The sequence below is a fragment of the Pinus tabuliformis genome, chromosome 3_1, assembly GCF_031772625.1.
Source record: "Pinus tabuliformis cultivar Carrire ecotype Pingquan chromosome 3_1, CPIR1, whole genome shotgun sequence".
Classification (NCBI taxonomy): Eukaryota; Viridiplantae; Streptophyta; class Pinopsida; order Pinales; family Pinaceae; genus Pinus; species Pinus tabuliformis.
This window is the reverse complement of record NC_142301.1, coordinates 840,598,629-840,670,717: the sequence shown is the minus strand read 5'-3', so window position 1 is coordinate 840,670,717 and position 72,089 is coordinate 840,598,629. Positions and strand designations below refer to the sequence as shown.

The following is a 72,089-nucleotide window of genomic DNA, read 5'->3' as shown; positions in this document are numbered from 1 at the left end:
AAACATAGTTCCCACAAGGGTGTCTCATAATGATTTTTACAAGATTGATTAAATTCATGTTTAGGTGTTAAAAGTTGATTTATAATTGATTGATTATGAACCATGGTACTAACAAATGATAATATCTTTTTGTCATTGATGAGCTAATGATTTGTGTTCATTGATTTTGATAGAAGGGTGAACACCCGTACCCTGGGTGCGCTCTCACGAAGGCAAGGAGAACACCCGTACCCTGGGTGCGCTCGCACGAAGATAGGTGAACACCTGTACCCTGGGTGTGCTCGCACAAAGGCAAGGCGAACACCTGTACCTTGGGTGCGCTCACATGAAGGCAAAGCATCCTGGCGCCCATGGGGCGTCGCATGCTTGGCATGTCAAGGCACTAATGCGATGAGTTGGTGGGTCGACTCGACTTGGAAATGGACGCCTATAGAAAAGAAGTAGGTTTGGTTCATGACTACCCATGAACATAGTTCCCACAAGGGGGTTTCATAATGGGTTTTAGAAAATTAACTTAATTAATGATTGGATGTTAAAATTTGTTTTTTAATTGATTGATTATGAAACATGGTACTGACAAATGATATTTTGTTGTCATTGATGAGCTAATGATTTGTGTTTACTAATTTTCATAGTAGGGAAAATTCCCACGCCTTGGGCATGCTCGCATGAAGGGAGGGCACCCATGGGGTGTCGTGTGTTGGGCACGCCAAGGTGTCCGCTCGACAGGGGCACCCGTGTAAGGAGTTAGTGGGTCAGCCTAACTTGGAAAGGGACACCCGCAGAAAATAAGTAAGGTCGGTCCATGACTTCCAATGAACATAGTTTCCACCAAGGGGTCTCATAATGGTTTTTAGAAAATTGACTAAATTAATGTTTGGGTGTTAAAATTTGGTTTATAATTGATTAATTATGAAACATGGTACTAATAGATGGTAATTTTTTGTTTTCATTGATGAGATAATTATTTGTGTCCACTGATTTTCATAGCGAGGTGAATTCTTGTGCCTTGGGCGCGTCGACATGAAGGCAGGGCGCCTGAGTGCCCATGGGGGCTTCGCGTGCTGGGCATGCTAGGGTGCCCATATGACGATTTGGTGGGTCGACCCGAATTGGAAAGGGGTGCTCACAAAAAAGAAGTAATTTCGTCCCATGATTGCCATGAAAAAAATTCCCACAAGGGGGTCTCATAATGATTTTTAGAAAATTGACTAAATTCATGTTTAGGTGTTAAAATCCAATTTATAATTGATTGCTTGTGCAACTTGGTATAATAATGATAATAATTGTTTTTCATTGATGAGTTAATGATTTGTGTTCATTGCTTTTCACAGTAGGGAGAACATCCATACCCTGGAAGTGCTCACACGAAGGCCACCTGGGCACCCATGGGGCGTTGCGTGCTTGGCATGCTAGGGCGCCCACTCAGTAGGGGCGCTTGTACGACGAGTTGGTGGGTCAACTTGAATTGGCAAGGGGTGCTCATAGAAAGGAAATAAGTACACCCATGACTTCCCATGGACAAATTTCCCACCAAGGGGTCTCATAATGATTTTTAGAAAATTGAATAAATTAATGTTTACGTGTTAAAAGTCGGTTTATAATTGATTGATTAGGTAGTTTGGTACTAACAAATGATAATATTTTGTTTTCATTTATTAGCTAATGATTTTTGTTAACTAATTTGAACAACAGGGCGAATTCCTATGCCCTGGGCGTACCCTCACGAAGGTGGAGCGCCCGAGTACCCTTGGGTGCATCGCGTGCTGTGCACACCAGGACGCTTGCTCATTAGGGGCACCCATGGGATGAGTTGGTGGTTCGACCCAACTTGGAAACAGGTGCCCACAGAAAATAAGTAAGTTCGGCACATGAATGCCCGTGAATAGAGTTCCCACCAAGGGGTCTCATAATGAATTTTAGAAATTGGCTAACTTAATGTTTAGGTGTTAAAGCCGATTTATAATTGATTGATTATGCAACATGGTACTAAAAAATGATAACATTTGATTTTCATTGTTGATTAATGATTTGTGTTGACTGATTTTCACAGAAGGGCAAACGCTCATGCCTTGGATGCACTCGCACAAAGGCAGAGCACTCGGGCGTCCCTAGGAGCGTCGCGTGTTGGGTACGCCATGACACCCACCCATTAGGGACACCCATACAATGAGTTGGTGGGTTGAACCAACTTGGAAAGGGGAACCAACATAAAAGAAGTAAGGTTAGCCCATGACTTCCAATGAACAAAATTACTACAAGGGGGTTTCATAATTATTTTTTGAAAATTGACTAAATTCATGTTTAGGTGTTAAAATTCAGTTTATAATTGATTGCTTATGGAGCATGGTACTAAAGAATGATAATATTTTGATGTCATTGATGATATAATGATTTGTGTTCACTTATTTTCACAACAGGGCGAACGTTTGTACCCTTGGTGCGCTCACACGAAGGTGGGGCGCCCATGGGAGCATCATGTGATGGGAACGCTAGGGTGCCATGCGACGATTTGGTGGGTCAGATTGACTTGGAAATGGGCACCAACACAAAATAAATAATGTTAGCCCATGACTTCCCATGACTTGAGAATGGGGCGAACATTGAAATTATTTCAGTTTGTGCTCGTATGCGCTGAAATTTGACATGGTTATGGTAGATGCATGTGTTAACGAATGGGATGGTTTTTAGATTCAAAATACGACTCACAGAAAGAATTCGAAAATCAAATGACAAAATTATAACATATATAAATGCCAAGGAGATGAAATTATTTATTATTGTTTACTAGTTGTGGGCTTATAATGTACTTCATATTCCACAGGTTGAGAAAACTCCTTACCCTTCCATTTGAAAAAACTTCTTACCCTTCATTGTCATCTTTTTCATCATCATCATCATCATCACCATCATCTTTGTACCAGGTGAGTTGGGCGATGGGTGAACCAGGCAACACGGTGGTCAGGCAGGCATGGTTTAATAAGGATTTAAAAACTAAGACTTGATAAATAATGTCCCTTAAAAATTTTCATGGTATGAAACCCTGTATAAATATTTATTAGTATTATCCTATTATATCTAATTCTTGTGTTCACTTTATTTATCACGTATAATATTTATTCAAGGTTTCATTAAAAGTATTTAAAGGCGACTTCTTCTCATTATTACTTTTCATAATCAAATTCCTTGAACAAACTTGCCCTCTAAAACTTGTTTGGAGTTCTCCAAATACACACATAGTTGATATGATTCACTTAGTTTCCATAGGATTTAGGAGTTCAAGTGGAATTCCCCCCAAATGTTGATCTTAAATTATACCCATCCTCAATAAACTCCTAAACTTGACATGTTATAAGCTAAATTTGGCATATTCCAAGCCTAATATAATTGATTTAACAACTCATATCCATTCACAAACATAAATTATTAATATACCCTTATAATTCATAAAAAAATGTAAGCATAAATATAATCAATTAAATAGCCATAAATAATGAACACATCGATTTATGAGGAAAAATCACAATAGAAACACTATACAACTTATCTTAATAATCACAAAAGATTTCATAATCCATGGTGCTTCGTCAACATTCTGGAATAGAATGAGTTTCCTCTAAAAAAATAGTACACAACTTTGGATTTGCATTGTTTAAATTACGTGGACAATGTTTTGTTATGTGACTCGTAATATTTGGGCATATCTCGCAGAAATATACAACTTTTACTTAGGCTAACATTTGGGCCTCTATTAGTCAATTATATATTTGTATAAGTCTTTAAGGTGACCTTCATTTGTACATATTGTACACCATATTCCACTTCATTAAAGGTGCAAGTCATTTTTGAAGCATCTCAAGCTTTTATTCAACTTTTCTATCAAATTATTATGGGATAGACCAACATTCATATGATTCAATATGTTATTATTTCTTTAGAGAATCTTGGAAAGTTTTTATTTAATGTATACAAAGTGTACCGCTTATATTTTATAGAAGGCCTGCTATGAACCATTCTATGAGCAAGTCTTTATTCATTATATATGGGATATGGCTAAGAAGATATATAAACCTCTCATTGTATTCCAACACAAGTTCACAAGGAATCTAATTAGTGCCTTTTATTTTTTGTGCTATTAGATGTTTGACATATTGAGTTTTAAGGAATGATAAAAAATGTCCTTCACTTCCATTTTTGTTTTTGTTTAATTCTCCTTAAAATTCATAAATCATGTTAACATTCTATTCCTTTATGCTCCAACACACTTTGCAATTTTCTTTGCTTTGTGTGTGGTATCCATCACAACCCAATTTTTCTCACATATGAACTAATGATTTTTAATATCTTCATCACCCTCATAGAGGGGTAGATGGTGGTGTAAAATTTGTTTTAAGGAGGAGGGTTTTCTTAATATATTGTAGTAGGTGGAGCTAGTCATAGGTTAGTCAATGGTTTCTTAGTGTTTAATTAATCAACTTTGGTTGATTTTACTAGAAGGTTTATTTCATCGATCTAATAATTTTGATCTTTATAGTATGTAAAATGTCTTGTTTGCGGTTGCATCACTTCCTTGAAATTCTTGAAAAAAATTGAGGTATCCTCCTCAAATAGTAAATCCTATAAGGGGTACGATTCTAATATCTTTTATGTGGAGTAGTTAATGTTATTATCTCCTTCAATACTCAATCAATTTCACTTTTTCTAGGGTATTCCAGGGAACAACACATATCTCACATTTACGTGGTTGTCTAGTTGATACCACAATGAAGATCGTCAAGAACATACTTGTAAATTTTCCCAAAAGAATTCTTGAACACGAAGAATTATTGAACATAGAAGACTTGTTACATAATGATTTGGATGATTATTTATCCTATGTCCTAAATCTCAACCTATATGCTTTCAACATTCTCTACCAATTAAAGGTTGAAAATTCCTACCTCTACCAACTTTATATTTACTTTCAACTCAGGAACTGTCAAGGATTCTTCCCGCGTGACATCTATATAATCATCAAACTGATTTAACACTCCAATGAATTGCCAATGTTGAGAAGTTTTTCTTTGGGGTTGATGATTTTTTGCAACATCATGCATCACTATTCTTTTATTTTGGCTTTCGTCCCTTCCAAATTTTTGAATACTAATCGTTGTCTTGTATGATTGCATTCTTTTGAGCATCCTTTTCCTTTTTTCTTCATCTAGTGCATTCTCTCACTCTCTTGTAGTTGACTTCCTCATTTTTTTCAACATAATGAATCTTCAATGTGTATCAACTAAGGTTACTCCATTTTAGGCATTCTCACAAATTTTCACCCCCCAACACAAAGCCAAAATTACTTTTAGTTGAGAAAGGTACCATGATTAGCCATTCATTTATATAAGTATTCCTAAGCTTCTTGAGCAATTTTTCAACTAGCATTCAAAACATATTCCCACCTAGATTATAATTTTTTCTATTAGGTACTAGTTAGTATTGTTAGTGGAGATTGGGGTTCAAAAATGTTCCAAATGCCTTGAACAATCAAGAATTTGTGAATTAAAGTGGGTACTATGTAGAGGAACTAGTCATACAATTTTTCATAAAATCTTATTTTAACATCATCGAGGGATGACTTTCTTCTATTGCTTGCTCCTCACAAAAGTCATCTATGAATTTTTTGACCCACTCATCTAAGTTTGTTTGACCACTATTAATCAATTTAGAGATAATTAATTAATCTTAATTAATATTAATCATGTGCACCAGATTCTATAAATTTCTTAATTTCTTTAAGAATGGATAGGAGGAATTTTTCATGTGTTTTTGTGAAAATTTGTTCTCTCGTCTATGCAAGTGTGACATAGTTTCATCTAGCATCATTTTTGAAATAATTTTAGAATTTTATTTCTCACCATTCTCAAATATATAATAATATATACTATTATTATATATTGAAACAATTTTATGGAAAAAATAGTGTTAATAATATTTGAAACGTTCGACATTTCGGGTGAACCCTTAACCCATCATCAAGGAACAAGAAGCAAGAGAAAAAGATTCACTTGAATCCTAATGATGGGTGAAGGGTTCACCCGAAATGTCGGACCTTTCAAAGATTATTAACAAAAATTTTTCCAGAAACATGTTTCGTTATACATTATAACTGTGGAAATCTACATTCAACAATATTATTATAATAATATATACAATCTATAATATAGATTATATATATATATATATATATATATATATATATATATATATATATATATATATATATCTATATATATATATATATATATATAATATACATTATATATTATATAATAGGTTATATAATGCAATGGTGGAGTAAATTAATAATCAAAGAGGCCACAGGGTTCACAGAGCCAGCAAGGCCTAAGGGCATTCGAAATGGGGGCATGAGGGAATTCGAGCATGTGTGAGCAGGTGGTGCAACATTGAGTCCATAGGTGGTGGCACAGAGGCACCTATATTCAATATGGAGGTAAGGGTGAAATCCTCATGTAATCCCAAAGCTGCTCTGTGTGGTTATTCTTGTGGCTTGGTTATTCTTGTTTTGTAATGGAACAACAAAAACTTCTTTCAAGGTTTGTATTCATGGCTACAGGATAAAATTTCAAATACGAGAATAAAATTGTTTGCACAAAGCACAAGCAAGAGTTAAATTTTTTTGCATGTGATTCATGATTTTGCAAGGGCGAGCAATAATTGTATGTTGGTGTAAGGGTTTTGTGCCTTGTCTGAATATTTGACAAGATTTCATGGTATCATTCCCTCTACTTAGGGCTTCCCATTTTCACTGTGTATCATTATAGAACAGACCTATAAGGTATTTTTTTCAAGTTGGCCTAGATCCTCTCCTAGGAATTTTCTTCTAACTGGCACACAAAACTATATCTATGATCCATTCACCCGGAACCATGGCCTTCAACCTCCAAACTTGCATAATCCATCAGCGAGGGAATAAAATTAATGGTTTCTTTATGAATTTTTTCCATTTCAGGGGCCATAAGGTCAACATGTTTCCATTGCACTAGTAGATGCTTCCTTTCGATTTGATATAATTCTAGGGTTGGTCCAGTGAATAAGTACATGAATTGATAGGTAGGTCCCCTAGTGAATAAGTTTCATAACTAATCTGCCCCACCCATAGGAAAAGAGATATATTTTACCCTGCCTAGCCTCCCTGTTACCCAACCCACCTCTCAGTACATGCTCATTTCCACACAGAAAGTAGGGTTGGCCCATAGACTTCCTTTTCCACTTAATGCACTACTAGTTGTATGGAGAGAGAGGCTTGATTTTTTAGTGATTTTTGGTTCCGACCCTAACCATAGGTCATTTTCTGTATTAATTAGACATTGTGTTACTGTTACCTTCAATTTGTAATATAAGCACTTTATAGTTGTTTGATTATTCTTATGCACATTGCAATTTAGTTTAACTTGAGTCATTTACTTAGAGAATTTATTCCTTCACTAGCATGTTCTCAATGATTAATATTATTCAAAATATTTATCTCTTGTCTTTACCATGATTGCTTACTAAAATTCATTTTAGGGTCATTTCCTTATTCCACACATTTTTTCACTAGTTTACAACAATTTACAAAGGAATAGAATTATCCTCAAGTGTTCATTTTCATCCATCTTTAATTTTTCTTACAGTTCTTTTTTATGTCGCTTTCCTATTAGTTGTATATATAGTGTGATATTGAATGTACAATAGAATAATTTTTTTACTAGTATAACCACCCACAATCTCGTTCTCAACAATTATGCTTCTGTTAATTTACCCTAATTAATTCCTTAACTTGGGGAGTTTAAAGGACTGAGTTCTAGGGTGTTGGGTTATGACATGACCAATAATTCTAACCCAACCATTTCGCCAAGTTTTATATAAAAAAAGAAAAAATATATCCCAACATTTGACTGTTAAAAGGAAAGGACAAACCTTCAACTTCTTTCTTTTCTTGATCACGCTTTCTTTAATTTCATCGCTGCCTAACCTAGACTCTGAGGAAGAGGGATTGTCCCATGATTGTTGAATATGTCAATTGACTCAAGAACTAACCCAATTGTAGTTAGAGGGTGCTAGTTTTCCTTTCTATTGTTCATTATCAATTACGATAATATATTTCTGGTTATATTTTCCTTACTGAAGGTACCATACATGAATTTGTCCAATTCATATTATAACATATACAACCCTTTATGTTATATTCATATTCTTCCAAATCCAGTTACAAACTCTAACCAATAGAGCCACCTATTCATTGAGCAACATTAGCTTCAATTTTGTTCACTAAAATTGAATGGATATAGTTGAATACAATGCCCTATATAAAGGTGAAGTGCAAGTAAGATTACCAAGGCATACTGAGAAGTTTCATCTTTTAGAAAAGAGATAAATGTGACATCGTACCTCTCCTTGCTTATGTAGGAATGGGAAAATATTTATCATTGATAATGTATGATTGATCTTCCAAAAAAATGAAAAGAAACCATTTCTAGAAGATGCAAACATATTAAAAAGGAAACCCAATGGCATAGTTAAATTTGAGAAATGATTTTTGTGAGCCGGGCACAAATTGTAGGCTTATATATGAGTGATTTTGCAGGGCCCCAACTTGCAAATTTTGTTTCTAAAATTGTTGTAATGGTTTTTGTTGTAATTGAGATATTTGTTGTGGAAGCGTGTGTAAATGCACATATTGCAGGCTCATATGTGAGTGATTTTACCGGGGCCCCAACTTGCAAATTCTGCTATGGAAATTGTTGTAATGGTTGTTGGTGTAATTGAGATCTTTGTTATAGAAGCATGTGTAGACGTTACTGATGATACCACAAAATACATTGTTTCTATTGTTGTATGATATTCATTTGTGCTGCTTGAAGTTGTATTTGTTGAGATGGTTTCTTTAATAGATGAAAAAGTTGCTATTGTTGTTGATGTTGGAGAAGCAATGAGAAGTAGAGTCTCCAATGAACGAATCCAGCGTAATGTATCCCATATCCTTTGAGATAATGGCCCATGTATCCAGTGTAACATTCAAGATTTAGTAGAAGATTCACATATGTCATTTCTGCTACATAAAAAGAACAAAAATTGAGGCAACATCTTGAGCCAACTATTACAACTGAAAATTGAGTGGGATATGATAAAAATTGAAAAACTGTAATTAACAACCCAACAAGTTGTTACAACAAAAAATTGAGTAGGATATAATAAAAAATAAGAATCTATAATACTAATTATAAAGTAAATAAAGGTTGCAGTTAAGTAACCTAAGATAACCAACAAGCTAGAGGAAGGGCTTCTAGGCAAGAGACTTGAGAGGAAGGATGCATAACATGCTCTAGGCCATTAAACTCATAGATAACATGACATCGTATCATACCAAAGTTAAATTCCTGACCCATCACTCATTGTGCATAGATACATCGGTTATTCAGAATACTATTCATGATGTTAATCTCTAATAACCATGAATATTATTCATGTTAATATCTCATAACCATGATTAGTTTAATTGAGCCCTAATTTTGGATGTTACGACATTAAGAATTCATTCTAAGATTTAAGGATATTTCATGATGGTTACAATGGTCCTTCTGAAAAAATTGAAATTTCCATATTCTCTAGTGTGATTTTCTAGTGAATAATAGATTTTGAATCTTAATTGCTTGCATAATACACCTGGTGTTTTCGTTCATATTACACATGCAATGAAACATTCATAATAGTCTACACATGTTATGGTCCATATTACAAATTTAGTGAAACATTCCTAATGGTTATACATGTTATGCGATGGTTATAATAATTGATGGGTTACACTTGAATATCATCTTATGCTTTGTCAGGTTGCACATAAACAACAAGTTAATTTTACAATGCCTGGATGTTTGGAAAAGGAACATTTAATTCCAGAAAAATAAGATTTCATTCCAACAAAACAAAATTTAATATTAATGCTTGAATTTCTATAACAAGTAGTCATAAAAATAATGTTAGATTATATAAAAAAAAAAAAACATAGAATTCTAATTTTGCGCATTTACAAGAGGAAATGGATTAATCAATGGCAAGAAAAAATTTGACTTCCTATGCTAGTACTCATGCTAGAGATATTTCTTCCATGGAAAGACCCACTCTCTGAATAGCTCCCTAAATCAATTCGCACGACGAGCATGCTTTGCAGAGAGAGAGAGAGTTGCTAAATGATACAGACCGAGTGCACCTTGCATACCTAGAACAACATAACGCATTCATCAAAATTACACAAAAACCAAAGTAAAGTGTGCTCTATACACACTCCACTACCAACAATTAGGTCTTCTTGTACAAATACAATAAAATGCAAAACATAGATGTGAATAAAAACATCATAGATTGCTTTTAATTGTTGTATTTTTTTCAATAAATAAATTGGAATAATTCCCTCTCCCAAGTAAATCTACTTCAAGTAACCAACCCTTTACAAAAAAATTTAAAAAAGAAGGGAAATTAAAATAATTTTATGTGACAGAGAAAGAAACCCAATATGGGTTTGTAGTTGTTACAAACTTCAAATCCAGAAAGCCAGAAATTTTCAATTATAAACTTCTATCAGTCATCTCTTAACTAACCAAATCAGAATGAAAAAATAATACCCACAATCAAATCGTATAGGGCAAGAATCTCTGTGAAAATGAGTATGAGGATCATGCCCACAAAAAGCTTAGTTTGCTAGGCATTTTCTCTATAACCAAAAGGAAAAGTAGCCATAAGTAAGAGAACATATAATAGATTTAATTTTAATATGATTGTCAATTCTCCTCACCTATTCTACCTCAGTATTAGGTATACATGCACAAGTCAAATGATAATTTCTTTCTAGCATCACATAGACATTCAAATTAAGGCAATCAAAAACAATAATTCTAATGAAATTTTGGATAAAATTTGATCATGTTTTATGTGTTATTAACTTTAAAGATAGCAAATTTTAAACATGCTCAATAAAGTACTCTCCTTATTAGGAGATAAATAATTAAGAGTTTGAATCATCATGAGGCCTTCCCAATACCAAGCTAGCCACCAAACAATCCAAATAAAGACTCCCAAGACCAAGCCACCCACCAAACAATCTAGACAAAGACTTTCTAAGACCAAGCCAGCTACCAAATAATTTTCCTTGAAATTCTCCAACGAATCAACAAGGTTGACCTTACCAAGAATGTAACTTCTCTAAATTTCAGCTTCACCAATCAGGTCTACTAATTTGGCTACCAAAAACTCGAACTTGTAGTAACCTAAGAATCACAGAAAATCGCACGAGTGAGCCAATAATAGTAGGAGATTAGACTTCTTTCTTTTGCTGAGATTCTTCTTTTCTTCGCTAGGGTGATTTATTTTCTTCTAGCCTCCTCACACTACTTTTCTATCGTAGATAAAATGCCAAGATGTGTGTCACTAGAGGAGGTCAAAGTCCTCTTATTTATAGACTTCACAAGGGCTAGAGTGGGCCTCTCTAGGCTAACTTTATCATGGATGGCTGACTTGGTCATGGGGTATTTCTATACCTTTCTAAACATGAAAATAATATTTTATTTCCTGATACAAGAGCCTAATCAAGTATATTACATCATAACATAAACTTTGACTCAAGACAAAAACCCTAGAGCACTCAATGGGTTCTTAGACCTAGGAACCAGAAACTTTGAGCATGAAACCCATGCTTTAATAAACAAATTTTATTTTACAATAATTTTATTTTTCTTTTGATAAGTACATAAGAGATACATCATGACATAGGCCGAATACAATTATGAAGACCACTACTATTTACAACTTTCAATAGGAACTTCGCATGTTACAAACCTTCAATATCTTCCAGGGTAGATTGCTCCTCAACTAAACTCATCTCTCCTTCTTTTGTACTTAACTTTTAATCGTATCCATAGAATTTCTCTAAAATGAAGTGTATGTGTGATGTCTCTGAAAGGAGGTTGAATGTCTACTTTATATAGCCTTCCAAGGGCTCTTTAATACCAATGTGAGGCCAACTTCAGCTAGCTAGTTGACCTATTCTTGGAGCACTATAAATATTTTTCCAAATTACAAAATGATTTTCTTTGTTTGATACAAGTGGTCAAATGGGTCTTTACATAAATACAATGACCATTTGACTCAAGTAAATCCTATAGGCATGCAATGGATGCATGACCTATTGACCAAATACTCAAGCATGAAACCCATGCTTTATAAAATTTTCTTTTTACAATTTTATTTCTTCTTTTGATCAATATATAATAATTACATCATGACATGAGATAAATTAAAATTATGAATACCAAAACTAGTTACATTTCCTAACATACAAGAGCATGTTGATTCAACTAATCCATAGGAGCAACACCAATTATGTTGCCATTTTGAGTTTCTCGCTCAATTTGGGACAACGTTTCATTTGATACACGATGACAACAAGAGAACTATGGTTCATGATATATGTTTCATGATGAGATTGTCTAGTCCTCCAAGTGCAATGAAACAAGATATCCAAGGGAAGTGAAACAAAATATTTTCAAGATGAGCACTCTTCTATCCTTTCGTGCTAACCAAGGCAACCTGCAATAGCTCCTACAAGTTTGGACCTGAGGAAACCCTAGAAACCCTAGGGTATTCACACGTGTGAACATTAGAAGACAAATTAAAAAACTAAAAATCTTGATGTGTCTCTCAATAGGTTGAAGATTCATCTTTATATAGCCTTTCCAAGAGGCTCCATTAGCCCTCTCTAGGCTGAATTTTCCTTGGCTAGCCGACTTGGTCTTGGCAGCCTTCTAGACATTTCTAATTTCAAAATAATTTTATTTCCTTGATACAAATTCCCAAAAGGGTCTTTTACAATATGACAAGGACCCTTGACTCATGATAAATCCTAGGAGAATTCAATGGATACTTGACCTAATGACAAACTAACTTGAGCATGAAACACATGCTTTACAAAAATCATTTACTTTATTCTTTTGATAGATACATAAGAATTACATCATGACATGAGTCAAATGACAATTATGAAGACCAAAACTAGTTACATTCTTCAACATATTGAAGTATATGGGTAATTTTTTGTAATGGAATATTAAATTCTATCAGATTATGTTGAGTTCTCAAGTTACTAAGCAAGTTCATTGATTAGGATGAATAGGTTCTCAAGTTATCAAGTTTTTAAATATTACTTGAATATTTTAAACACAAAGAACTTCCTTGTAACTCACTTGTACTATTATAATGTTCTTGTGGTTTCATCAAGATGTTTCTCAACATCCCTTATGACACTCGCTAATAGTTTCTCTCATTTGATGGAGTGTTATAGGACGTTCAACCAAATAGGTATTTTTCAGATCTATCTTCGTCGAGTAACAAAAGTTCAGGTAGGATAGAAGAAATTAACCAAACATCTGCTATGTCATCTAGCAGGCGAAGATCAACTAGAGGTGAAAAGATTAGAAGAAAATTCCATAGACGCATGGAAATTTTTCTCGCTAAAAGGGGATCATGTTCTTATGACAATGAGAGCATAGATGACATCGAGGAGCCCTTGAGGTACAAACATCTAGTGAAACAATGAGCACGCAAGGATCTTCCTAAAATAAACACTGATTTTTTTGTCAATGAAAGGATATACCACATTTCCCAATCATCATTACATGGTTTGGTGATATTTTCCATGGATGGCATAAATGTATGTTACAGAGGATTAACTGAATTGATGGAGTATTTCAGAACTTGTTACAACTACAATCACTAGGTATGGCTAGTCCAATATACCAAAAGTATGCAAAGGTATGGAGTGGCCACAAATTATGTACAACTAAAAGACAATAATGAAAATAAAGGCACAACTATGTATATTGATCGAAGGACAAAAGCAGTAGGGAATATTGCATGGTTTATGAATAGTACATGGACCGTCACCACAAATAAGAAACCCAATTGCATATTTGAGGGACATGAAGGAAACCGTGTATTCATGTGTCATTAAATCAATAGTTGCATGGGAAGAGTTTCTCATTGATTACAATTTGAATAGAATAAATATAAATACTATTATTATGGGGGCAGTATGTATTCAATTTTAACCAACTTGTAAGCAATGTCTATTGTATGTTATGATTGTCATTTACTACAATATATTGTTAGACATCTTGTAAGTTGAGGAAACATTTTAATACGCGATGGTTAAAATATTTGTCAGGTTGTTCAAGGTAAAAGGGAAACAACCTCAGAGTAGGTAAACATCAATGTATTTATACATAAAATAATATAACCATGAGATATATATCCAAGTAGCATTTTATCCACTATAGAGTAAGTCAAATTCATATTTTTAAACATCATATAACTAAATGAAAGATTCACTATGAATATGACCAACTTGAGCAAATGCATTCCTTCATTTTTTTCAAAGTATTATTTCTATACAATATGGAATATATACTGATCCTATCATGGTGCCTCTTGCAAGAGGCTTCCAAGATGATGATTTTTTTATAAATTTAGAACATTCTATATTGGCCATTATATAATGTGAAGTTTCGATATAAATATAGACATATGCCAATAGTGGTTTTCTTATTAATATAATGATGAATAAATGTGGATGAATTACAAATTACACTTATTTGATAAACAAGGTGATAAGGGGAAGGCACCAACCTTAGAGCTGTCCACAAATACTCATGAGGAAGAGGTTATTGAAGAAGCAATTTTTTTGTCCGTTGATCCAATTGAAAAAATAAAGAAGCTTCAAATGAAAGCAAACAAGAAACTTAATTCTTTAGTTTTGATTGAACCTCAAACATATGAGATAAAAGTAGAAATCAAAACTTTGATGCAAAAGGTTTGGTGGTATGGGGTGAGAAACTCTTTTAATTATCCCATTTATTTTTTATGATTAAGTTATTTCATCCTTTATAAAAAAAACTCTTTATTTTACTGGAGTTTTTGGCGGAGTATGATCCTCATGCTATGACTATGGGGGTCGGTGTTGGTAGCAACACCGATGCTCCACCTGTGAGTGAGTCACTCTTCATTGAGACCGTTACACCCACTCAACCACCCACAGCAGGATCTACACCCCTTGAACAATGTATGTTAGGATCTACACATGATTCTATGGATGCAGAGCATGATCCAATTGCATAATTTGAAGTGAGATTTCCTGGATCTTCCAGTGTTACTAGCACAAGATCATTATCGATCAGATTTTTGGTAGATGATAAAAATGTCCCCATGAAAATAGAGAAACTTCTAGATATTTAAGAATTCTTTTAAATATTAAGTATAACCTAAATGAAATTAATGTATAGCCTGTGATTATTTTAAACTAATGATAATATCATTTTGCAGGAAATGATGTATTTTATAGGTGTTTGTATGGCATAACCTTGGAAATATTTGGGCTGACCATTTGCACAAACTGGAAATCCCAAAGTTCCAAGTTAAAATATGAACTTATTAACAAAATGGTTTTCTTGTTCAGTGAGGGTACCTTCAACAAATCTAGAGTTACCTCAAAGAAAGGCCTACATTTAAAATATTTGTGGGACCAGTATAGGTCTCAATTGGAAAGGGCTAGTCGTATGAGCGCCCTCCATCAATTCTAGAGATGGAGTGGAGAGTGCTCATGGAAAATTCACACGAGAAGGCACTTCGAAAATCAGGGAAGACTCCACCTGAACCATGAAGGTTTGAGGCACTTTTAATAATGTAATTATGATGCTTTATGATCATCGTGACATCTAATTAAGTTTTTCAATGTTTTAATTATAGCTCCCAGATACTTCCAAAGCAACAATGGTTAGAATAGCCAAACATGGGCAACATCATCTTGGCCTGGGTGGTTACTCAAAACTGGGCACAAAAATTGTAAGTATAAAACAATAATTTGCATCCAAATTATAAATTCTTAACAAATTTAATTTGATATCACAGAAGAAGAAAAATTCATGTTCTAATAATGGAAAATTGCAGGGGTCACAATTCAAAGAGGCTCCCATGGAGGAAGACAAAAAGCTTGCTTTTAATTACACTATCAAGCTTTGGTTGAACGTAGGACAAGCTTGGCATCTTCACAATATTCCACCACCCAACCTAACACTCCGGAAAATAAAAACAATGATTTTTTTTATAAACCATTACTTGTATAATATATTGATTATTATTTTTGGCCACAAAGTAATGTGCTTGATTGTAAAAAGCAAGAAATAAATGTAGATACAACACATGAGCCTACTGACAGTGGAGTGCCTGATCTTGACATTGATGTTCAACTTGGTACTGGCAGTATTTCATGTGTTATACAAAAATTGTAGTATGGAAACAATTAAAAATATTTAAGGTAAATTGTGCATTAATTATAACCATTCTTGTTTCTACACCAGAGCATGTACACGATGAGGCCAAAGAAGAGGAGGAGCATATGGCCACGTTCAACAGCATTCCGCTTCCCTCCACTATCGAAGTAGGTAAAGAACACTCATTGCTGTTTTTATTAATAAAAAATTGTAATAATAATAACTCTAAATATGAATTTAACATTTATTTCTTATTGCAGTTGATGCTCGGTGTTGAGTAGTAAAAAGGGTCTTTTTAACCTCTATTTACCCTATATTAATTATCAATCTTGGTACGATTTGTTATCTCAAGAGTGTACTCAGTCTGAGGCGGTCACTTGTTCGAGAGTAATGCTAGTAGTATAGCGTTTTTACAAAAGTAAATAAATGTTGGAAACAAACGCTAAAGGTAATGGCAAGAAACTTAAATGCTTTGCAACCAAATCAAGAACTATAGCAATCATCAGTCAAGGATGCAATAATGATAACTCTTTCCTTTGTAAATTGATGCAAATGGAAATCAATCAAAGATAAGATCTCCAATCTAGGAATTAGACAGCAATAGTCAATGTTTGCTACAGTTGTAGATCTTCCTGTTCACACCAAAACAAATGCTGGAAGTAACGATTCAAATAAACAGAAAAGGAATAGCAACTAATCTATTGAAAAGATCGAACAACAAAGCTTAATCTACAGGAATGAACTAAGGAGAAATCTTAACCAAAAGGAATTGAACAACAATCTTTAACTAGTAAATGAATTGAACAACAATCTAAGAAAGGAATGGCAAACCTAAGTAAGTCTACGAAATATTGAACAACAAACTTAAATGTAAACACACAACGAATCTAGAATGATGGAATCAGTAATCTTAGTTCAGCATAACAAGTATTAACCACAATTATAAGGGAACAACAATTGCAGTTTGTAATGGAACAGTAATCCGAATGAATAACAATCACAATTATAGGTAAACCGTAGCTAAATGAACAACAATACCAATCTGTAAATGAACAACAATGTTACTCTGTAAACGAATAGTAATGTTAATCTGTACATGAATAGAAATGTCTGAATCAGGCAACGTGATATGATTTCAGAATGAACAGCATAACATTTTCGGTTGCAGATAATAATCTTACTATTCAAATACGAATTCAATATAACAGAGCAAGTAAATCAAATGTCAAGGAACAACAGATTATTGAATAAAGTGAGTAAAGGAAATCAACAACACACAACTTTTAATCGGAAAATAATAATACAGAAAGCAAGTGATCCACTAGGGTCGGGCCCTTAGCCACCAGGGATGCATTGCTGCGGTTATTCCAGAATCAAATAGCGGAACAACAATGAAGTTTATGTATTGATCATGAAAACAGAGTTACAGTAATCGCTCTTTAAATAGATTCGATGATCAAAGTTCAGATTGCAACAACAAATTCTATGAATCAGCAATAATCCACCCCTAGGCTAGCAGCGCTGTCCCTTTTTATAGTGGCCAGGTGGAAATATCAAAAATACAGATAGCCTTGAGGTAGCGATCCCTCAGGATCAAAGGATCCTGAGGGATTCACCATATCTTTTAATCTTCAATTATCTTTTTTTCCTCTTGCGCTGATATTGCGTTTCTTCTTCCTTTCCCTGGCCCATACGCTCCAATCTTGATTTCCTCATCTAGATGCGGTGTCCTGTCAAAGGGACAATAGTTGGTTTTGCCTTGTCTTTTCCTCCGAAATGGCAATCTTCCATTTTCTTCATTTTCTGCATAGAAAAAGGCAATAATTAGTCATTTTACATTAGTCACAAATCTCTTTATCTCTATCATAATCCTTTATCATATGCCCATCTTAGAATGTAAAGAAGTTATGAATTAAAGGAAAAGATAAAGAAATAAGTGGCAATTGCATACCTTTTCTAATGCTCAACACACCCCCCTGCTTACCATTTTTCATGCCCTCATGAAAACATTGTAATTGACATACATGGTAGTTAGGGAATAGGCTAGAGAAGGCTTTTCATGCAGCAATCTAAAACCATGATTTCTAGCTAAGACTTAAAAAATATGCCCTGTTTGACCTTCAGGCAATTCATATAGGGCCCTATACCCTGGTGCAAGATACCAGATGATTGGACTTCGAAACCTACAGCCTAACCAAGATGGGCCTTCTCTCAGGATGAGGTCACCATAGGTAACCAAGCGATCAATGGCTAGCTTAAAATTTTCATAATTGAATGGTTCTCTGTTTTGGATATTCCGATTGGAAGTCTGGTATCGGAATTTGGCTGCTACTATGGCAAGGTCTTTGATGGCTAGGAAGTATTCTACCCCTTGTCGGACAACTACTGTGTGAATGGGTCCAAGTGTCTGGATCACACCCTGCTGTCTCATTAAGCTTCTATGCTTATTCCACAGTTGCAATGGGTTTCTAGGTTCACTCCTTACCCATAGATCTAACCCGTTCTCCTATCTTTGGAAGGTATTGTAGGCTTTAAGCCACTTTAATTGATTGACAAAAAAAGAGATGAATGCCTGAAGCTGGATATCACCCACAAAAGGGGTAGGGTTCTCTTCCGTTTCTCCATCCAACACAATATTATGTAAATAAAACTCACATAACAATCACTGGACTTTCACTCCATAATGCTTACAACAGTTTATGAAATCATCAATGGTTTTTATCTCTATAGGCACCCCTGCCTTGATAGCCTTAATTTTCAATTGTAAATACCTTTCCATAAAAAACAAAGCATAGTTTTTGGCGGGTGCCCTACACGCTAGAACATCAGTATACAGAGAACATAAGGTATCCATTTGATTCATAATTGTGTCTAGTCTATGGGTTAACTTTTTAACTTTTTCCTCTGCCCTTCGCCATCCATCGAAGGCCTCGCTCTCTGATGCATTGATGTTCTTTAGCTGTTGTTGTAACTTCTGATATTTCTCTTGAGGAATAGTTTCCTCTGTGAGATTTTCTATCGTTTGTTGGGCTTGTGCCAGATCTTTTTGCAGTTTTACTATCCTTGGGTCATTATCCATCATGACATTTTTGGGCTGGAGATCTACCTGGATCTCCTTATTGCGACATCTGGCTTTTATATTCTGTGTTCCCTTCTCATGAACTGTTCGGTTGGTCATGATGCTAGAGGGCAATGCTTCTGTATGGGCTTCCTTATCACAGACTGGTGTGTTTTCTATTTGTGCTTCTACATTTGTAACAACCACATGCTATTCTTAACGATCCTGAATAACAGGTTTGACTTGAGTCCTCTTGATCTTTTTCTCATGGGGTTTTGCCTGGGTGGCTGCATGCTTTGCTCCAGGGGTTCTTTTTTAGCTTTTCCCCATTTTTAGGACCCTTATTTGTTGTCGAAGTTGTTTAATTACATTGAGCAATCTCTGCTGTTCCTTTCACAACTTTTTAATTTCATTAGTTTTCTTCGAAGGAACAACTGTTAATTTTCTTGGGCCTGGGCTTTGATTTTCAGGGATTGCATCTTTGCCTTGGCCAATTTCCATGTTTGTTGCTTGGAACACTTCTTCAGTGTTCTCTGTTGGCATTATGTTTCAAGTGTTGTCCTTGATGGCAACTCACTCAGAGGTTGGTACAGGTGCTCAGAGGTTGGTACAGGTGATGGCAACTTGATCAGAGGACAGATCTCAGTACAGCAGGACAAGAAAGAGATATACGCAGGTTCAGCAAGGAGAATCCGCGTGTACACGCAGGTTGGCTTCAGTAAAAGCGCGTACATGTGAAAAGTACCTTTGGTCCGTGGTAGTTAGACCTTGGAAGTTGTGCCTATGGTTTTGGACCATAATGTCTCGACGGACGTGTTGATCCCTAGTTTCGAGGTTGATGGTATTGTGTTTCTATGGTTTTGGCTCTTGGTATTGAACAAGGCCTAAGGCTATATAAGGAGAAGATCACTAGGCAAAGAAGTATGGATTATGAGTGTCTGACGCAGTGAGAGGATCTGGTATTGCTGGTTATCTGTTCGGGACGCTTGGTAAGGGTCGGATCTGACAGCGAAGGCAGAAGTAATCATTTCTAGATCTGCACGCGGGTTGCCTTTGGAGAAAGCGCATATACACGCGGTTTTGGTACAGTGAAGTAGCGTATGCATGATAAGGGTTAATATTTCAGGTTGCTGCTGATTCTGGTGGTTGTTGCAGAGTTCTGGATTCTGGTTTGGGTTCTGTGTTCTTGATGACAGGGTTTCAGTGATACGGTATAGGGTTGTTTAATGAATTATGATGCAAGTATAAGTTGATGATTGTATTGCGGTAATGTTTGCTTTGTACTCTTGGATCCAGTCTGAAAATTGATGAAACATGGTCCCTGAAGGTTGTAGGGTCAGCACCTACGTACTAGTAAATGGATCAGCTAGTACAAGAGCTGAGGGGGTTGTAACTCCCTTCCAGAAGTAGTTGGAAAACGAGAGAGGGTTGTAGCCCTCTGCAGGTTGTAGCCTGCGTACTGGTAAAGGACTGCACCAGTACATTGTAAAAGAAGTTTCTCATTAAAGAAGAAAGAGACGAATTGCAGCAGGTGGTTTTCACCCACATTGGGTTTCCACCTTATATCATGGTGTTCATGTGTGTGGCTCTTGTGTGATGTTCTGTTCTGTTATACTGCGCCTGTTTACTGTTAAATTGCTTAATAATGTTCTGATGCATTTACTGAAGATTAAGCTAACTGAATTATAAGATCTCTGGGTATACGCTAGTTGCATTAGACACAGTCGCGTGTACACGCGGGTTCACTTATCTGAAGTCGCGTATATGTTTCTGAGTATGAAATTGAAAAGTTTTATCTGATCTGATAATACTGATTCACCCCCCCCTCTCAGTATTATTTCCTACAATTGGTATCAGAGCAGGTCCTTCAGAGGAAGCTTTATTGCTTGAAGGAAAAGATCCATCAAAATGGCTAATCCAGAAAGAGAGGCACACATCAGGCCACCAGTCTTTGACGGGAACAATTTTACTCACTGGAAGATAAGAACCACTGCATATCTACAGTCTCTTGGAGCAGAAGCTTGGGGAATCGTAGAAGGAGGATACAAATTCCCATCAGCAACTCCTACAGATCCAGCAGAGAAAAAGCAATATGAGCTCAATGCCAAAGTAGTTACTGTCCTATTGAGTACTTTGACTCAATCAGAATTTATGAAGATCATGCATTTCAAATCTGCTAAGGAAATATGGGACAAAATCGTTACAAGCTACGAAGGAGATGATCAGGTAAAAATAGCAAAGCTTCAAACTCTCAGAATCCGGTATGAAACTCTTAAGATGCGAAGTAATGAAAGCGTAGCTAATTATTTCCTGTGTATGGATGAGATTGTGAATTGTATGAGGGATCTGGGTGAAGAATTTGAGGAAGTTGTCTTAGTTCAAAAGGTTTTGAGATCTCTGTCTACTAAATTTGATTCTAAAGTATCTGCCATAGAAGAAAAGGAGAATGTGCAGAAAATTACCATGTCACAGCTTCACGGGATCTTAACTGCTTTTGAAATGCGACAAGAGGTACCACCAGAGGCCGCATTCGAAGTGTCAGAGGAAGAAGATGAGGTAAATTTTGTCAAGAATCTTGAACGGGGAACTGGACGGTTCAAAGATAAGCTACCTTTCAAATGTTTTCTATGTGGTAGAGTTGGTCACTATGCTGCTAGATGTCCTCATAACAAAGGAAAGATATATGAAGAAGATGGTAGAAGCTATTATACCCATATTAAAAGTACATTAAATGATAGTGAAGATATTAGAAGTCTCATGGCACATAAGAAGAAGAATGCTTCATCCAATAATAGCGAGGATATTAAAAGTCTCATGGCACATGAAGAGAAGAATGCAGAAACTGAAGAAGTTGCCAAATTAAAAGAACAATTGGAGACAGAAACCAGGGTAAGGGAGAAATTGCAGGATATAGCAAAAGATCAGAGCACAACTATTCAGAGACTTGAATCAAAGATCCTCTCTCTAAAAGAAGATCTTGAAGATCAAGAACATGAAGTGATCAAACTAAAGCGACAAGTGGAAGAAGGGAGAAAAGTTGAAGAAGACCTAAGGAAGCAGTATTTGAAAAAGGAAGAAAAACATCAAGTTGAGGTAAATATCTTGAAAGGTAAACTAGAAGAAAAGGATAAGCTCTTACGATTTCAAGATAGTTCTAAAGTCTTGGATGATATTCTTAATAGTCAAAGATCTCCTGCTATCAAGACTGGTCTTGGTTTTCATGAATATGTTGAAGGTGAATCTAGTTCACAAGGTGAGGCAAGAAACTCTAATGAGAAATCTGAAATGCTCAAGGAACAACCAAGGAAAGAAATTCCTCAAGGAAGATCCTTTACTCCTAACTATGGACGTGATAGACGATTATTTCCTCCACTGGATAATTTTGAATGTTATGTATGTCATAATCTTGGACACGTTGCAGCCAGATGTAGAAGTCGAATGGTTCAAGAAAGATCATCGCATCCCAGGTATTTCAGAAGGTATTGCTTTGCCTGCAATGCATATGGACACAAAGCAATTGATTGTGATAGAAGGAACATGAAAAATATAAGGTGTTATACATGCAACAACTATGGGCATAAAGCAAGGGAATGCAGGAGTAGATTTCAAAATTCAAGACAAGGGGACCATACATCATCACAGTTGCAGGAATTGAAGAAGACAGAAACAGAAAGGTGTGGGATAACTCAGTCAGCTGACATAACAGACACAGGGGAATCTGAAAGTGATGAAATTCAGTATTCCATCCTGCATACGCTGATATAATGAAGACAAGTCGCGTATATACGCGAGTTACAGGCTGCAAAGTTGCGTATATGGAGAAAGGGCAACAGAACAGACCTAGGTTCAGTCATGGTTGGCTCAGGCTCAGGGGGAGCAGAACAGACTCAGGAAATGGTTCAGACATGGTTGGCTCACACTCAGGGGGAGAATATTCTTCAAATAATTCATTGTTGGCACTATGGTTAGAAGTTGATGATACATCTTGTTGTTTGATCAAAGGAATGGTATTGCAGGCTGATGCTTATGATACAGATCTGAATGGCTGGTCTTAGAACTTGCATCTGCTCAAGGGGAGCGTGGATAGATTGGTACACTTTGGCATATACAAAGGGGGAGCCAAATCAGAAACTTCAGCATGTACTCAAGGGGAGTATGGACAACAGAATGGACAGTAGAAGGTATACCAAAGAAGAGCATATCTTGGTACGCCCTTTGCCCTTGATGTCAAAGGGGGAGAGTGACTTGGTGTGGTGGTTGCCATCAAGTCCAAAGGGGGAGATTGTTGGCATTATGTTTCAAGTGTTGTCCTTGATGGCAACTCACTCAGAGGTTGGTACAGGTGCTCAGAGGTTGGTACAGGTGATGGCAACTTGATCAGAGGACAGATCTCAGTATAGCAGGACAAGAAAGAGATATACGCAGGTTCAGCAAGGAGAATCCGCGTGTACACGCAGGTTGGCTTCAGTAAAAGCGCGTACATGTGAAAAGTACCTTTGGTCCGTGGTAGTTAGACCTTGGAAGTTGTGCCTATGGTTTTGGACCATAATGTCTCGACAGACGTGTTGATCCCTAGTTTCGAGGTTGATGGTATTGTGTTTCTATGGTTTTGGCTCTTGGTATTGAACAAGGCCTAAGGCTATATAAGGAGAAGATCACTAGGCAAAGAAGTATGGATTATGAGTGTCTGACGCAGTGAGAGGATCTGGTATTGCTGGTTATCTGTTCGGGACGCTTGGTAAGGGTCGGATCTGACAGCGAAGGTAGAAGTAATCATTTCTAGATCTGCACGCGGGTTGCCTTTGGAGAAAGCGCGTATACACGTGGTTTTGGTACAGTGAAGTAGCGTATGCATGATAAGGGTTAATATTTCAGGTTGCTGCTGATTCTGGTGGTTGTTGCAGAGTTCTGGATTCTGGTTTGGGTTCTGTGTTCTTGATGACAGGGTTTCAGTGATACGGTATAGGGTTGTTTAATGAATTATGATGCAAGTATAAGTTGATGATTGTATTGCGGTAATGTTTGCTTTGTACTCTTGGATCCAGTCTGAAAATTGATGAAACGTGGTCCCTGAAGGTTGTAGGGTCAGCACCTACGTACTAGTAAATGGATCAGCTAGTACAAGAGCTGAGGGGGTTGTAACTCCCTTCCAGAAGTAGTTGGAAAACGAGAGAGGGTTGTAGCCCTCTGCAGGTTGTAGCCTGCGTACTGGTAAAGGACTGCACCAGTACATTGTAAAAGAAGTTTCTCATTAAAGAAGAAAGAGACGAATTGCAGCAGGTGGTTTTCACCCACATTGGGTTTCCACCTTATATCATGGTGTTCATGTGTGTGGCTCTTGTGTGATGTTCTATTCTGTTATACTGCGCCTGTTTACTGTTAAATTGCTTAATAATGTTCTGATGCATTTACTGAAGATTAAGCTAACTGAATTATAAGATTTCTGGGTATACGCTAGTTGCATTAGACACAGTCGCGTGTACACACGGGTTCACTTATCTGAAGTCGCGTATATGTTTCTGAGTATGAAATTGAAAAGTTTTATCTGATCTGATAATACTGATTCACCCCCCCCTCTCAGTATTATTTCCTACATTCTCATCCTGCTGATTAGGTTTTTCAGGGGAAGAAACCCTGGTTTGTTCTACTGTTTCCTGGGTAACTTCTTCTTCTACTTCTTCTTCATCATGCATTTCTTCGGGTGTACTCTAACTGGGAGCAGAGTGTTCTGAGATTGTCCTTCTTCTTCCTCCTCATCACCCATCTCCCTAGATACACTCTTATCATGAGTAGAGTGTCCCTGGGATTTTTATTATTCTTCCTCCTCGTCACACATCTCCTTCGATGCACTCTTATCATGAGCAGAGTGTTCCTGCAGCCTTTCTTCAGTATAGGGGTTGAGTGGGCTTTGGGGTTGGAAAATTTGGGCCAATTCATCTTCTTGCAGAGGGTTTTGTAGTGGACTTTCGATGCATTGCTCTGCTTCCTCCCCTTCTTCCTGATCGGATTGCTCAGTTTCCTCTTTCGGTTCTTCTTCTTCGTTTTCTTCTAATTCTTCTTCATTTTCCCCTCCTTCAAGTTGTGGGGGTTGCTCGTCCTCCGAGTCATGTATTTCTATAGGCTGGCTACTGTTTCCTTGGGAATTTCCCAACATTCCTCTAATTCTTCCCAATCTGACAGATTGTCTTCGCTTCGGTGGTCTAATTGATGTGCTAGCAATGTGTTTTCGTTTTAGGGTTGGTAAAGCCAGTCCCCCATCTATCGAGAAAATCAATTCTTCCCAACTACTCTGCTATTGGGCAAGACTATAACTGACTATCAACCGAATCAAACCGTGATGGCTTACTATTGATTCTACATGGCGAGATTTTCTTATACTTTGGGCAACATCATGCAATAAAAATTTAAGAACGCATGCAAATTCACATCACATTTTTTTTAATACAGCTAACAGTTTGAGATGGCGTGGTCTTACCATGTCCTTTCTGCCATCGCAAGTGATGTAGCTTTGGATAATTCTGGCCAGTTCTGCCTAAGGCTCTCCCAGGGTTGCCGACGGGACTCCTTTTCCTTTGACAGTAAGGTTATGCCCTTCGTCCTAGAAGATGGTTATAGTGTCTTGCAATCTCACCTTTTTTAGGGTCCATACTGGGCCAACGGCTGGCAGTCCCGAAACTTCAACAATTATCTCATCTGCTACTGCTATTTGTCTCCCTCTCACCATGGAGTGATCTTCCTGCAAATTTTGCAAAAATTCAATTGCCACCGTCTTGTTAGATTGCTGTAGACGGTTAAGGTAGGCTATCCATCCTGCCTTACTAAGATTTCGCATGCAGCGTTAGAGACCATTAACATATGTGGCTCGCTGCGAATTGATCGTCCTCCCATTTTATTCAATCTTAGCACACTGTAAAAACACAAAGATGACTATGGAACAACAAGCTGTTCAAATTTTAGCTCACTGTTAAAAAAAATGCAGAGAAGATGATGGAACAACAAGCTGTTCAAATTTTAACTCACTTTTAATTTTGACAGAGCAAAACACAAAAATGGCGTTGGAACAGCAAGCCATGCATATTGGGAAATATAATACCGTTAGACTTGATATTCCTGAGTTTTGATGAGGTCATAATACCTCCGAATAATGAGTTGACACGTATGCCGATGAATTATGGAGATCAGCCGCACCCCGCTGAAATGTGATAGGTCATCCTCGGCCGTTGTTGGGTCCCTATAATACTAGTGATTACCCCATTACTATTGTAGTTATACCCCTTATTTATATTGTTGTGCCCCTATTACCCCCATATTGTTATTTCTGTGCCCCATAGAATCCCTCTATTGTTATTTTTGTGGCTTTATATTATTATTGTTAGGTCGGCTAGATTATATTGTGACTACTTAGACTCCTATATATAGAAAGGAGGTTTTTTCATTTGTATCATCCAAGAATTGTTCATTTATGTAATGTAAAGGAGGTTGCCCCCTCGAAGAGGCTGAATTCTAAGGCGTTGATCTTTCTTTTCTATCTTTTCTTGAGCTGGTTTCATAACATTTGGTATCAGAGCTTTGGATTCTAGGGTTTCGCTGCTCCAAACAGGTCATTGTAGCATTTTCACTATAACTTTTTTTCTGTGACGTTTCAGAAGTCGCAAGAAAAACCCATTTGAGAAGAAATCGCGCTGAACCTGGGGTACGAATTTCAGATCTTTTCGCGCGATATTTGCGGAGATATGCTCTGAGGAAGTTGGTATTTTTAGAGACTCCTGAACTACATTCAAAACAAGTGACCTAGGGAAAATCGTCATAACTTTCTCTCTGGGGATAGGATTTAAATTTCATAAGAAGGTACAGAAAGAGGATGGGCTGTAGTTTCTTGTATATCTTTTTCAGAACCAAAGGTCGAAAATTGTACACGTGGCACTTCATACAAGTTCACTCTTTTGGAAAGGTCTATAATCAGGTCATCTTGGGAGATTGTGCATAACTCTTTCTTGGAGAATCCAATTTGGATCAGACTGGTGGCATTGGAAAGAGGACACAGAGAGCTAATACAGGTCACAATTTCAGAACTAGATGATTGGAAAGTACAGAGATACATAAGAGGTAATATCAAGCTCCTACAAAGTGAAAAAAGGTGTGTAGATTTTTTTAAATGTTTGCTTAAGCTTGGTTTGAAAATTTATTTTGAAGGAATTCAAAGGGCATAGTAGAGCATTATTATCGGTAACTGATGCCCCGAGGAAAGAAAATGCAAACACCTAGTAAGGAACCTGAAAGCTCTAGCATGACTCATGAAGAAGAGGAAGAAATGCAACATGATATATCAAAATTACAAGACCAAGTGCAACAACTGTCCCTTGCACAAAAAGGAACAGAATCTAAGATGGATGGTTTAAAGAAAGATGTAGAAGCTAAGATGGATGGTTTAAAGAAAGGTGTAGAAGCTAAGATGGACTGTTTAAAGAAAGGTGTAGAAGCTAAGATGGATGGCATGGAAGCTAAGGTGAATGGCATGGACGCTAAAATTGATGGCATGGATGATAAGATGGAAGAATTGAAGATAAATATGAATAAGTTGCTACAAGAAATGGTCACTAAGGGTGAAAGAGTACTAAAGGAAACTCATGATGAGAACAAAAGAAATGTTAATCATGATTCCATAGACTCTAATGTTGGATCGAAGACTCACCATGTTCCAAAAATCGATATGAGGAAGTTTGATGGCAAGGATACCGCCACATGGATATTACAGATGGAGCAATTCTTCGATCTCAATAATGTGCAAAACACACAAAAGGTACGTATGGAAACTTTATATTTGGAACCAAATCAGTTTGTATGGTATCAATGGCTTTGTTCTCGTAAACAATTTATCACTTGGGCAATTTTTACGGAAGAATTGATAGCACATTATGAGGATACAAAAAGCAACACTTTTTTTAGCCAATTGATAAGTCTCAAACAAAAGGGTGCAATAATGGAGCACATTGAGAAGTTCCAAAAATTGAACATAAGGGTAAAAGATATTCCAGAGGAGCATAGGATTGATGTGTTCATAGGGTATTTAAAGGATAATATCCAACATGATGTGCGCCTTTGGGAACCTAATTCATTAAAGAAGGCGTTCAGGTTAGCAAGAAAAATGGAAAGCAAAATTATGGCAACTAGGAAGCATACCATTCACAACTATAAAGACGGAAGTGTTGTTGCCCATAGTCTTCCACAACCTACAAGTTTGACACCACAACAATTGGAAGAAAAAAGAGCAAAAGGGCTTTGTTACAATTGTGATAGAAAATACACAAAAGGTCAAAAGTGTGCTGAGAAGAAATTATTCTACATAGATTGTGAAGAGGAAGAAGAAAAGGAGCAAGAAAGGTCAAAAGAAGAGGATATATTCCAGGAACAAAGCCTAGATGAAGAACAAATAAATCCGACCATATATTGTAATGCATTGGCGGGAATTACCACTCCTCAAACCATCAAGATAGAAGGACAAATCAAGAAGAAAAAGGTAATAGTGTTGATTGATTCAGGAAGCACCCACAATTTTATTCATTGTAGGGTAGCAAAAGAATTGAATTGATTCCTATATCCAGCACCAGAGTGTCAAGTGATGATTGCAAATGGAGGAACAACAAATTGTTCTGGAAAGTGCCATAATATCAAGCTATCCATGGGAGAATATGTATTGACTAGCCCAATGCTTTCCATTCCAATGGGAGGTGTTGATGTTGTACTAGGAGTCCAATGGCTACAATCCTTGGGTACAATAGCTTTTAATTTTCAAGAACTTTTCATGAAATTTTCTGTGGAAGGAAAGGAAGTTGAATTAAGGGGTATTGCAGGGAAACCAGGAAAGATAATCAGCTCTAATGGCATGACAAAGCTTCTAAAAAAGGAGCAAAGAGGTGTAATTGCACAATTATGTTCGCTAGATGTTTCCACATTGGAATCATCTATTTCTCCAGATCTCCAAAAAGTCCTGGACAATCATTCCAAGGTATTTGAGACTCCCAAAGGTCTCCCACCTATGCGTGATCATGATCATGCTATTCATCTGATTCCAGGAAGTGTTCCTCCAAACATCAGGCCGTACAAATATCCATATGTCCAAAAAAGTGAAATTGAATGTATGGTTGCAGAAATGCTAGAGGCTGGTATAATTCAACCGAGTCAAAGTTCTTTCTCAGCTCCAGTAGTATTGGTGCACAAGAAGGATGGATCATGGCGCATGTGTCCAGATTATAGGGAGCTCAACAAGCTCACTATTAAAGATAAGTTCCCCATTCGTGTCATTGATGAATTACTGGATGAATTGCATGGATCAATTTACTTCACCAAGTTGGATCTTCGTTCGGGATATCATCAAATCAAAATGAAGATTGAAGACATTCCGAAAACGGCATTTAGAACTCATGAGGGTCATTATGAATTTTTGGTCATGCCTTTTGGCCTTACCAATGCACCTTCAACATTTCAAGGTTTGATGAATTCAATTTTCAAACCATTCCTTAGAAAATTTGTGTTAGTATTTTTTGATGATATACTAATCTACAGCAAGTCTTGGAAGGATCATGTTGAACATGTTGACAAGGTGCTACAACTATTGGAGGAGAAACAATTATATGCAAAAAGATCCAAATGTTTCTTTGGAGTCCAGAAGGTGGAATATTTGGGTCATATTGTATCTCATGAAGGAGTTAAGGTAGACCCTAGCAAAATTAAAGCCATTAAGGAATGGAAAATCCCCACATCCATAAAGCATCTGTGAGGATTTCTTGGGTTGACAGGGTATTATCGCAAGTTCGTTAAGAATTATGGGAGAATAGCAGCACCTCTAACAACATTATTGAAGAAAGATTCATTTTCATGGACTCCAGAAGCAACAAAGGCCTTTAAACATCTTAAAGAGGCAATGTGCCAAGCACCGATCTTAGCTACACCGGACTTCACAAAAACCTTTATTGTGGAATGTGATGCTTCAGGAAATGGAATTGGTGCTGTTCTAATGCAAGATGAAAGACCCATTGATTTTGAAAGTCATCCAATCAAGGGAAAGTTTTTAAACAAAGCTATTTATGAGAAGGAAATGTTGGCAATACTCCATGCACTTAAGAAATGGCGCACTTGATGTCAAATTCCTACAACAAAATCAACCATCTTGTCACTCTACCATTTGTAATAGGTTTATTTTCTAAATGTTTTATGGCAGAGTGATCTATATATAAAACAACAGGATATCCAGTGATATAATGCCTAAATTTATTTACAACATGTATTAAACTAAAAACTCTTTTTCAATAACAGTATAGTTTAGCTTAGCAGGAGACAAATTCTTGCTGATATAATAGATTACATATTGTTTTTTGTCTTCTTCCTACCCAAGAACTGCTCCAATAGCTGTGTCTGAAGCATCTGATGAAATTTGAAATGGTAGGTCCCAATTTGGGCCTCTGAGCACTGGGGCTGTTGGCACAAGATTTTTCAGATCCTCAAAAGCATGGCACATATATCTGTCCAAACAAAGTCAACATTCCCTATCAGTGCGTATAGAGGTGCAGCTATTTGAGAAAATTGTTCTATAAATCTCCTATAATAACCAGAAAATCCAAGAAAACTGCATACCTCTGTCTGTGTGGTAGGAGTAGGTATTAGCAAAATTATTTGAATTTTGGCTGGATCTACCTGTATTCCAGCCGCTGAGATATAATGACCTAGTATGAGTCCTTCGATCATCATCATATAACACTTTTCATAGCTCAAGCAGAGCCTGGTGGTGATACATCGTTGCAGCACCTTTTCCAATGTGTATAGTGTTCGGTCAACATCATCTCCGTATGGTATGAAATCATCCATGTATACTTCGAGCCCTTCATTTATTAAATCTGAAAAGATGCTGAGGATGGCCCTTTGAAATGTGGCAGGGGCATTGCATAGGCCAAAGGGTAGGACTCTGTAGGCAAATGTTCCCCACAGACAGGTAAAAGTAGTTTTGTCCTGGTCTTCAGGGGCAATCTGAATCTGATTGTATCCACTGAAACCATCCAAGAAAGAAAAGAATTTCTTTCCTATTAATGTGTCTAATACCTAATCAATGAATGGAAGGGGAAAGTGGTCTTTTTGGGTTGCTTTGTTTAATTCTCTATAATCTACACAAATCCTCCACTTTCCATTCTTCTTTGGCACCACTACTAGCGGAGAGACCCACTTGCTATCAGAGATTGGATAAATAAAGTTTACATCTAAATTTTTTTTAATTCAGCTTTCACAATATCTTTCAGGTGGGGGTTGAGTCTCCGTTGGGGTTGGCGAACGGGTCTCACGTCTTTTTCTATGTAAATGTGGTGCGTACACAGTTGGGGATCAATTCCCTTCATGTTCAGATAATCCCATGCAAAAGCTTCCTTATATTTTCTCAGTAGTTGGACAAACATTTCTTCTTGTTCAGGAGTCAGGTTATTATTGATGTTCAAGGTTTTTCCTTGCTCTATCTCTATATTTTTGTTGTTTGAAACAGAGGTAGTGGGTATTGTTTGATCATGAGTGTCTTTGAGAGGATCTTCTTTTAGTTCATTGTCAAATGTTGCCTCTATCATGTGACATTGTACATGGGACCTAGATTTAGATTGGTTAATGAAGTTGTTAATAACATCATCCTCTGTCTGATCTTTAAAATCGAGGGCATCTTCTATGGTTAATGGGGATCTAATGTTTTCTTTGAGGTATGATACAGGATGTTTGTTAGTTTTTATTATTGTTACACTTGGCTAGGCTGGAGGGTATAGAGCTAGATTCTTGATATTACTCCCTCTAGTTATGGTCATGCTGCCTTGTTGGCAGCCGATGTAAGCATCAGTAGTCACAAGCCAAGGTTTGCATAAAATTAACAGGTGTCCATCGAGTCGGTTTTTGGGGTTTATTATTAGAAAGTCAGCAGGATATTCCTAGGAATCAACGAATACCATCATATCGTGTAGTGTACCTTCTGGCCTAACTACTGATTGGTCAGCCAATTCTAATAAGGTGGAGGTTGGTTCTACTGATGTAATGCCCAGTTTTTGACAAGTAGTGGTTGTTAAAATATTAATTGCAGCCCCTAAATCAACTAAGGCATTTGAAAAGGTTCGTCCATTGATTTTCACTGTCACTATTGGATTTCCTAGGTCTTCATATTTGACAGGTGCTTCTCTTCTTGATAACAGATCAGATAGGGTGCCAACTACTTGGACTGCTGGGTTATTTGTTATTCTCCTCCTTAGATTTTTTAGACATAGCTCTTTGATGGTCTTTGCATATATTGGGATATCTTGGATAGCTTGGAGGAATGGGATTTTTATGTACAAATTCTTTAGTTCTCCCAGAATATCAAAGTCGGGATGTTCTATAGGGCGTGGTATGATTAATCATTCTGGGAATGGGGGAGAAGATGTGGTTGCTTGGTCATGAGTCTGTTGTCTGACCACATCTTCTTCTTGTAATGGTTTTTCTGCGAGTAACTAATTTTCAACTTGAACATTTTTATATCCCTCAGTTTCTATGATGTGCCCAGACTTTAATTGAACGTCGTTGCACTCTATTAGATCGGTTTCTAGTTTTGGTGTTTCGATTATTTGAACGAATTGAACTAGTTTGTTATTTGGATTCAGGTTGGGTTGGGCTGGGAGTTGCGGTCTTAAGTTGGACTGGGGATTTTGTTGTAGTGCTAGCAGTGTAGGTTGAGGGAGTGGAATGGTTCCTGCTGGCTGATTCATCGGTCTTTTCCAGTTTGTCTGCTAGGCTTGACTCTGTGAAGTGGGAAGGGACCATTGTGTTGGAGTGGTCTTTTGTGTAGATAGCACAGATTTGAATTGCATCTAGTGGGCACTCTTTGTGGCTATGTTTCTTTCTACATCTGGGACAGAATATTGCTAGATTTTGTTATGCTTCTGCTTGTTTTTGTTTCACTTGCATAATATCAAGCTGTGTTGTTAGAGTCCCCAATATATCAGTTTTGAAATTCTCCAATAAATTTCCGATTTATGTGCGAGTTACTCCTTCTCCAGAGATCTTGTTGTCCCTTGTGAACCTGTCATGTTCCGCTGGTTTTAGCCTTGTGCTACCTCGCGAACTCCTAATACATAAATCAATAATGTCAACAAAATTTTCTTGATAAATGTCTCCTTTTCCCATAATATTTAATGTTTCAACCCATTGTTCCTTCATGCCTTTAATTAATGTTGTTTTCAATACATTTTCAGGTAAGGGTAATGATGCATAAGGAGATCTTTGAAGATTATACTGAAAACTTTCAACATATTCTTCTAGTGTCTCACTAGGTCTAGCTACCATCTGAAATATTTCATCCTTTAACTCTCTAGACCTACAATAATCCCGATATTTCTTCAGGAAATCCCCTTTCATATGATCCCAGTTGTTTATGACACCTCCACCTAACCCCATAAACCATTGTAAAGCAGCCCCTTTTAATGTAGAGGGAAACATTTTAGCTTTTAGGGATCGGTGGTATAGTCATACCCTCTGCACATCACATCGAATTCAAATAAAAATGCGTCTGGATCTTCCGATGTCAGGCCATGGAATGTAGGGATATGTTGGAGAGGAATGGCCTTCATAGGTGCATTAGCTGCAGTATCTACAATGGGATATTGCAGTGTGGAGGTTTGGGGGGTTTGTTGGTTCTAGGCCATTTGGTCAAATATGTGCCAATAACCTTCTGGGATTTCTGGGAGGGTCTTCCTAGGCTGGCTAGAAGGAGCAAGAATGGCCTTAACAGGAATGGCCTTAACAACACTTCCTTTGTCTGAGATGATGAGAGTTCCTTGCTGAACTAATGTCTGGGGGGATTTTAGCTCTTCAGGTTCTTTAGCTTTGTTCTGGGTGATTTTTACAACACTTCCCTTATCTGGGCTACTTAATGGCTAAACTATTCCAAGAGGAGATCTTGGTTCTTCAGTTTCCCTTGTTTCTCCTCCTCCTTCGCAGAGATTACTAAGGTTCCCTTCTTGTAATGATTTTGGGCTAGAATTCTCAATTTCTTGAAAATCTTGCTCCTCTGTTTGGCTGTGCACCTCAGCAAAGGCTACAGATGGTGATTCTGTGGCCCGAAGGGAACTAGTAGGTTGTCTAGAAGCAGCTTTTCTAGGTCCTACTGAAGGCTGAGATTCTGCTTTTTTAAGGATTTCATCTATAAAGGTCGATCGACCAAGGGTCACCAACCCCTTAACTTTATCAGGCTTGGGTAGTGGTTTATGATTCTTTTCAGGATTTTTCTACTTAGTCATGCACACAAATCAAATGCTTATTTCTACCAAAAATAACAACAAATCTACAGGAAAGCGGGTGGGGGAGTAGGGCTGTTACATGCACCATACGCAGGTTCTTACCTTTCGTTTTTAAAACCCAACTCTCTCCTAGCAGGTACTTACACTAATCTCAAAAGAAACAAATGGCTACACTCTTCCCCGACAACGACGCCAAAATGTTGAGCAGTAAAAAGGGTCTTTTTAACCTCTATTTACCCTACATTAATTATCAATCCAGGTACAATTTGTTATCTCAAGAGTGTACTAAGTTTGAGGCGGTCTCTTGTTTGAGAGTAATGCTAGTAGTATAGCGTTTTTACAAAAGTAAATAAATGCTGGAAACAAACTCTAAATGTAATGGCAAGAAACTTAAATGCTTTGCAACCAAATCAAGAACTATAGCAATCATCAGTCAAGGATGCAGTAATGATAACTCTTTCCTTTGTAAACTGATGCAAATGGAAATCAATCAAAGATAAGATCTCCAATCTGGGAACTAGACAGCAATAGTCAATGTTCGCTACAGTTGTAGATCTTCCTGTTCACACCAAAACAAATGCTAGAAGTAACGATTCAAATAAAAAAAAGGAACAACAACTAATCTATTAAAAATATCGAACAACAAAGCTTAACCTACAAGAATGAACTAAGGAGCAATCTTAACCAAAAGGAATTGAGCATCAATCTTTAACTAGTAAATGAATTGAACAACAATCTAAGAAAGGAACAACAAACCTAAGTAAGTCTATGAAATATTGAACAACAAACTTAAATGTAAACACACAATGAATCTAGAATGATGGAATCAGTAATCTTAGTTTAGCATAACAAGTATTAACCACAGTTATAAGGGAACAACAATTGTAGTTTGTAATGGAACAATAATCCGAATGAACAACAATCACAATTATAGGTAAACCGTAGCTAAATGAACAACAATACCAATCTGTAAATGAACAACAATGTTACTCTGTAAACAAATAGTAATGTCAATCTATAAATGAACAGCAATGTTCGAATCAGGCAACGCGATATGATTTCAGAATGAAAAACATAACATTTTCGGTTGCAGATAATAATCTTACTATTCAAATATGAATTCAATATAACAGAGCAAGTAAATGAAATGTCAAGGAACAACAAATTACTAAATAAAGCAAGTAAAGGAAATCAAACCACACACGACTTGTAATCAGAAAATAATGATACAGAAAGCAAGTGATCCACTAGGGCCGGGCCCTTAGCCACCAGGGACGCACTGCTACAGTTACTCCAGAATCAGATAGCGGAACAACAACGAAGTTTATGTATTAATCATGAAAACAGAGTTATAGTAATCGCTCTTTAAAGAGAGTCGATGATCAAAGTTCAGATTGCAACAGCAAATTATATGAATCAACAATAATCCGCCCCTAGGCTAGCAGCGCTGTCCCTTTTTATAGTGACCAGGTGGAAATATAAAAAATACAGATAGCCTTGAGGTAGCGATCCCTCAGGATCAAAGGATCCTGAGGGATTCATCATATCTTTTAATCTCCAGTTATCTTTTCGTCCTCTTGTGCTGATATCGCATTTCTTCTTCCTTTCCCTGGCCCATACACTCTGATCTCGATTTCCTCGTCTGGATGCGGTTTCCTGTCAAAGGGACAACAGTTGGTTTTGCCTTGTCTTTTCCTCCGAAATGGCGATCTTCCATTTTCTTCATTTTCTGCATAGAAAAAGGCAATAATTAGTCATTTTACATTAATCACAAATCTCTTTATCTCTATCATAATCCTTTATCATATGCCCATCTTAGAATGTAAAGAAGTTATGAATTAAAGGAAAAGATAAAGAAATAAGTGGCAATTACATACCTTTTCTAATGCTCAACACTCGGCCCCACTTTCAGGAACATAGTCGTAGGACTAGGTCAGCAGCAAAGACCACAACAATTGAAGGGGACCAAGATCAAGACATCCTTTCTAACTACATATTAAAAAAGAGAAAGAAACTTGATAAAAAATGATTGCACTTATTTATTTAGAGCCTAATTTTTTGAGTACCACATTTTCTACTAAGAGGTTGAATGCCTCATGGCATGTGCATATGTAAATTTAGACTATATTAATAAAAATTTGTGAATTTTCCAATGCAAAAAATTAGAACGATTTTGTTTCATATTATGTAAACATATTTTTTGTGATAAAATTTATTCAAATACAATCTTCGTGGGAGTATAGCACACGAATGGTGAAAATGAATTTTACGGCCAACATTCTTTCAAATTTACATTAGTCAAGTGATATCGAGTAGTATAAGCATTGGTGATCCAAAGTAACTGAGCGCACTGTTATTTTTTATTTTTTTTTAAAATAACCCTCGAGCGATGCACCATTGTCTATTAAGCACCGAGACATACAATTCTTTTTATCGCACCAATGCTTATTATATGAATAGTGCACCATTGTTTTTTGAAATAAAAACCTTGCCCAAGTGCACCATGTTTTTACACATCGGGGCTTTCATATAATGGGAAAGCAATGGTGCTTTATGTGAGTATAGCACCAAAATGGTGAAAAGGACGATTGACATTTTTTTAAATTTCACCCTTGTCTAGTGCTATTGAATAGTATATCAAATATTATCTAGATTTGTGTATTTGACCAATTTAGCTATTTGATTTTTATTTTTTTATTTTGAAAATATAATTTACAATAAAGTTATGTATTTTAATATAAATTTAATATATAAAAAATTATTTAGCACATTCAAAAACACACAAATTATACCCAATTACAATTTAGACAATTTACTCACAAATTTCAAACAAAATTCATTGAAAAAAATCGTCAAATAGTTAGAGTACGTGATTCAACATCTTTTTCAAATTTGCAAGACATTGTCGATGGCGTCACAATAAGATTCCACTGCAAGTTGAATACGATCATGGTGAAATACAACAACCTTTTCAAATTTCGAACACATTGTTGCCAATCTCACAATAATATTCCAAGATTCCAAATTAATTAACCATTTGCATGCCATACTATAAAATCTCAAGTGATTTAAAAATTTAGAAAAGAGTGCAATCGAAATTTTTGAGGTTTTGAGTTTTTTATATAAATAGTTTTCAATCAATATTTAGCGTAATGCTGACAAGAATATATCATACAAAAGTTTGGTAATAATAAGTGATAAGGCTACATGATAAGGAATTATTTTAACAATGCATACATATAACATCCACAAGGTATAAATTATGATTTTTTAAACCCATATAAATTGTAAGTTAAGAATAACCCTGCCACGATGCACTATTGTCTGTTATCGAGCATACAGTTCTATTAACTACATCAGTGTTTATTTTATACAAAGCGCACCACCATTTGTAAATTCAAAACTCTTCCATGTGCACCATGTTGTTTACACATTGGGGCTTTCATAAATAGTGATAGCATTAGTGCTTCATGACAGTATAGTGTACGCACTAGTACACATTATAAGCATAGCACATTGTTGTTTGTATTTGTACAAAACATAACCTTGCAATGGTGCACCATTTTCTATTAATCACTCAGGCCTTCAGTTCAATTAATGACACTAGTGCATATAAAATAATATGTGCATCGTTATTTTTAAATTAAAAAAAACACAACGATGCACCATATTGTTTATGCATCGGGGCGTCGTGAGAGTATAGCACCGGACTGGGAAAAATGAATTTTATGACTGACATTTTTTTAAATTTAACCCTTTTTTGGTGAAATCGAGTATTATATGCATCGGTGTGCATTATTTACTTAGCGAACCTATATTTTTTATTTCTATAAAAAAATAACCCTGCCACGGTGCACCATAGGCTATTAAGCACCGATGTGTCTATTAATGCACCGATGCATCAGTATATTATACACGCATCGTTAAAAAACATTCACTAAAACATCTTGCCACCCAATTCTACTAGTGACCTTCGCTATAAACAATTTTTTGGTCTATTTTTATAGGGGCTTTCGTGAAAACCTCCACTAGAAGGTATTTTCCTTGTAGTGTTTAGTTAACTAAGCGCTTCTTTGACACCAATGCCAAATGTGGGAAGCTCCAAAAAGGAATGTTGCAAGCCCGAAACCCTAATGCAGCAAGCGTGAAGTTGAAACAACGAGGAAACAAATAGATGGAAAGGTTAGTTGAGCATATTTTTGAGGTATGTGTTAATTATATTAAATTCTTGGAGAAGTGTTATCACTTATCTCCATGATTTGTTTGTGTACTAGATTAATTTAACTTGACAAGGGGTTTAACCAATATAAAATCTAAATGTCATACTTGGGTTGGTTAAAATAAACTCTAGCACGATTTCAAATTTGTAGAATGCCTATCCTAAATTACTTTTGTGTTACGATACATGATTCATGGGTTGGGGAGGATTAATGGTCTAGAGTCACTAGTCAGAGTCTCGTCAATCCGAACTAGTACAAGTGATACTTTATGAACTTCCACAATGCCATTCTTTGCTTCATACTTACCTTTATGAGGATTGGATTTACCGATAGCTAGTGTTTAGTTACTCCATGGATTATTTTTGTATATGTATACTTTTATGTGGATATAGAGTTTGAGTAATGGACATCAAGTCTTTCCATGGCTATTGAATGACAACGTACTAATTATTTACTCTCAATTTTTTTCCTGATTATAGTTTGTTATCTAGTTGTGTCCCGTAGAGCACAAATTAATTGGAAGGAATGATATTGATGATTAGATTGATCTAAGGTCGAGTATGCATGCAATGTAAATCCCAACTAGAGCAACACATATAGCCATTCAAATGTGAAGGGACAAATAACTCTTGTTTTTATCAATCCTCTCAATTGTCTGGTTTCTAGGATTCCATTCTATCATTGGAATCTTGTAAAGTTCAAGGTTGTGGTTACTAGTTGTGGTTTTAATTTACATAAGTAAACAAGGTTTATTTTGTTGAAAAGTTTTCATGAATTCTTATGTGCAAAGACTAATTAATTGTATTAAATTCTTGGAAAAACTTTAATGAAATCTTATGCGTAGAGACATAGGTTAACTATGTTTATTTCCTTAAAAAGATTGCATGGTAATGTGGGTAGAAAGATAAATTTACTGTGTTGATCTCTTTGAAAAATATTGTTTGGTTCTTGTGCATTAATCTCTTTGAAAATATTGCATGGTTCTAGTGCATAGAAAGATAAGTTAACCATGATATTTTCATTGAAAAGATTTCAAAGATAAGTTAACCATGTCCTTGTGCATAAAAAGATAAGTTAACTATGGTGATTTCCTTGAAATAGCCATGGATTTGTGATTGCATGCATGCTCTTTATTTACATTCAAGTTAATATAGACGTGGTTTTCATTGGAGATACAGATAGAAAGTCATAGAGTTATAATTTCATGTATTTTCTTCATTCACATGCAGATTTCAAGTTACTACTATATAGTTAAAGATGGTTTTGCATTTTCAATATTAAGGATGAATAGGGGAGTTTTATAATTGTATGCATTTAATTAATACATGTGAAATATGGATAAATAGGCATGGTTTTCTAACTGTATGTATTTAGTTAATGTAATTAAAATATGGGAAAAATATGGCATGCACCTATAATTGTGTGCATTTGTATTATACTTTGGGAATAAAGATAAAAATTCTAACAATATTTTATATTGTTAACTTGTGTTATTATAATGATAATACAAATATTGATTTTGTATTAGAAGAAACAAGTGGAATATTACATATGATTTTGCAACAAGAAGAATAAGTGGAAAAAAATACCATGGTTGTGCAAATATATTCCCATAGTTTTGCATTGGGATTAAATGCATTATAAATATGGTTTTTCATATAATATTTAAGGTATTGTAAGTGTTAAATAGTTAGGGTTATGCTTATAAAAGTAAGAGATTAGTTGTAGAGATGACTTTTACTTTTATATGTGCAAGAAAATGTTTTCTTGAAAAGAGGTACAATGCATAGAGTAATCTAGTAGAATAACAAGTAGAAAATGAATATTGGAGATAGGGAAATTTCGATTCTATCACATTATATATTTGATGAAGAGGGTCATAACCTTTTGGGTTTTGATAATCATGATGTTAGAGTTTACTGATGATAGTGTTTGGCAGGAAAGAATCATGACTTTCACAAAGAATGGAGTGATGGTTTTTTTAAACTAACCTCGTTTACAGTGATCAAAAGATGGATTATAACAAATACTATTGCAAGCGACGAAGTAATTATGTCTAATTATTGTTATATATAGAGTGAAGATTATTTGACACATTTTACAATGTGTATCTTACTGCCGAAAACAACAATGCCACAAAGACATTGTGCTTGATAACTTGTTGGGTATTATGGCAACATATTTAATGTAATGACTTCTAGTTAATTATGCATGAATTAAAATTTTGTTTATTTTGTAAATTTCAACAATGGACAAGGGATGGAATCTCTTGCTACCATTGAGTGGGGTGAACTCTCTCATGAAATGTTTGACAAAATAAACATTTGATGATTTTTCCCTTTGGGGTTTCCAAGATATATCGGTGTCAATTTATGTGCTTGCCTATTATGTAATCTTGATGATATGGCTACCTTGCATGACATTGGAAACTACATCATTCAAAGTGTTATTAACAGACATGGTTAAATAAACAATGGCAATGATGCAATGTTACAATAGAAAGCATTATGTTAACAAGTTGCATTAATGATTATTACATTATGAGACTTGTTATTCATTTTCTAAGATTACTTTATTTAGTGTGTTATCACCAAAACAAGGGTTTACATTTTTCTTAGTCATGGTCTTAGATAAGTGTCAAGTCACCCTATGTTTTAATGGGTAGGTGATAGGTTAGGAGTCTCAAAGGTTTAATTTTTCATGTCCAAATAAAGTCTAACATCCTTTTTCCATGTTTCATGAGTCCTACATTCTTTTTAGAAACTCATAGCTTAAGCCATTTTGAAAATTTTTGGAATTAGCCCCGAAACCACGTTTTCATAGCGCAGACAATGTAAAATGTCTATTTTGCGCTATGAAAACGCTACTCTTTTCGTAGTGCTTTTCCCTGCGCGCTACGAAAGTGCGGATTCGGAGAACAATCTTGTCAAACATCAATCCGTTAATATTCCATTATAATTTTCATTATTAGGTGTCAGCTAGGAGTCAGTCCTTAAGCATGCTGCCATCCAAACTCATCATTTCGAATTTAGGGTTCATTATGAAAGATAATTTCAAATTCGAAAGGGCTAGCTAGTCTCATCATTTTAGTTTGCATGCAAACCCTCGAACATAAGTTTTTCGAATAGTAAGCTTTGGTAATTTTCCACCAAGGTTTTCCTCATCCACAATTCAGGTGAGGCTGACCACCATTGGCAAGCGAGGCTGATCAATAGAATTTCAAAAGAGGCCAGTTTTGTCACAGGAATTCAGAAGGAAAGATGACAGAGGAGAAGAAACGTCACAGGTCTGGTCATTGCTTGAGAACAAAGCCTGAAAGCACTGAGGTCTTAATTAGAGACAAAGCAGTTGTAGAAGCCTTCAAGAAAGCAGGATGCTGGAAGTTTTGTAAGAAATTGCAGGGAGGACATACTCAGGTGACAAAGGAGTTTGCACTACATTTCATTGGCTCCAGCACAAAGGTCAAAATGCTGAACTTGCAAATTTCTCCAGAGGTCATAGCGTTGGTGACAGAAATTCCTAGGGGGCAAGAGACATGGTTCAAAAACTTCAGATTTGACATGGAACTATGTAAGGTGTTCCTAAAGCCAGAGTGTTCAGAAACCAACTTAACCAAGGCAGTTCCCAAAGAATACATCAAGGACAACTATACCAACTTGCTCTTCAACATTCAACGTTATTTCACCTATGAAGGTAGATATCAAAAGGTTTATTCATATCATTTTAAACTCCTGTTACATTTTACTGGTACGATTTCTATAGATTTGCCTTATTTCTTATTTCAAAGTGTAGCTAAGATGGCAGACAAAGTACAGTTGAAATCTCAAGGATGTGAAACTTCCCTGTTTCATCATGGTATAATTAAACTGATAGTTCTACATGAACTCAAGAGGATCAACAAAGAATGATCTTTGTTTTTTTTTTTTTTATGTAACTTTGGAGCAGAAAAACAAGTTGTAGACATTAGCCCTAGGGTTAAAGGAACTCCATCAGCAGAAACCAGCAAGTTTGTAATGTCTAGGGAAAAAAGGTATGTTAAGTTGAAACCTAAGTTGAAACCTAGGAAGCAGGTGAAAGAACAGGTAAGCAAAGCACCGATAGTCATCCTTGAAACTCCTAAATCTATAGAGGAAAAGATGCCTGAGGTTAAGGGAATGACACAAGAACAGTCAACCAGCAAACCAGTCAAAAGAGATTGACTAGAATTCAAATTGCAAAGGAGAAAGGTAAAATAGTGATCTCGGGAGAAGTTTCCAGCGTGAAGGGTGATTTAAATGATATTTTAAAAGCCATTAATATTGCAAAATCCCCTTTGGTGTAGGCAGATTGATAAAATCTGATCAAGGAAAGTCAAAGAAAATTAAACCCTCCAAGAAATTGGAATTTGAGGATGATGTCACGACATTTGTTTTCAAACCCAGAAAACCCTTAACCAGGCAATCCAAGAAATGCAAGAGTACAATATTGATCTAGAGAGAACAAAAGAAACATCTGTTGTTCAAGAAGAGTTGATTGACATTCTGTCTCCAAGACCTGAAGGTGACAAAAGCACAGTTCCTGCCACTCAAACAGAAAAAGCCAGTTATGAGGTTATGGAAGAAAGGTTAAAAGCTGCCAACAATGAAATTGCTAGACTAAGAGTGAGAGCAAGAGAGCATGTTGCTGAAAGGACAAATTTCAAAAGGATGAAGGCTCTCTGGGAAGTTGAAAAGGTGTCCAAACTAGAAATAGTAAACAGTGAAACTCAATACTTTACCTGGACTGTTCCTGCAATCAAAGAAGCCAGATTTGTAAGGAAGATTAATGCTCAGCTGAGAGCTACAAACAGGAGATTGAAGAGGCAAATTGAAGACCTAGAAATACAACTAACCAAATCTGGAAAAGGGTCTATAGCAATAATGAAACAGGGTATTGAAAAGGGGCAATGAAGGAGATATATTAAAATAGTTTTGGCACATAAAAAGAGTTTTGGCATATAAAAGGAAGAACAACTGAGAAGAAGAAAATATATAAGGGTAAGTGATTTTGATTTTTGGTTGATCATATCAGTCTTCATGGAATTTTGAAAAACTCCCAAACTACAAATTTTTGAAGTCCGTGTTGAAAAAGAGCATACACAATAGTTTCGTAGTGCGTTACGAAACTACTGAAGATGATCATTTAACACTTATGGATGCTTTCTGGAGGAAAGGTTTGATTAGTTCCAAATTTTGAAGTTGTTGGTAGACATGGGATCATGTATGAAGTCTCAGATGGCAGTGGTGTAGAAAACAAAGTCCTAGGAAGTATTTCATAAATGATATAAAAGTTGTGCTACCAAAACAGAGTATTTTCGTAACATAGTCATGTTTTGTCTTTCCTCCATATTTTCGAGTTTCCTTTTCTTTGCACAGGTGGAAAATGAAAATTTAATGGGTTATTAGTGCATGTCACATGTATACCAGCAAAACTACTCGACGATAAGCAGAAGGGATTAAGGGCCTTAAAAGGAGGAACTCTGTCTCCTAGTTATCCGGACAGTTAGGTCATGACTTAGCAGGTTTTGTAACAACATTGAGGACATCATCAAGCTCGAAGACATGGGTGGGTAGCTGATTAAGAATGTATTGAATTCATAGATAAGGTTGTTGAAAGCATGTTTTAGGACTCTTAAAGACAACTAGCTATCAAGGTTGTAATTAAGTAGTTTGCTTTGTGAATAGATATGTGTCTAAGTTAGTAATTCGAATTCCTCTAAAGGTGGATCATAGTATCCAAGGATGAAAAACTCTATATAAAGCTTGAGAATCGAATTCCTCAGGGTCGGTAGTTTTTAGCAAAAGAAAGTTGCGTTATTGTAAGAAATTGTGGTTTTCATACTTAATAGAGAGATCAGTTTGACTACTCAAGATTCACAAGGAGTTTATGTGTTTGATGTTCTTATGGCCTTGTTCAATTAGTTATTTGCAGTGGTATGAGCTTGTGATACTTAGAATTCATTGGAAAATGCTCTAACTTCCTTCACATGCTTGTAAACTATGTTGTTTCATTGTGTTACTGTTTTATTTGTAAACCTAAACTCTAAGTGCCTTGACTTCCATGTTTTGCTAATCATGTTATTTTGTTGAAGATCATCTTTACTCCATAGCCCAATAGATGTTTGCTAATCTTTGATTGAACAATCAACCAGTTATTCATTTGTCCATTTTGTTCCTAGAGTTAGCCATCTAATCATTAATCAAAATTCTTAAACCCATTGAGAGAGCCCTCTCAAGTTGAGGAGGCTAAGCCTCAACCAAAAGATTGGTTTGAAAGAGTTACTCGGAGTCTATTTGATCAATAGCCTATCAAGGTCAGATTTTGTGATAACATAGTGATATTAATTTTATCTAATGATCAGTTAAATATGTGATAAGACATTAGTGGGATGTTACATGTTGGTAAAATTTGATAAAAAATAATTAACCCTGTGTAATTTAGACCTCGTGGATGTTAGAGACTGGTACAATCTGCTATGGCTATGAATATGTAAGGCAATACAATATATATATATATATATATAGATAAAGAAACATGTCTAAGAAAGACTTTCAAGCCCTTAAAACCTTGAACAATGACCCTGATGTCATCGTTCTTAAAGCCGATAAAGGTGGTGTTGCTGTGATTCTTGATAAAACTGACTACCAGAGAAAAATGTTGGATCACCTCCTCAATAGTGGTAGTTATAAAAAATTAAATAAGAACCCTATTAAGAAAATCTCTAATGAGGTTGCTCGTGCTATTAATTCGAGTAATATCCCTAGCCCCCTAAAGAAAAAACTTATTGTTAGCAACCCCCTCACCCCTAGGATATATGGGCTTCCCAAAGTCCACAAAAATGGGGTTCCCCTTAGGCCTATTGTCAACACAATAGGAGGACCTACGTATCTTCTTGCTAAGTTCTTAGCTTCAAAGCTGAAGCCCCTTGTTGGCCATATTGAGTCCTTCGTTAATGACTCAACTTCTTTTGTTAAAGAGCTTAAGGGTAGTAATATTGACCCTAATGATTTTCTAGTGAGCTTTGACATTGTCTCTCTCTATACTAATATTCCCATTAATAATGCTATGGAAGTTATTAATCACATCACTGATCCTGATACTGCTAAGTTGGTCGGTCTCTGCCTTACCTCTACTTTCTTTAGTTTCCAAGGAGAATTCTATGAGAAAACGTGTGGAGTAGCTATGGGTTCTCCACTCTCTCCTGTGGTCGCGAACTTGTTCATGGAAGACTTTGAAACTAAAGCCCTTGCCTCTACCCCCCTTCGCCCTAAAATTTGGAAGAGATTTGTTGATGATACCTTCGTTGATTGGCAGCATGGACGTGACTCTCTGGATTCTTTTCTTTCTCATCTTAATAGTCAATCTGAGTCTATTAAGTTTACTATGGAGACTGAGGTCAATGGTAGTCTTCCCTTCCTTGATGTACTTATCTCTAAAAAAGGGGATGGTACCTTTTCTCACCAAGTTTATCGTAAAAAAACTCATACTGAGTAGTACCTTCATGCAAGCTCCCATCACTATCCTCCTCAAAAATTTGGTGTTCTCAACACTCTAGCCACTAGAGCTCTTAGGATTTCTGATGAAAGTCACTTTGAAAGTGAGAAGTCCCATCTTCTTGAATTTTTTGATGATAATGGCTATAATAGACACCTAGGTCTCAAATCTTTTCGAAAAGCTAGCCTCAGACCTAAGCCAAAAAAGGATCCCCTTGGTTTTGCTAACTGCGTGCACCTTCCAATCATTCTTGGAACCACTGACGAGATCACTCGCATTTTGAGTAAGAATAAGGTGCATACTTCCTTTAAGCCCCTCAACACTATCCAGAGCTCCCTTAAGTCAGTTAAGGATCATGTTGACCCCAAAGATATGAAAGGTGTTTACTTAGTCCCTTGCTCATGCAGAACACCCTATATTGGAGAAACGGGTCGTTCCATCAAGCAAAGGATCCAAGAGCATGCAGCAAATATTAGGCATAACAGGTCCCACTCATCTGCCTTAGCTGAGCATGCATCTAATACTAAACACCACATATGTATTGAAGATTCTCGGGTTTTAGCCAAAATTGATCACTTCCATCATAGGAAGTTCAGGGAGGCTTTAGAAATTGAGAAGCATGGTATCAATCTGAATAGGGATGAAGGTTGGAAAATTAGCAGCAACTCGATCCTTGCTCTCCACTCCTAGTTTTTTTGCTTTTTGTTTTTTCTTTAATTTATTTATTTTAATTTTTTTTTTTAGGATTCCCTTGAAAAAAAAATCTCCTTTGATTTTCTATCAATTTTTTAGATCCAATTTTTTATATTTTTTTATGACATTGAAAATTGTATAATTCTTAATTCTTAAATTTTTATGTTTATTTTTTATTTTTAAATTTTTTTTTGAAAATTTGTATAATTCTTAATTCTTCATTATTTTATGGTTATTTTTAATTTTTATTTATTTAGTTTTATTACTTATTTATTTAGTTTTATTTTATTTTATTTTATTTATTTATTATTAATTTTTTATTTATTTAATTTTGTCTCACCTTTATATATATATTTTTAATTTCAATTTATGGGATGTTTTGAACGTTTGTAATTAATGTTAGATCAAATACTCCACCTTTGCCCTGATGATGAACCACAGTGGAGGATTCTAAACGTTCAAGAAATTATTCGATGTGATTTCTCCGGAAAAATTTCTCTCTAAACATTATGGATCACAAAAATCTAAGCTAAGAAAAATTTATTAAACTATAAATGAGAGTTATATAAATATAAAATTATAATGTTTTTATTGCCATGAAATTATAACTTTTGTTAAATTATTAAATTATTACTATAATATTAAATGAGAGTTATATTTGAAAGCATATATGTAATATTATAGTAATGTATAATTTAATTATATTTAATTAGGTAGTTGTCACGTACCCACAAGTAAAACTATAGTAAACAATTTTTTTTTTAATATTGACTACTCTTACATATATTACAACCTTTACTTAACATGTTAAATACATGGACTTTGACTTTTACTTAACCTGCATACGAAATCACAACTCAACTATAAAGAATCATGATGCTATGTTACATGTCAATGCACATGCGTTAACACAATATATATATTTGTTTTTGTCAACTGTTGATTGCCGCTCATAATGTTTCACGGGCTAATGACATGGTTTTCGATATACAAATTACATGATGTGATACCCGGTATCACAGATGGCAATTATTTAATGTTTGATCTACGGCAACTACACTTTCCATATTCCAATAAATCTACCGGATGTGCTGGCAAGTCCGGCTCTGACCTTAGTCCGCATGGTAGCGTTGATGAAGCCCACCTGGCTAGATCGACGGTCGGTTGTCATGCGGCCATGTGCTTGTACTGTGGCCTTGGACTTGTTGCCTCCGCGCCAAAACCTATCCCGAGGTCACCGGTTATCGGACGATGCAGATGGCTCACCGCAGATCCACGGCTCCAACTGTGCCACGAGTCGGTAATTGGGCTGGCTTACTTATATGCTAGTGCTTGTTTCGCGGCTTTAGTCCTCCATTTCATTATGCAGCGTTGTAGCTGCAGCTCTGCATCCTTCCATCGCTGTTTAACTTTCTCTGTCACCCGAGGTTCACTGGCATGCAACCATGGCTTCCAGGCCCTGCATACTTCGTCATTGATGGCGTTGATTATACCAGGTCTCGATTTCGCAGGTAATGAATTATTCCTTCCAGAGCTTGTGTTCACAGTTTACATTTTGGTTCTGCCAGGTTTGTGCTAATGTGTATTCATGGGTATGCAGATGGTCACCGCCCATGCCTCTGGAGTAAGGGGTTTCCTTCGTTCGTCGGCTACCCAACACCGGTAAGGGTTTGAACACTGGTTCTATTCGCATGAGGTTTGTTTTAAGAATTAGCTAAGATATGATTCCCTTGGCAGGGATTACGGGAATGTCCCAAATTCCTCTCTGTTCAAGCTCGGGTTCTCTTTTGCTATTGAGGCCGAGAAGTATCAGTTCATGTATGCACATTTTGGTGTCGTTATTGTTCTATTTTCGTAAGACTTGACTGGTTCTTCTGAACCCAGCTGTAAATCTAATTGTTAACTCTGTTTTTGAACTTCAAGGCGTTCCTGCCTAGTTTAACTGTGGAACATTTGTGTATTCAAGTGCACAATGATATATTTATACTCAGTTTCTTTTGCATGGATAAATATACTTGTTCTTTGTCGTTTCGATATCATGGATAACTTCGTGCCGGTGTGAGTAGCTGTATGTATTCCGTCAAGGCACTGTGCATGTATTTTCTTAATGTTTAGGAATGTAACTTTAGTTATGGTTGCCGGCTTGGTGCCTCGACCAGCCTGGCGTAAGCTACGGCTCGGCCGAGGGGTTTCACTAAGCAGCATATCAATGTGAAGAACCGCCGGGGTTTTGGACTTACAGTCACAGTCTTCCCCTCACCGCGGCGTTCTAGTTTATATTCACCTTCTGTTTTTTCGTTAAGAAGTAATAAAATGCTTTACATAACATGCAGTACCGTTTTCTGTGAATGCGTGTTCAACTGTATAAGATATCGTCGAAATGCATTTCCTCTGCAATCTTTATAATATTTATGGTCCGGTTGCTTATGAGTAAAGTTCTGTGATAATAGTACATGGTTTACCGTAACATATGCAACAAAGATTTCAATGTTCTGATCTCTCGCTTGAACGCGAGCCTTTAAACTTAGTTCTGTGTTCACAATTTATTGCCGGGGTTTTACCCTATTCAAGTTACAAGGAACGGCTGTAGGTTTCGTTACATTTGCGGAATAGTTGTATATATACATGTATCTATATGCCGGCTTATCTTTCATACTTGGTTGCGTTTCCTCTTTTCTATTTCATAAACACAGGGTTCTGTTTTCGGTTCTGTTTTCTGAATAAGTTATAGACACTGTAACCATAACCCTTCGGGGTATTTACTAGGGTTTTGAGGAGTACTGTAACCGCAGTCTCCGGTAATATTTCCCTTGTAGATTCTTAAGTTCTTTTCTCAGGTTCTTGTTCGGGTCAATAATACACTTGACTCGGTGGTTTTATTATCATTTACACAGTAAACTATACATGTTTTCCTAAGGCTGTATATATTGTCTATAATGCACAGAGCATATCATTTCTATTTTCTCGACACTGACTTATAATAAAAGCAGTCAATACTTCACTGTCTTATAATAAAAGCAGTCAATACTTCACTTATTTCACTGTTCTATTCACAGAACCAAAATAAACATTTAATCCTTTAATAGTTGCATAAGCAAGAAGCCATACCTGCTTCTGTGCCAAACCTCTTTATGATGCTTGTCAATCCACCCGTCCGTAGGAAGTCTTTGCTGAGCTTCCACCCCCAAGCACTTGCAGGTCCTACTCGACCGCAATAACACTGGTCTTTGCCAGTCAACGCTATCTGATCCTAACCAGACGTAGCGTGCACATGAAAGTTTTTCCTTTTTCCACTTCTGCTATCTGATCCTCACCAGCATAGCATTTCTTTCTGCCATCTGATCCTAACCAGACTTGGCATTTTTTCCCCTTTTTCCTCTGGGGTCTCAACTACCTCCAGGTAGTTAGGGTAACTGATTCCTCAGTTACTTAACCATGATTAATCATAACTCAATTCAGAATGGTACCAATACAATCTGTCTTTTTATTAACATAACATTAACAACAGAATTACACATATTTAAATAAAGTCTTTGTTCCATATTTACTTCACTAGTTACTAGCATTTACTTTTCACAAGGGGTGTTACATCTCCCCCTCCTGAAAGTCTACATCATCCCGATGTTGCTGCTTATCCAAAAACAGTCTGGGATAAGTATCCCTCATCATTTGTTCATCTTCCCAGGTGGCCTCTTCAGGCCCAAAGTGCTGCCACTGCACTTTAACCTGGCTGATGACTTTTCTCCGCAGCTCGACTTTTCTCTGATCTAATATGTTCACTGGTTCGACCAGGAACTCTCCTTCCGGTTCCACCTGAAACACATAACAATTAAATCAGTTGTTTTACTAGTATTTCATTTCAGTTTACATTTGATGACAGTCTTTTCTCACCTGAATGTCCTGCCAACTTATTATATGTCTAGGGTCATACACATATCTCTTTAAAACTGATACATGGAAGACATTATGAACCCGAATATGGCTGGGTAGGGCGAGCTGATAAGCTACCGGCCCTACTCGTGCCAGAATTTGGAATGGTCCACAAAAGCGTGGTGCCAGTTTGGCACAAGCATTCCATTGAAGGGTACTCTTCCTAGCTCGAATTCTGATGTATACATGTTCACCCACTTGATATTCTTTAAATGTTCTCTTCCGGTCTGCAAAATTCTTCTGCCTATCTTGTGCTATCTTTAAATTAGCTCGAACCCGTTTTACCATGACCTCCATCTCCTCCAACATTTCAGGTCCTAATAAGAATTTGTCCTCCGGTCCACCCCAACTGGAGGGTGTGCGGCACTTCCGGCCATAAAGTACTTCAAAGGGGCTCATCTTCAAGGATGAGTGGTAGCCGTTATTATAGGCGAATTCTACTAGATGTAGATACTCCTCCCACCGCGTAGGTTGCTGCATCACATAAGACCTCAACATGTCCTCTAACACTTGGTTCACTCGCTCAGTCTGTCCGTCAGTTTGCGGATGGTATGCGGTGCTGAAACTCAACTGAGTTCCTAGACCTTCAAATAAGGTCCTCCAAAAAGCTGAGGTAAACTTAACATCACGATCAGATATTATTACTTTCGGCAGCCCATGAAGTTTAAATATATTTTGCATAAATATGTTTGCGATTTGAGCTGCACGATAAGTGGATTGAACCGGTATGAAGTGAGCTGACTTGCTGAGTTTATCCACCACTACCATTATTGAATCATTACTCCTTTTGGACTTAGGCAAACCAGTGATAAAGTCCATGGTTATGGTCTCCCATTTCCATTCTGGTATGGGTATCGGCTGTAGCAGTCCTGCAGGATGCTGATGTTCGGCTTTCACTTGCTGACACTCCAAACAGCGTGCCAGGTATTCTACAACATCCCTCTTCATGCCGGGCCAGTAGTACTCCTTCCTTAGTGAGGTGATTAGTTTCTGGTAACCAGGATGCCCTGCATAGGGACTTCTATGATTTTCATCCAGAATCTTTTCTTTAATACTGCTTTGATTAGGTATGTAGATCTTCTTTTGAAAACACAACATGCCAGCTGTATTCAAGGTATAACCTTGCTGTATGGAACGGTCATCTGAATTTTGCACCAAATGCTTCTTTTGCAAATAAATCTGATCTTGCGCCGCAGCCTCCTCAATTTCTTGGTCAAGAGTGGACCATCCTTGACTGATACCAATCTCATAAATGCAATGTACTTTTCGACTTAGTGCATCAGCTACTCTGTTCTCCTTTCCTTTTAGGTGTTTAATTTCGAAATCGAAATTTCCCAAAAAGTCTACCCATCTTGCTTGTCTTGCGTTTAAAGTAGGTTGACTAAAGTAACTAGTCAAACTGTGGTGATCTGTCATTAGCAGAAATTTTCTCCCTACCAGATAATGGCGCCACATCTTCAAAGCATGAATCACAGCGGTTAGTTCCAGGTCATAGGCAGAATATTTCTGCTCATGCTCCTTCAACTTCCTGGACTCATAGGCAATCACTTTGCCTTCCTGCATTAGCACTCCACCCACGCCCTCCTTACTGGCATCTGTACAGACTACATATTCCTTTTCAGGATCTGCTACACACAGCACAGGTGCTGTGGTGAGTAAATGTTTGAGCTGTTCGAAGCTCCGCTGACAATCTGCTGTCCACCTAAACGCTTTTCCTTTCTTTTGCAAGGAGGTAATGGGAAAAGCAACTCTAGAAAAACCCTCTACAAACCGCCGGTAGTATCCGGCCAGCCCCATGAAAGATCGAATGTCTGCTACATCCTTGGGTGTAGGCCAATCCATTATAGTTTTAATCTTTTCGGGGTCTACGGCTATACCTTCCTTTGTAATAATGTGACCCAAATACTGGATCTGCTCTTTATAGAAATCACACTTGCTGAATTTCCCATATAACTGATGCTTCCGTAAGGTCTGTAACACTATCCTTAAATGTTCCTCATGTTCTTTCTTATTTCGGGAATAAATGAGTATATCATCAATGAAGATTAATACAAATTTGTCTAAATATTGATGAAATACACTATTCATCAAGCACATGAATGTTGCAGGCGCATTTGTTAATCCAAAAGGCAGTACCACAAACTCGTAATGTCCGTAACGAGTACGAAAAGCTGTCTTGGCTATGTCCTCATCTTTAATTCTGATTTGATGGTAACCTGATCTCAAATCGATCTTTGAGAAGATGGTCGCCCCCTTCACCTGATCAAATAGCTCATCAATGCGGGGTAGTGGATATTTGTTTTTGACTGTTAGTTTATTTAGTTGTCTATAGTCTATGCACATTCGCAGAGTCCCATCTTTCTTCCTCACAAACAGCACAGGTGCCCCCCAAGGAGAGACACTGGGACGGATGTACTTCTTTTCTAGCAGCTCTTGCAGCTGCATTTTTAACTCAGTTAACTCTGGCACACTCATCCGATAGGGTGCCTTGGATACTGGGGCTGCTCCGGGTATCAGCTCAATGGTAAAATCCAAATCCCTTCTGGGTGGCAGTCCTGGAATCTCTTCAGGGAATACATCTGCAAATTCTTGCACTACAGGTATATCTTTAACAGTTGCAACCTTATCCACTGAATCTGCAAACCCCACTTGCACTGCATAAATCTGACACTTATTCCGGATACATTTAACCAGCTGGGAGGCTGTGATTGGCCGAATCTGCACTGGTTTCTGAATGCCTTGTATTTCTTTTCCCACACCCAGCTCATCTCTGTAAGAAACTGTTTTTGTTTTACAATTAATTACAGACCACCGTCGTTCCAACCAGTCCATTCCTATCAGCACGTCATAGGAACCAAGAGGGAGTACATTCAACTCAGTTGTTATGGTTTGGTTAGCTAAACTTAATGGACAGTTGCTGACTTTGGTTAATACCCTTCTTTTGGTCCCAGTGGCCAGCTGTACTAACCATGGGCTTTTAAATTTAGTAGTTTGTAAACCACAGCTTTCTACCACTTTAGGACTTATATAGCTTAAGGTAGCTCCTGGATCTACTAAAACAGAAACAGCGCGATCAAAGATCTTACCTTCGAACTCTATCATCGTTGGCTGGTAATCAGCTTGCCGATCCTCCAGTGCTGCGTTTATTCTGGGCATGGATCGAGCCACATCTCCTACTGTTGAAGCTTCATAGATCTGGGACAACTGATCGTTGTCCTTCCGATGAGGGCAGTTCCTGACATAATGGGGTCCGCCACAACCCCAACATTGAACAGGTGGCCGAGCTGTGTTTTCATGGTCCAATCTAACTTGCTGTTCACTGTGTTTAGATTCTGCAGGAGACTTGAATCTACTTTGGGATTTTGCTGAGTTTTTAGTGCTGGCTCCTTTCGAGAATCCTTTCTGAAAGCTGCTGCGTGCTCCCTTACTTCCCATGGGCATTTTACTGCCTCGCTTATCTGTCCAACGCTTTCCGGGATTTTCCCCTTTTGATCTGTTCTGCTGATAACACAGTCTTGCTTTTCGCACTGCTTCATCCATGGTTTTTGGATTATCGAACTCTATTCTTTCTCGCATTGCCAGAGGTAAGCTACTAACAAATCTTTGGACTTTAGCCTTTTCTTCCCGAATATAGGGCACGTAGCGAAGCAGGGATGTAAACTTGGTTACAAACTCATCAATGGTCTGCTGTCCTAATCGCAGATCGTGAAATTCACGTGCCTTTTCATCATAAAAACGTTCTGTCAGGTACCTCTCTTTAAAATATCCTTGGAACTTTTCCCATGTCACATCCTGTTCACTTATTCCTCGCACCATCTTAACCTCTTCCCACCATAATGTGGCTTTGGCTTGCAACTGGAATATGGCCAGCCTTGCCTTCAGATGATGATCGTATTCGTATACCTGAAAATACTTATTCATATTAATCAGCCATGCTTCTGCAGCTTCTTCAGATTCTCCATCAAAATGAGGTGGTTTAATCTTTCTAAACTCTCCGTGTAACTCCATCCGGGGTCTTTTGGGAGTCTGATATTCAGAAGCATTGACAGACTTCTCTCCTCTGTCCTCTGCTTCCTCCTGTTCAGTATGATAGCTTTGTTCATCTGTTATGTGTGCTTGTTCCGGCCTCGGATGTGACTGCTGTTGATGCTGTTTATCAGATAAGCTTTTCAGGATCCTCTCTTGTTCAACATTCAATCTTGCGTTATCTGCACGCAACTGAGCCATTTCCTCCTTTAACTCTTGCAAGGTCCTCAATAGCGTTGAATCAGTAGTGCGTCCTGCTGCTCCCAGTTGTACCCAGAACTCAGAATTCCCTTGAGGTTGTTCCGTGTTGTCCGGGGGTTCTGGATTCCCAGAAGGAGCACTGTGTCCTCTTCTCATTCTGCTGCTACCTGCTACTGAACATCTCATTAAACAGAGTTAATTGTCTTGTTGTATTGCTGAACTGTTATCATAATACTGTTTATAAACATATTGCTGTAATCTTAAAATTTTCCCAAAGGCCACAGAGTTGTAAACCTTGGGCTCTGATACCAATTTGTCACGTACCCACAAGTAAAACTACAGTAAACAATTTTTTTTTTAATATTGACTACTCTTACATATATTACAACCTTTACTTAACATGTTAAATACATGGACCTTGACTTTTACTTAACCTGCATACGAAATCACATCTCAACTATAAAGAATCATGATGCTATGTTACATGTCAATGCACATGCGTTAACACAATATATATATTTGTTTTTGTCAACTGTTGATTGCCGCTCATAATGTTTCACGGGCTAATGACATGGTTTTCGATATACAATTACATGATGTGATACCCGGTATCACAGATGGAAATTATTTAATGTTTGATCTACGGCAACTACACTTTCCATATTCCAATAAATCTACCGAATGTGCTGGCAAGTCCGGCTCTGACCTTAGTCCGCATGGTAGCGTTGATGAAGCCCACCTGGCTAAATCGACGGTCGGTTGTCATGCGGCCATGTGCTTGTACTGTGGCCTTGGACTTGTTGCCTCCGCGCCAAAACCTATCCTGAGGTCACCGGTTATCGGACGATGCAGATGGCTCACCGCAGATCCACGGCTCCAACTGTGCCACGAGTCGGTAATTGGGCTGGCTTACTTATATGCTAGTGCTTGTTTCGCGGCTTTAGTCCTCCATTTCATTATGCAGCGTTGTAGCTGCAGCTCTGCATCCTTCCATCGCTGTTTAACTTTCTCTGTCACCCGAGGTTCACTGGCATGCAACCATGGCTTCCAGGCCCTGCATACTTCATCATTGATGGCGTTGATTATACCAGGTCTCGATTTCGCAGGTAATGAATTATTCCTTCCAGAGCTTGTGTTCACAGTTTACATTTTGGTTCTGCCAGGTTTGTGCTAATGTGTATTCATGGGTATGCAGATGGTCACCGCCCATGCCTCTAGAGTAAGGGGTTTCCTTCGTTCGTCGGCTACCCAACACCGGTAAGGGTTTGAACACTGGTTCTATTCGCATGAGGTTTGTTTTAAGAATTAGCTAAGATATGATTCCCTTGGCAGGGATTACGGGAATGTCCCAAATTCCTCTCTGTTCAAGCTCGGGTTCTCTTTTGCTATTGAGGCCGAGAAGTATCAGTTCATGTATGCACATTTTGGTGTCGTTATTGTTCTATTTTCGTAAGACTTGACTGGTTCTTCTGAACCCAGCTGCAAATCTAATTGTTAACTCTGTTTTTGAACTTCAAGGCGTTCCTGCCTAGTTTAACTGTGGAACATTTGTGTATTCAAGTGCACAATGATATATTTATACTCAGTTTCTTTTGCATGGATAAATATACTTGTTCTTTGTCATTTCGATATCATGGATAACTTCGTGCCGGTGTGAGTAGCTGTATGTATTCCGTCAAGGCACTGTGCATGTATTTTCTTAATGTTTAGGAATGTAACTTTAGTTATGGTTGCCGGATTGGTGCCTCGACCAGCCTGGCGTAAGCTACGGCTCGGCCGAGGGGTTTCACTAAGCAGCATATCAATGTGAAGAACCGCCGGGGTTTTGGACTTACAGTCACAGTCTTCCCCTCACCGCGGCGTTCTAGTTTATATTCACCTTCTGTTTTTTCGTTAAGAAGTAATAAAATGCTTTACATAACATGCAGTACCGTTTTCTATGAATGCGTGTTCAACTGTATAAGATATCGTCGAAATGCATCACCGCTGCAATCTTTATAATATTTATGGTCCGGTTGCTTATGAGTAAAGTTCTGTGATAATAGTACATGGTTTACCGTAACATATGCAACAAAGATTTCAATGTTCTGATCTCTCGCTTGAACGCGAGCCTTTAAACTTAGTTATGAGTTCACAATTTATTGCCGGGGTTTTACCCTATTCAAGTTACAAGGAACGGCTGTAGGTTTCGTTACATTTGCGGAATAGTTGTATATATACATGTATCTATATGCCGGCTTATCTTTCATACTTGGTTGTGTTTCCTCTTTTCTATTTCATAAACACAGGGTTCTGTTTTCGGTTCTGTTTTCTGAATAAGTTATAGACACTGTAACCATAACCCTTCGGGGTATTTACTAGGGTTTTGAGGAGTACTGTAACCGCAGTCTCCGGTAATATTTCCCTTGTAGATTCTTAAGTTCTTTTCTCAGGTTCTTGTTCGGGTCAATAATACACTTGACTCGGTGGTTTTATTATCATTTACACAGTAAACTATACATCTTTTCCTAAGGCTGTATATATTGTCTATAATGCACAGAGCATATCATTTCTATTTTCTCGACACTGACTTATAATAAAAGCAGTCAATACTTCACTGTCTTATAATAAAAGCAGTCAATACTTCACTTATTTCACTGTTCTATTCACAGAACCAAAATAAACATTTAATCCTTTAATAGTTGCATAAGCAAGAAGCCATACCTGCTTCTGTGCCAAACCTCTTTATGTTGCTTGTCAATCCACCCGTCCGTAGGAAGTCTTTGTTGAGCTTCCACCCCCAAGCACTTGCAGGTCCTACTCGACCGCAATAACACTGGTCTTTGCCAGTCAACGCTATCTGATCCTAACCAGACGTAGCGTGCACAGGAAAGTTTTTCCTTTTTCCACTTCTGCTATCTGATCCTCACCAGCATAGCATTTCTTTCTGCCATCTGATCCTAACCAGACTTGGCATTTTTTCCCCTTTTTCCTCTAGGGTCTCAACTACCTCCAAGTAGTTAGGGTAACTGATTCCTCAGTTACTTAACCATGATTAATCATAACTCAATTCAGAATGGTACCAATACAATCTGTCTTTTTATTAACATAACATTAACAACAGAATTACACATATTTAAATAAAGTCTTTGTTCCATATTTACTTCACTAGTTACTAGCATTTACTTTTCACAAGGGGTGTTACAGTAGTATTTTTAATTATGTAAATAGGTGTATATTTTGGAATGTGATTTAAAATAAGATAATATTATATTATAAATTGTATTATATAAATGAAAGTTATATTTTAATTCATGAAAATATAAAATTATGTTATTTAAAAAAGAAGTTTGTAATGATGTTGCAATTAATAGATAAACACTTAAAATGAATCTAGGTCGGTTACCTACATAGTTATTTGTTTTGGAATATATTATATAATACAATATAATATTATTATATTATACTATAAACCATATTATATAAATGAGAATTATATTTTTATTTTTGAAAAGATAAATGAATTATATTTGAATTTTTTTATAATATTAAAATAAAAATATATAAAATATTATAATAGTTTAATTATATTTAGGTAAGTAGTAGTTCTAAGTACATTTGAAATATGGTTTATAATATACTTTTATAATATTATAAATATATGTGTTTTATATTTGTAAAAAATAAAAAATATTATAATAAAACAATGTGATGGGTTTGAAAGTCTCAAAAACCACTCATATCACAAGATTCAACTCCAAAATATTATAATAATTAATTGTATTTAAATTATATTTAGGTAGATAGTATTTTTTTTGTTTGCTAGGTAATGTGAGTTCTTAGATGATTAGCATACCTAATATGTGGCTTGAGTAGCTTAGGCTAGGGGTATCTAAGCTATCAAACCACACCAACATTCCATGGAGTACCTTAACTGAATACCACATAGTGCCTTAGCTCAATACCTTGTCATTGTATGCTCTATGCTCATGAGCTAAATAAATAGTATTTTTAATTACATAGATAGATGTTTATTTTGAAATGTGATTTTATTATATTATATTATAATATAAAACAAGAGTTATATATATATATATATATATATATATATATATATATATATATATATATATATATATATAACATAGATATATATTTGAAAATTATTTATAATATTTTTATTATATATATATATATATATATATATTTGAAAATTATTTATAATATTTTTATGATATATATGTGTGTGTGAGAGAGTGAGATAGATAAAATAAAATAATAATATATATATGTGAAAGAATTATATTTGACTAAAATTATAATATTAAAATAAAAATAAAAATAATTCAATTATATATATATATATATCGCTAAAATATATAAAATTAAAAAATAAGACTAAAATATAAATGAGAGTTATAATATTAAAATAAATAAACATATATATACTACTAATAAAATATTATAGTAATTAAATATAATTTAATTATATTTAAGTTGGTAATAGTTTTAATTATGTAAATAGGTGTATATTTTGAAATGCCATTTAAAATATAAAATAATATTATAATATTATATTATAAATAATATTACATAATGAAAGTTATATCTTGATTTATAAAAATATAAATGATAGGTATATTTTAAATATAAAATTACATTATTTAATATAGATGCATAGTCTAATTTATTAATGAAATGACTTCTTTCATGATATTTTTTTCTGGTTAATTTTAACTAAAATCAGACAATTTTTTTTTAAAACTTGCCTTTAGATTGTTTAATCTATAGAATTCAGGTGTCCAAAGGGTTTTTCAGGGTGTTGAATCCATTTATGCATTCGAAAATGCATTTTAGATAACAAAAAATCACATTCTTTGTTGAAATTTTTTTGTTGGATTCGTTGAAAAAACATATTTCCTCTCTAAGTTAGACTACGCATTTAATATAGATATTGAAATTTTTAACTTATGGTTTATTAATATATTTTTATGTTATTAATATATTTTTGTCTTAAATATTAGAATGAATTAAATATCTTATTTTTACATGCTAGGTCAAAATCCATTTTTTTGTTTTGTTGTGTTTTTTTTTAACTTTCAACTACTTTATCTGTCTATAAAGTTCAATTAAAATGAAGCTCAAAATTAAACATTTTATTTATGGTTGACATTGATTTTTTTGTTATTACTATTTTTTAATTTGTTAATGTAAATATTAGTTTATTATTTTAAAATGTAAAGTTATGTGACAACATCTTCCTCATATTAGGTTGTATAACACGCCTTTGTGCAAAGATATTAATATAGGAATGGTGTCTTATGGAATGTTGACATATATAGTTATGTTGATAAGCATGCCTATTTTGAAATAAGACTTTCAAAATTTTAATTTAATTATTAATAATTATTAGGTGGATGATAGGAATTTAACTTCATAATATTTTAGAATATTCTTAATAATATACACAAATTAATGGTTGAAATTTATCACCAAAGTAGTTATGCTTTTTTGCCCTTTTAATTAAATTGATTAATTAAAAAAATGTCATATAAACAAGTGTCGAGTTATAATTTTTTGGGCATGTGATATTGATAAGCCATGATATTGGCCCATAGTATTGTAACAAAACCTATTTACAAATTAAAAATCTCCATGGTAAAGTGAGGGTAAATCTTCCTTGTTAAAAATCTTGTTCCATGTTTCTAAATATATTTATGTTTAACTTCATTCTTTTTATAAATAATAATAACAATGATAATTTACAATAAACTTTATAATTTAGTTAATTTTTATAAAGTTTTATAATTTTAATAGTAAGAGATATGATATGAAGTAAGTGTTTTTATATTTATTATGGATTGATGTTTATCAATATTTACTAGTCATTTAATAGATACGGTTGCACTAATTTATTTAAAATGGATAAAGTGAGATACAATAAATTTGTTATAAAAATTATTTTTTAAAATTTTTAAAATATATTTATATTAAATTGTAATTCAAAAATATATTATATTATTATTTTTTAAGTTATTGAAATTATAATGATTTAAAAACATTATCTTAATTTTTTAATATAAAAATAAAATAATTTTTGAATAAACTAAATTGCATCCAAATAAATATTAAATATTTTTATCATTAACAATAAATTCAATTTTGCGCACAGGACTTTGGATTGATGGTGAATGGGTGCGTTGTTAACGCACTCGTTGCGATAGGTCACCGGTTCAAATCCTTCGTGGGTACGTAGGTTAGTCTTAACTAGAAGCAAAAAAAAAAAAAACCAATTTTATTATAAAACATAAACTCTATTAAAAAGATCTCTACACTTCAGTGTTCAGTGTGAGACACCAAATAAACCATTGTTGACAACAAAAGGATACCTCTTACATTGGAACTCCAATGAGCGAAGGTGTTTTCTCTGTGGGGTTGGGCCAGAAAGACTCTATTCATGCCAGCCAATCCGAGTGACTCATCTCTTTCATCGAGTCAAAATATGACACGTAGAAAGGGTTATGCACGAGCCATTTTCCTCGTTACTTCGTTGCCCACTGCCCTCCCTTTCACCTGGTATACGGTTCGAGTCTCCCACGAGTCTCGATCAACCTTATCTTCAGACCGCTTCTAATCCATGGCCTCTTGGCTTATTCTCAGCTCCATAAGCATAACTCTAAAATTGTAAACATCTAATCTTGTAGTTACACGTGCGATGGTTGCAATATTCAAGAGGTAAATGAAATAGAAAGAATATCTTATCATTGACATTAACGAGAAATCATCCAAAGTTTGCATAATAAAACAGATAGTTAAAGGGGCGACAATCAAAACTTGTCTGCATACTTTGGAGCAAGATATCCAAATGTTCCATCCAATCTTGTTTCCACATATGTTTTATCCTTAGGAGAAAGCTTTGAAAGACCAAAATCAGAGACTTTTGCTTACAGACTGTGATCCAAAAGAATATGTGAAGTCTTCAAGTCCCTTTGAATGATGATTTTGTAAGCCAGGTTATGTAAGTATTGCATCCCATGAAAATATCATTGCATCGTTGCTATTTATATAATCAATCACAATTACCTTGCAGATGATTTATTAATTTAAAAATAATATTCCCTACAAAATAGGAATACTTTGAAATGTTCCCTTCTGAGGTCAATTATGATAGTTTTTTTTGTATAGGGTGCTTGTAATGTGTATTTTTTTCCAGGATAGACCACTGGGAGAGATATGTTATGGATGGTTAATGGTTAAGTTAAGAAAATTATGATTAGATAAATAGATGAATTATTTGTTCTTATACAAATATGATATATAGAGTGTTTCGACATATGAAAAATGTTATAAGTAATCTACGTATATTATGAAAATAAAGTACAAATTTTCTCGACATATAAAAGTATCACCCTTGATGCAAAAATCAAACTATAAAAGAAATATGTCAAAACTATGGATTTTATAATGATCGAGTTCATAATACATATCAGAGGAGGGAAAGTGAAAACCAAAACAAATTAAAAAATGTGTTGAGAATAAATTCTTACAGGTGCATACCTTTCAGAGACCATAAACCAGCCTTCACCTAATATGGCTAACCCCCTTTCCAGCTCAAAACCTATAAAATAAAACATTGGCCTCAAGCTATGGTCAAAAGGATATTTGTTGTTACATTTCTTCCTGTCCAAATTGTTACTACCAATTTCCATATATTGCCTCTGAATTGCAAACACTCTTCTATTACTAGGTCTTAAGCTATGAGGTTAGTGTAGGAATTGTTCATTATGAGGTTGAATTTATGGGAGCAAACCATTGAACCATCCTCAATTTTTGGTTTATTAACCAAAATTGTGAGCTCGAGTCAAGGGAGGTACAAATTCGTATTCACAATCATACTCACTCTCAGTATCACAATAATCATCATTACATTATTCAATTGTCTGTTTACCCTGCCTTTTTCCTTCTTTTCTCTTGTGCTAAAATAAAAAGCTTAGTTACTTACATGCAAGTAAAGAAGCTATCTATATATGCATTGAGACATAGCACATACATCTACATGAACTTGTTCTTCTTGCGACTCGAAAAAAACATCTGCCAAAACTTTGTAGCTTTTGGCCTCTATGAGATGCCACTCATGGTCATATACATGTACTAGAACGCCCAAAATCAAAATGCAATAAACAATGTACATGGATCTATACATCTAAAATGCAAGTATGCCTTCATTAAACACTTCAAGATTAGAGAGACATCATTACTCGTAAGGACTGGAGGCTTCATGGCCTTGAGAGATCTCATGGATTTCTCATTCCCCATTTTTTCAGCTCAAATATGTCAAACTTTCTTAAGCTCTATGCAAAGACGGGTAAAATTCGAAGTGAGAAAAAGAAAAACATGTGTCGCTCTCTCTCATTGGATCTCCTTGAATGAAGAACACAACGCAAAAGAGCAACAGGTGATGAGTATTTACTATGTTACAGGGCAGCCTTGTGTATGAATCATAATATTAATAATCATTTTACCATGTGTCTCTCTCACACCACCTTTTACTATTATGTCCCATGCCAACTTACAACTTATTAATTGCAAATTCAATGACCGTATCTACAAATATGGAATTAATATTTTATGCACTACCTTGAGTCTATATACATAAAGAGTTTGTAAATGTTAGATTTTCTCTTTCAAATTGGGCTACAAACAAACAAGCATATTGAGATCATTGTGATGTTAAGTAATTACATGGTCATTGAGTGTTGTGATTTATCATATATAACTTTTTTTTTTCTTTTTTCTTCCAAAGTCGTTAGTCATCTTATGTTATTGTGTCTTACCCAACCACCAAGCCACATGTAGGTCGCCCATTGAAGCACTAATTGCATTTAACCTAGAGCCCTTAGTTTGGGGCCAAATAATAGAGCTAAGCACTTGTATTTCCATATCATTCTACATAGAAAGTCAACACCATGGTGAGTAGTCTCCCTCCACCCTGTTTGATATGAAAATTATCTCATCTACCTTTTGATCTAATTTAGGGTTTTATCCAAGGATAAAGGAATAGATCCCCACAAAACTCCATGAAAGGAGGGGGTATACATCTTCCTTGTAAGGTAGGTTAGCAAGGGAAGAGATTTCATTATAGTAAGGGTCCTCTTGTTTCCTACGAATGGTTGGTAGGAAAGCATAGAAATCTCCTTTCGTATGGTTGAATCCACTAAACTTTATTTGCATGGGATGGTGGAGTCATTACAAAAAATATTTTTTCCAAAAGGAATAAAAGGCTCACAATTGTATGCATAAGGTATACCTTATGCCTCCCTTTCCTCATCTAAAGTGTCCAATAGATGTGGGTCCTCTAAACCCCTAAAGAGATTCAGTAGGATTAAGTTGCATCCTTCTCCCCATAGATACCATGGGGGAGGGGTATGGAACCAAAATTTGCTCCTTTGTTTTCAACTATGCCATCTTCTCTATCAATGTTGTTTACAATTTGGTTCAAATAATTTTTTATTTATTAATTTCCACCCTCTAGGATTTCTCTTAATACTATTAGATGGAGAAGAGACATAAGAAGATGATTGGACTTCCTAAAGGTGTTTGGTTTGTTGGAATGATCTACATTTGAAAGTTATGCTTTCATAATCTAACAACTAGATAAAAGTGAGATCATCCCATTCTATGAGTATCTTGTTGGGTAAACAATGATTGAGGTCCACATCAATATGAGCAAAGGTGACAAGACCTTGTGAAATACAATCTCTGTCTATTCTAACAAAGTAACCTAGGGAGTTTCCAATAACTTCAAGTAAATGTCAAATACCACAAGTGAAGAGGAAGATTTGGAAGTCTTACACATACTAGAGTTGTTGTGATAATGATGGAGGTTGGTCAAATTTTAGGAGCCATGGTTGAAAGGAGAGGCTTGCTTTGCCCCAAAACTAAGGTCCTTTAATGAACACTTTTAGAATATCCTTCATAGTATTAACATTTGCAAATTAAAAAACCCTTGCAATAGAGGAGAAGCTCATAGTTAGGATTCTAGGTTGATTCAACCACCTAGAAAGTGCTAACAATTTTTTTTCAAATCCTAACGAAATGATGACGACCCACTCTTCACTGCATCCTTGAAGGAATAAGGTTGGGAAGAGGAGGGTGCATTGGCACCTAGGACTCATTTAAAAGGCTTAAGAGCAAATGCATTATAACATCCTTGTTGATGACATAATATGCTATAAGGACACCTTCGATGAATTTACTTCCCACGTGTAGAAACTTCTAATGGTTTGGTGAGATACACTCCTTCGCTTGCATTGGAGAGTTTGAGAGACCTTATGCGCATGTATTTAGTAATGAGATCTATTTGTGGCGAGATGAACTTCCTAAATCTTCTATTCATTCAGTGTACTTTACGCTTTTGAGAGCCATTACTAATAATATATTGCTTACGATAAATAAGTGTAAATATACCTATCTTGCGATGCTTACCCACTTTAACATATATATTTTTTTTAAATTATATTAAATTCCCAAACATAAACACTCGAAGCTTTTACAACGAGGCACTTTGATAAGAGTAGAGTAAATTTGCAGACCTACCTAACGATCGCAAGCGAAACGATCTTCAAGTCAAAAGATTAAAATCATAAACAATTTAAAGATGAAAGGAAAATGATAATGAAAAGTATAGAAGAAAGTAGATGAATAATGTATTATTTTATTTCATATAAGTTAAGTTTGGAATAGTTTTTAATAAAACATAAAATATGAGAAAAAGTAATTACAGTATATTAAAGTATCAAAAATATTTTATAATTTTTTTTTAATGAAAATATAAAAAATATTAATAAATAATGTATTATTTAATTTTATATCAAATTATTTTTTATGTGGGTATTTTTTAGTTATATATATTAATGAAAAGATTAATTTATATATATATTTTTATATTATATAATATTAGTGCAATTATATAAATTAAATGACCAATTGATCCGTCGTAAACACTAAAGCACCTATTACATGATACATAAAAAAAATAATATATATATATATATATATATATATATATATATATATATATATATATATATATATATAATTAAAATTATGTAAATTATAACTTTGTTTTAAATTACTATAGTTATTATTAAAAGAATTACTATATAAGTTCACTATATATACATTTAAAAATCCTGATTTTTAATCATGAAATTTACTTTTATTTTACCATGAAGATTTACCTTTGTTTTACTATGGAAATTCTTAATATATAAATGGGCTTTGTTATAATAGCATGGTTTATCAATACCACATGTCCAAAAAAGCCACAACTCAATTCATAGGACTCATGGAGATTTACTTTTATTTTTCCATGAAAATTTACCTATGATTTACTATGGAAATTCTTAATATATAAATGGGCTTTGTTACAATACCATGGCTTATCAATATCACATGCCCAAAAAAACCACAAATCACTTCATATGACACTTGTGCAGGTCTATTTTGGAATATGTTTTCTAGAATTTTAATTTAATTATCAATAATTATTAAGTAGATGGTAGGGATTTAACCTTGGCAAAATATTCTAGAATATTGGTAATAATTTGCACAAATTAAAGGTTGAGATCTATTTACAAAGTAGTTATGTTTTTTAATAAAATGATTAATTAAAAAAAAACATACTAACAAAGTGTCATATGAAGTGAAATTTATTTATTTATTTATTTATTTTATATGGTGTTGGCTCATGATATTTTAACGGAGTTTATTTACAAATTAGGAATCTCCGTGATAAATTGGGGGTTAAGGATCTTGTTCCATATTTTTTTAAATGTATATTTGTTTAACCTACATGTTAATTCTTATAATAATAATAATAATAATAATAATAATTGAATTTAGGCTTATGTGACCCATATTATGAAAAGTACGAAACCTTTTGTACAAAACACATCAGAGTTTTGTCCACGTGTTTCGAACCATCTAGTGTGGTTCATCATTTAGACAAAAAAAATTAATAAAATTATAATTTTGTTTTTTTAATAAAATTATAATTTAATTAATTTATAAGATTTTTTTAATTTCAAACTGATACATATTATGAAGTAAGTGTTATGATGTTTATTATGCAATCCATCTAGTGTGGTTGATAGTTAGCACACGATTTGTTAATGAAATAATAATTTTATTTTTTAATAAAATTATAATTTAGTTAATTTTTAAGATTTGTTTAATTTTAACCATTTAATTTATGCAATTGAGCTAGTTCATATGACAATTTTTTTAAAATTAATCAATATAATTAAAAGGGAAAAATGGACATAACTATTTGGAGATAAATCTCAATCTTTAATTTGTATATATTATTATGAATATTCTAGAATATTATGTGGAGGTTATATCCTTACCATCCACCTAATAACTATACCCATACACATGCCTATTTTGAAATATTAATAATAACTAGTGCAACCATATAAATTAAATGGTTGGTAAACACAAATAGGTATCAATTCATGACACACATCAAATTGTTGACCCCATTATACATTTCACATTGTTAATAAAAAAATAAATCATAGAAGTTAACTAAATTATAACTTTATTTTAAATTGTTATTTATTGGGTGTAGAGATGTAGTAATGTTTAACATTTGAACTGAGTAATATATATATATATATATGGGTAAAATATTTTAACTTGATAAATTATATACTTACAACTAAAAATAAAATAAAATAAAAAAACATAAAATGTATAATTATAATTATGATTAATTATAATTAATATAATAAACCATCCTATATGCATGTTAATTATGAATTTATCGAGCACCAAGAGGGATCAAATCTCTTGAAATGCAAGCCTCTTTTAGGGATCAAATATCATGAAATGCAAACATCTTTTAGAGTGAAAAAGATTTGATTCATCTGGCTCAATAGATCTAAGTTAAGATGGATCTAAGCTTGTTATAAAAAATATATATATGAGTTAAATATGTATCCATTTAAAAAAATATGTAACAATATTCGTAAGCATGGAGATTCACTTCAAATTTATCATGGAAATTATTAACTTGTCAAGCCGAGAGGCTCATTCTACAACCCAGTATGATGTGTAACGTTGTCCGTCCGTCATCAAAATTGAATTGAAATTTTGTTCATGTCCGCCAAAATAAAAATTATGAAAACTTTAAAATAAAAAATAAAAAATTTAAATAACTATATGAAACATTTAAATAATGGCGGCTTATAAAAAAATTTACACGTGAAGAAATTGGATCTCTCCCGACTCATGTTAGATATGTATTTAAGATGGATCTATGCTGGTAAATAGCTCTTCTTATGATATTGTTGTAATTGCTGCAACACCCTCCAAAATTTTGGCTTTTACTCAAATTTCAGAGCCTTCCTTGGTCTTTCCCTTGATTGTTGCAGACACTTAAGGTCATTTCATGAGCTTTCCCCAAGTTCTTTGAACCCTTTTTGTTGTTAGATTAATTGGTGTATTTTGCATGTTTGACTGATATGTCATGTTTGTGAACCTTTTCTGGTGGTTTCGAAGCTTGGTCTTTATGTATACAAGTTGTCCTAGTCATGTAAACACCTATCGCACTCATACACAAAGACTTGAGCACTGTCGCACTAGTGTCATCACGGTCGTCCAAAGTTCTATCTCAAGTGTCGCACTTGTCACTTCTTGTCATGAGACAGTCACCTTGTCATGAGATAGTCACATAGAGGGTAATGCTTTGTCTTATTGTTCTGGTGGTTTATGTTGTCGTGTCATCGAAGTATGCTAAGTGTGTGCTCATAGTTCAAGTTTATTACGAGTCTATCTCCCTCCCGCGCTTAGCCATTTTCAGAAAATCTTCCCAACCAGGAAACTTAGCTTCACTAGGCCCCGACTGAGATGTGCACTGCGCAGTCTTAGCCCTCATTAATGTGATCTCACTACTTGGAACTACGTTGTGCGTAGTCACTGTCCTCCAGGGTTCTTGTATTGCACAATCCTAGAGCCCAACAGCCTTCCTTGACCCCCATTATGGTGAAGGTGTGCCTCCTAGTCTGCCTTGAACTACAAACTTCACACTTTCAGTCCTAAAGATTCTCCCTTACTTGTTATAACCCTGCAATGTGCAGAGAGCCCAGCCTCCCTTGGACTCCAGAACTGTGTAGATGTATCCTCCAGTTTCCTTCCCTCAGCCAGAGCTCATTGTCCTCAAGAACTGCGCAGATTTGTCCTCTAGGTCTCTCTGCTACACAATCCCTCTTGCCTCTGAAAACAATGCAGAACTCACCTCTCAAGGCCTCATCCCATAGTAGTCACTACTTGTTTGAAGTGCACAATCCTGACTCTGAGTGGCCTCTACGTAATTTTTCTCCCTAGTGGCGACTGTGCTGAAAAGTTCCTTAGTTAAGCCTGAGATGCTCTCTGCGCAGTCTTAGTGATCAAGATCTCTCCTTGTCACCTGGAACTACGCAATGTGTAGTTACTGGGCCCTCTCTCCCATCTTGTCACTTGTCCTGGGCTCAGTTCATGGATAATAATGCATCATCTTAGGATAGGGAGTTTTCGGATTGATGTCATCCCATCATGAGTGAATTGCAGGAACATGTACACTATCAAGTCATGGTGAGATGATGAAGAAGGAGAAGAAGGAGGGAAGCATGCCTAAAGACTTACTTGTAATTGAATAGACGAGTGGACCTACTAAGAACTAGCAAAAGGAACACAATTGTGCAACCATCTTTCAAGATCGAAGATCATTGAAGACCCCACATCATTAAGCTATGCGGAGGAAAAGAGAAAGAATATCCAAAAACACATCTATCACTCAATAGCAATAGCGGCTTGACATTGCCACATCATTAATCCAGTCCATGTCAGCAGTGTCATGTCAAGTCGTGTCATGATTTTTCATATTCCACATCACTATTGTGGGCCATGTATATTGTAAATCAAATGTATTGTAAAGTGGAAGTCCAATGGACACACATGAATATGAAGAGTCATGTAAGTTGAAAATTCATAGGAAGTTGAACAGTCATGAGGGTAGTCAAAGAGTCACAAGGGGTAAGCATCACCCCTTGGTTATATATACCCCCTCATTGTATGAGCAAAGGAATTTTCACCTTGGCTCCTCCCGCAAGGCATTAGAGAGATCAGCTAGTTCTTTGAGGAGCAAGGAGTGGCTCCAATGTCCCACTACTGGGGCTAGTGATGTACAATGTAAATATGTGTCTTGGAAATTTTTCTTAATAACAGAAGCTTTTTAGGCCATCACGTTCTTCATGCATGAATTATGGATGTTTGTAAGACTATTCTGTGAACATTTGTATTTCATGTTTTCTTTCACATGTACTAAGATAGTTGAACTATTTCAGTTATTTTAGTTCTTACCTTGTTGAGAATGTGTTGTAATGGTTGTTATCATTGTCTCATCCTTGTGGACTATTTTGTGGGATACTAGACAAATATTTCTTTGTTTATTGGTTATAACGACCATCACATTCATTGTGGACTATTCCGCTGGATGTTAGACAAACATCCCCTTGTTTGTTGGTTGTAACGATTGTTGCATCCACTGTCGACTATTCCGCTAGATGTTGGACAAGACCTTTTGGTTCATGTGATTCTATTCTTGGGTGGTTCTATTACCTCTCACTCAGAGGCCCAATTTTCTCTCTCCCTTTGTAGTAGAAGATCTTAGACACAATTACACTGTACACTCACCAGGCACACTTCCCTTACTTTTTGAAGACACTGTTGCATCACTCCCTTGTGATGACATTTAGAGTTAAGGTAAATCTCTAAGGATTTGGAAACCGGGCCTTTATACCGGATGGGACTCCTATACCAAACGTTGTGAGGTCTGATTGGGAATTTATATCGGGGAGATCCCCTGAATGTTGGCAGGTCCAACACCGTCAACATTTCTGGTGCTAGAAGGAGGGAAGCCAGTATTTTATGGTTGATTGTACCACCGACCCCACTAATCCATCTTACGGTCAAGACAAAAGCATTCACTCTATCTCCCCTACTCGTAATTCTGAAGTTGGTAACTCTTCGTCGCCTAAGACTAAAAGTGAAATCTTGTATCATCAACTTCAAGTTGTCTGCCCCATCACCCATTAGTTTTAAAAAGCTATTGGGTTGATTCCAGGAGTATTTAACCTTCCATATTCTGAAAATAAGAACAAGACCACCCCCACAGGAGTAGTGGTCTTGTCTATTGAAGAAGCAGTTCTCACCACTCTTTAATAACTAGCAGACATTGTGGAAAGGGAATAAGAACCTCCACTCTTTCAAGGAGGAGAAGGAGGTCACCCCTTACTCTCAGGTTCAAATTCCAAAGAGACATGTAGAGAGGAAGAAGAAGAAGAAGAGGAAGAGGAACGATCAGATTTAGAAGAGGAAGAGGAGGATAATGAAGAAGAAGACATGGAAGAGAAAAATATGGATTGGATGACTCAAAGCCTACTGGCACTTCCGAGTGTCCTTCATAAGATTCCAAGGCACGTGGAAAAGCTTTTGATGAAATATGACCCTGACAAGACAGTGAAGGTAGAAGATCACTTGGACAACTTCTACCTACATCTGCAAACACTTGAGATACGTTATGGCGATGTTGCACGCATATTTTTTCCATTTACCTTGGATGGTATAGAAGTTTTATGGTATCACAACCTTCCTCCAAAGCCCATCCAGAATTGGACGACCTTCAAAAGGATATTTCTTGAAAAAAAATTTGAAGACAAGACCCCTACCATGTTATTGAAGCAGCGGGTAGTCTTAAGATGGAGCAGAAGGAAAAATTTAAAGA

The 72,089-nt window shown here is 35.8% G+C and overlaps 3 protein-coding genes across 4 annotated transcripts; all 3 read left to right on the top strand.

Annotated features, from left to right (window-relative positions):
• The first annotated feature begins 45,472 nt into the window (after positions 1–45,472).
• LOC149190141 (uncharacterized) lies at positions 45,473–46,432 on the top strand. Its single transcript, XM_089410438.1, has one exon. It carries the CDS (start codon positions 45,473–45,475, stop codon positions 46,430–46,432), a length of 960 nt encoding a protein of 319 aa, XP_089266564.1.
• A 1,663-nt stretch (positions 46,433–48,095) lies between these two features.
• On the top strand, positions 48,096–49,164 carry LOC149190140 (uncharacterized). The gene is made up of 3 exons (XM_089410437.1): positions 48,096–48,636; positions 48,726–48,787; positions 48,863–49,164. Exons 1-3 carry the CDS (start codon positions 48,096–48,098, stop codon positions 48,920–48,922), a joined length of 663 nt encoding a protein of 220 aa, XP_089266563.1. The 3' UTR covers positions 48,923–49,164.
• Positions 49,165–55,999: 6,835 nt separating this feature from the next.
• On the top strand, positions 56,000–56,861 carry LOC149190139 (uncharacterized). 2 transcript variants are annotated; one of them, XM_089413368.1, is made up of 3 exons: positions 56,000–56,388; positions 56,478–56,539; positions 56,615–56,861. In XM_089413368.1, exons 1-2 carry the CDS (start codon positions 56,055–56,057, stop codon positions 56,498–56,500), a joined length of 357 nt encoding a protein of 118 aa, XP_089269494.1. In that variant the 5' UTR covers positions 56,000–56,054; the 3' UTR covers positions 56,501–56,539; positions 56,615–56,861. The 2 variants fall into 2 exon arrangements, with proteins under 2 accessions (XP_089269494.1, XP_089269493.1); XM_089413367.1 differs by having other exon boundaries at positions 56,001–56,388; positions 56,478–56,861.
• Positions 56,862–72,089: the final 15,228 nt, after the last annotated feature.

Bases quoted from the DNA above. Each gene is read 5' to 3' on its own strand.
- LOC149190141 (XM_089410438.1), top strand. From the start codon at position 45,473: ATGTCTAAGAAAGACTTTCAAGCCCTTAAAACCTTGAACAATGACCCT.
- LOC149190140 (XM_089410437.1), top strand. From the start codon at position 48,096: ATGACATGGTTTTCGATATACAAATTACATGATGTGATACCCGGTATC. The intron at 48,637-48,725 runs GTAATGAATTAT...ATGGGTATGCAG, and splicing joins ACCAGGTCTCGATTTCGCAG to ATGGTCACCGCCCATGCCTC. The intron at 48,788-48,862 runs GTAAGGGTTTGA...TTCCCTTGGCAG, and splicing joins TCGTCGGCTACCCAACACCG to GGATTACGGGAATGTCCCAA.
- LOC149190139 (XM_089413368.1), top strand. From the start codon at position 56,055: ATGTGCTTGTACTGTGGCCTTGGACTTGTTGCCTCCGCGCCAAAACCT. The intron at 56,389-56,477 runs GTAATGAATTAT...ATGGGTATGCAG, and splicing joins ACCAGGTCTCGATTTCGCAG to ATGGTCACCGCCCATGCCTC.